Genomic DNA, 72,089 nt, shown 5'->3' with positions numbered 1-72,089 from the left:
CAAAATAACTATTATTTCTAACAGGTATCATAAGACTTGGGCCTCCCTAGTGGCTCAGCAGGAAAGAATGTGCCTGCAATACAGGAGACATGGGTTCGATCCCTGGGTCAGGAAGATTCCCTGGAGGAGGGCATGGCAACTACTCCATTATTCTTTGCTGGAGACTCCCATGGAGAGAGGAGCCTGGCAGGCTATGGTCCATAGGGTTGCAAAGAGTCAAACACGACTGAAGCGACTGAGCACAGCACAGCACACAACATATCATAAGACATGGGTTTTAAATTCATTTCCATAAATTGGAAGAGAAAAATGCTTCAGTTCTCTTATTATTAATGCTGAGCTAGTCTCTCATGGAGCTCTAATGAAATGACTAATAAGAAAGTCATTTGGAATAATGATAATAAAAATACACCATCATAATCATAGCCTTTCAGTTGCCCAAACTCCTTGACTGCAAAATCAATCAAAAGAGTTTAAGCACCTACTATGATTGTGGGCACTGGGAAATAAAATAGGCAATATTATCCTTACTCTGAAATAATTTAACATCTCATTGGCAAAATACAATACATACAAATACATACACACACATACACACTCAAGTTTGTGAAAAGCCACATATGTGTGCTTAAAAATCATAATTAATATATTGTATTGTGTGGGACCGACACTGAGCGTCATATAAGGGAGAGAATATTTTTATCTGAGTAATTGGAGAAGAACTCACAGGAGGTAGTGTATGACTGGCTTTGATGTTTGGGTAGCATTTCATTAAGTATGGAGTAGCATGTGCATATGTACTCTGGATTTGGTGAGAGAGAGGGGGCAGTTTCTTCCAGAAAGAGGAACCAAAGGTACTAGACTGTACTATCCATTTTAAGAGGACAGTGAAGATGTAGCCTGGATGATCCAGGGTGCACTGAAATGTGGGTTTTTAGTTATTAATTAATTTAAAATATTAAAAGACTTTTGAATGAGAGGATATTAGGTACAAATTATAATTCTTTGATGTTTAATTCCCACAGTATTATAAAGAATATATTAAAGGAATAGGGGTCAAATTTTAACTTGAAATACATTAAATACAAGATGATTAGGACCTAGATCAGAATGGTAGCAATATAAACAGGAAGAAAAAGTCTAAGAGAGGCATTTTATTTCAAAGACACTCATGTCCCTTGAGTCAGTGATGCTATGTAACCATCGTATCCTCTGCCACTCCTATCTACTTTTGTCTTCAATCTTTCCCATCATCAGGGTCTTATAATAGCTGGATAGGAGGTTGAAGGAATAAATAAAGACCTCATGACTGTAAGGCTTAACAGCAGAGAGAATACTCTACCACTTCTTAATTTACTTTAAAAAGTGTATTTTTAACAAATATTTTTAACAGTATACTATTTGTCACACATTGTGCAAGTCCACGAGCGTTCATTGAGGTTTGCAAGCTTCAGAGGAAGATGGATAAATAGATAGATATGAAATAACCAACACATATCTATTAATTATAAGCATTTATAGAGAAAATATTCTAAATGTATGGACATATATGCATATTGTTGTTGTTTTCCAGTCAGTACGTCTTGTCCAACTCTTGAGACCCCAAGAACTATAGTCCTCCACGCTCCTCTGTCCATGGGATTCTCTAGGCAAGAATACTGGAGTGGGTTTCCATTTCCTTCTCCAGGAGATCTTCCCAGACCAGAGATCTCCTGCACTGGCAGTGGAATCTTTATCACTGAGCCATCAGGGAAGCTCCACATATGCATATTACATACATATATTATACTATACATAAAATACACATACATGTAATATAAATACGTATTTTTGTTTTTGTTGTTCAGTCACTAGTTGTGTCTGACTCTTTGTGACCGCAGGGACTACAGCACCCCAGGCACCACCCTCCTCCACTATCTCCCAGAGTTTGCTTAGATTCATGTTCCTTGAGTCAGTGATGCTATCTAACCATCTTACCCTCTGTAGCTCCTTTCTATTTTTGTCTTCAATCTTTCCCATTATCAGGGTCTTTTTCCATGAGTTGATTGTTCCCATCAGGTGGCCAAAGTATTGGAGTTTCAGCAATAGTCCTTGCAATGAGTATTCATGGTTAATTTCCTTTAGGACTGACTGGTTTGATCTCATTGCAGTCCATGGGACTCTGAAGAGTCTTCTCCAGAACCACAGTTCAAAAGCATCAATTCTTCAGCTCAGCCATCATTATGGTTCAACTCTCACATCTGTACACAACTACTGGGAAAACCACAGCTTAGACTATACAGACCTTTTTTGGCAGAGTAATGTCTCTACACTGTCTAGGTTGGTCATAGCTTTTCTTCCAAGGAGCAAGCATCTTTTAATTTCATGGTTGAAGTCACCATCATAGTGATTTTGGAGCCCAAGAAAATAAAATCTGTCACTGTTTCCACTTTTTCCCCTTCTATTTGCCAAGAAGTGATGGGACAGAATGCCATAATCTTAGTTTATTGAATGTCGAGTTTCAAGCCAGCTTTTCCACTCTCCTCTTTCATTCACATCAAGGGGCTTTTTAGTTCCTCTTCATTTTCTGCCATCACAGTATTATTATCTGTTGTTGTTGATATTTCTATCTAAAGTTGTTGATATTTCCCCCAGCAATCTCGATTTAGGTTGTAATTCATCCAGCCTGGCATTTGGCATTATGTACTCAGGATAGAAGTTAAATAAGCAGGTTGACAATATACAGCCTTGTCATCCTTCTTTCCCAATTTTGAATCAATCAGTTTTTCTATGCCTAGTTCTAACTGTTGTCTCTTGACCCACATACAGGTTTCTCAGGAGACAAGTAAGGTGGTGTGCTACTTCCATCTTTTCAAGAATTTTCCACAGTTCACTGTGATCCACGCAGTAAAAGGCTCTAGGGTAGTCAATGAAACAGCAGTCGATGTTTTTCTGGAATTCCCTTGCTTCCTCTATGACCCAATGAATGTTGGCAATTTGACCTCTGGTTCCTCTGTCTTTTCTAAGCCCAGCCTGTACACCTGGAAGTTCTCGGTTCACATACTGCTAAAGCCTAGCTTGAAGGATTTTGAGAATAACCCTGATAGCATGTGAAATGAGTGCAATTGTATGATAGTTTCAACATTCTTTGGCATTGCCCTTCTTTGGTATTGGAATGAAGACTGACATTTTTCAGGTCCTGTGGCCACTTCTGAGTTTTCAAAATTTGCTGACCTATTGAGAGCAGCACTTTAAGAGCATCATTTTTTAGAATTTTAAATATCTCAGCTGGAATTCCATCACCTCCACTAGTTTTATTTGTAGTAATGCTTCCCTGGTGGCTCAGTAGGTAAAGAATTTGCCTGCAATTTGGGAGACATAGGTTCAATCCCTGGGTTAGGAAGATCCCCTGGAGGAGGGCATGGCAACCCACTCCAGTATTCTTACCTGGAAAATCCCCATGGATAGAAGAGCCTAAAGGACTGTAGTCCATGGGGTTGCAAAGAGTTGGACACGACAGAACGACTAAACACAAGCACAATAATGCTTCCAAAGGCCAAGATGACTTCACACTCCAAGATGTGTGCTTTAAGTGAATGACAAAACCATTGTGGTTATCAGGGTCATTGAGAACTTTCTTGCATAGTTCTTTGTGTACTCTTTTCACATCTTAATCTCTTCTGCTTCTGTTAGATCCTTACTGTTTCTGTCCTTTATCATGCCCATCCTTATCTGAAATATTCCCTTGATATCTCCAATTTTCTTTAAAATATTTCTAGCTTTTCCCATTCTATTGTTCTTCTCTATTTCTTTGCATTGTTCATTTAAGAAGGCCTTCTTATCTCTCCTTGCTATTCTCTGGAAGTCTGCATTTAGCAGGGTATATCTTTCCCATCCTTCCTTGACTTTTGCTTCTCTTCTTCGCTCAGCTATTTATAAAGCTTCTTCAGACAACCATTTTGCCTTCTTGCATTACTTTTTTTTTTTTTTTTTTGAGATGGTTTTGTTTACTGCCTCCTATATGATGTTACAAACTTCTATCCACAGTTTTTCAGGCACTCTGCCTACCAGATCTAATCCCTTGAATCTATTCATAACCCCCACTGTATAATCATAAGGGATTTGAGTTAGGTCATACCTGAATGGCCTAGAGGTTTTCCCTATTTTCTTAAATGTAAGCCTGAATTTTGTGATAAGGAGCTCATGATCTGAGCCACAGCCAGGTCCAGGTCTTCTTTTTACTGATTCCATAGAGCTTCTCTATCTTTGGATGCAAAGAACATAATCAAACTGATTTTGATACTGACCATCAGGTGATATCCATGTTTAGAGTCATCTCTTGGGTTGTTGGAAAAGGGTGTTTGCTATGACTAGTGTATTCTCTTGACAAAACTCTGTTAGCCTTTGCCCTACTTCATTTTTTTACTCCAAGGTCAAACTAGCTGGTTATTCTGGGTATCTCTTGACTTACTAGTTTTGCATTCCAATCCCCTATGATGGAAAGGGTTTCTTTTTTTGGTGTTAGTTCTAGAAGGTATTGTAGGTCTTCATAGAAATGGCCAATTTGAGTTTCTTTGGCATCAGTGTTTGGGGCATAGATTTGGATTACTGTGATGTTTAATGGTTTGCCTTGGAAACAAACCAAGATCATTTTGTCATTTTTGAGACTGCACCCAACTACTGCATTTCAGACTCTGATTGACTATGAGAGCTTCCCCATTTCTTCTAAGGGACTCTTGCCCACAGTAGTAGATACGATGGTCATCTGAATCAAATCCATCCATTCGCATCCATTGTAGTTTACTGATTCCTCAGATGTTTAAGTTCAATTTTGCCATCTGCTTGAGTCTGCCCAATTTACCTTGATTCTTGGACCTAACGTTCCGAGGTCCTATGCAGTATTGTTCTTTAGAGTGTCAGACTTTAATTTCACCACTAGACACATCCACAACCTAGCATCCTTCCTTCTTTGGCCCAGCTGCTTCATTCTTTCTGGAGCTATTAGTAACTGCCCTCCAATCTTCCCCAGTAGCATATTAGACACCTTCCAATCTGGGGCGGGGGGGGGGCCACATCCTCCAGTGTCTTATCTTTTTGCCTTTTCATACTGTCCATGGTGTCCTCCAAGAAAGAATACTGCAGTGGGCTGCCATTTCTTCCTCTAGTGGACCATGTTTTGTCTCCACTATGATCCATCTCTCTTGGCTGGCCCTTCAGGGCATGGCTCATAGCTTCACTGAATTATGCAAGCCCCTTCACCATGGTAAGGCTATAGTCTATGATGATGGAAAAATATGTATTTTATTATACATGTAATCTTATTAATATTTATACATACACACCCACACTTATGAAGACTGATGTTAATCAAATAAATGATATATTAATTATAGTCAGATGATAAGTATATAATTTTGAACTCTGATAGGGCTTATAAAAGAAATGGAGGAAGCTATGCATGCATGCAACAAGAAGACTGTATGAGCTGGGATGGTTTGAGGAAGTTTCTCTGAGGAAGTGGTTTTAACTAGGCAAGTAGTAGAAGAGTATTCCTAAGAACAAGAATAGTGTGGGTCCTGCTTTGGAAGGGGAAATTATTAGTTCGTTTCTGAACAAGTTGAGTTTGAGGCTTCTTTGAGACATCCAGTTGGGAATGTTGAATCATTAGATAGAAGTACAGGTTTGACACTCAGAGGAACAGTCTAGGCTGCAGATCTAAATGTGAAAGTTCCTAGCAAAGAGATGAGTCATACCACTAGGAAGAAAATTTACAGTAAGAGGCTTACAGGACTTAGAGCAAGCCTGGAAATCTGCAATGTTCAGAAGGGAAGCAAAAGAGGATATCCTTGCCCAGGAGACTAATAAGTTGATGGATGATGGTGGGGAGGAATGTGGAGGATATGGTGTGAGAGAATTAAGAAAGGGATTGTTTCCTGCTAGAAGTGGTTAACATCTTTGAAAACTGCTTTGTGGACAAACGAGTTGAAGCCTAAAAAAGACCTCCTATTGGATTTAATTATATGAAGGGCACTGTTGGCCTTGATGAAAGTAGTTTTAGGAGGAGGAGAAGGAATAAAAGCCAAATTATTGTTGGATACGAACTGAGTGGGAGGTGAGAAACTAGACAGCTCGGTTTGAAACATTTGGCAGTTAACAGACTTAATAAAATCAACTTTTTGAAAGGAAGAATAAAGTTTTGTTGTTCTTGTTACTTTAATGTGTGTGTCTGTATATGTTGTTAGTTTTTAAGGAAATAACAATTCAGTTTTAACCAACTTGAATTTGGGAGGATGGCAGAAACAATAAAGTTTCAAACATCTGTAGAGGAACACCAAGGCTCAAGAAAGAAGACAGAGCTGGAAAAATGAATTAGGTCATCATCTCAAGACGAGTCATGGCTCCAGGAAGGCTTTAGTGAGAAGAGAAGAGCATAGAGAAAAACTAAGAACTCAGAGCTAGTCTTAGTGAAATTCTCCATTTAGGAAAAGAAGCTGGAAATGAATCTGAAGTCTAGAAATGAAGAAATAGAAAAGCAGTCCAAGGAAAAGACAGAATAATAAGGTTGAAACCAAATGAGCGATAAGGTTTTAAAAGAACAAAGACTTCCAAAATATGTAGAAATTCTTAAATTGTGCTATTTGTAATTACCAACACTTAGGAATTATTTATTCAAGCCAAATATTTTTTTTTAATGTGAATGTTTTTTAACTGTGATGACACACCCCTCTGCTTTATTATCCAGTGTGGGTTTTTAAAAACAAAAATTATGATAAAAATAAAAAGTCAAGTAGTGATGAGAGGATAAATAGAAAATAAAATATTATTCTGAATCTCCCCAACCAAAAAGAATCATCATTACTTTTAGGTAAGATTAATTTCTGGCATCTCAATGTTGTTACATAGATGGAAGATAATAAATAAGGATATATGGAATTAGAGCTAGATGCTGGAGAACTTGTTATCTAAAGAGACCTATCTGGTTAGATTCTTAGGCAGCTAGATATAGATAGTTATAAGTGCTTTAAGTAATAATTTTGGAAGAATGGAATCACTTCATATGAACTGTTTTAATACAAATATAAAATTATTTTCATTCAAATTTAAGAAAAAGAAACAAGTGGGAATAAAATGCTAGAATTTACCTAATTGTTTCTTCTATGTAGAGGTATTAGTTCCTAAAAGAACTTGATTATTTTAATATAAAAAATGTTTTAAAATTTGTAATATTCATATTTTAACTACAAATTTCAAATTTACACAAATCTATTGACTTTCCTTCATGATAGATGAATAAATTAGTTAGATATTTTCCTATCTCCTTTCTTATATGTTCCATGATTCTTATTTTCCTCCCTTGCCTACTTGATAGCATTTAAATTCCGCCCTTTAGCTATAAATACTACTCTCTAGTCATAATTTTATATCTTAACCAATTCAGAACTTACTTCTCTTTCTTTTGACATGTTTCTCTATTTTTCAGTTTCATCTTGATTCACCTTCTGGCCAGAAAGATCCAGGCAGCAGTTTGGATATTTATTTATTTATGTAAACAATGTTTTCCTTGTTGCATTCCCTAACTTCTTCTGAGCATAAAGTGGTCTGCTAATTGCCTTTTAAACTAAGAGGTCAACTAGACTGAGTATGAATCTTGGACCACACCACCTTTTTCTCAAAAGTTTTAAAGCATATGTATTGTCTTCTGATCTTTGGTTCTCTTTCAAATAAGCTTGAGGATAGTCTGATTTTTAATCTGTTTTCTCCCATGTTGTTTATATGATTATTTCCTTGATACTGATATTTGGCAATTTCACCAAATTTGTATCATCTTTTCTAAAGACACAAAATACCCTTTTTAGCTGTAAATTAAAGTCTTTTTTCAGGACTTTTTCTTATATTTGAATGCTTTTTTCCTTTCTGATCTCTTCTTCAATAACACAAAATATGCATCAGTAAGATATCTTCTGCATTCTCCATATCTTCTTCATTAGTATTTTTGTATCTTTGTTATTTCACATTTAATTTTGTGTGTTTTTTCCCATTATACCCACTATATCTTTGTGCTTTAAGTCACTTCTATTATATTTTAAATTGCTTCATAATATGGCTTTGCTTCCAGCATGTTATATTTGTTTCTTACATTTCTTTTCTGAGGACTAGCAGTTGGCCACTGCAACCCTAGGGACTGTAGCCTGCCAGGCTCTTCTGTCCATGGGATTCCCCAGGAAAGAATACTGGAATGGGTTGCCATGCCCTCCTCCAGGGGATCTTCACAACCCAGGGATTTAACCCACGTCTCTTATGTCTCCTGCATTGACAGGCAGGTTCTTCACCACCACTTATATATAGTGTTTTATATATATATATAAAACACTTCTTTGAGAATAGGAGAAGTTATTTATTAAATTTGTCCTGTGTATTTTTAGGTAAAGATGTTTACTTTGCTACCATTTGCTTATATCCATTTTTTTTTCCATCCACTTTTTTCCTTACAGTTTATGTGTTGGTTTCTAAGTTTTACTCAAATTTGAATGAGGCTCACTGCCTGCTGGATACTAATGTATAGGAGTGTTGGGGAGAAGGAGCTATAGGACAGGGAAGTCCAGAGTCTCAGTGGAAATGTGTGCTCTCAAATACTTTCATATCACTTCAGTTACTTGCCTTTTCCTAAGTGCATGACTCCCCTCTGTGTGCAAGTAGTGATCGTGACTCACAGAAAATCCTTTATGTCAAGTGTTCCCTGTGCTGCTGCCTCCTCTCCCTACGTCACCTCTGGCACTCACTCTTGCGAAGAACACTAGCCTGCGGTCAATAGCAATAGGGAGTGTCTGTTCAGTTTCTCCTTCAGTGCCACCTCCTGCCATTCTATGCTATTAAACAAATTCTACAGGGAGGTTCTGTGCTTTTCTGCAGTCACTACACCCCCTGGATCTTGTCATCTTGAATCAAAGAATCATCAGCTATGCCCTTCTGGAGTGTAACTTTTACTTTTGGAGAAAATCGATATCCATCAATGTTCAAGAAGGCATGCATTGGTTCTCAGATGCTGCCCTGTTTAGAACCAGATTTCACATCATTTGCTGGGTGTGTGAACAGTTAGTAGTTGGAGATTACAATCGTTTTTTTGGTTTCATTTTAACTAGTTTTTTTTTTTAATTTCTAGTCATTATTTTTGATGGATTTAAGAAAGGAAAAGAATAGCAACCCTGCTGTCTTAAACTGAGGTTCACGTGCATTAATTTTAAAATCCTGGGACAATGCAGCTCTTTAATAGTTGTGCAAAGAGAGGATATACTATTGTGATTCCTCAAAGAGTTTAACAGGTTGCAAAAAACTGCAATTGCAGGAAAGGAAACTCTCTGTTTTGAAATTGGGATCTTTAGGGTATATATATAGAAAAATAAAGAAAAAGATTGGCCTAAGTGTAGAGGTAAAAGTTATGATGGCATCATTAAATGTAAGAGAATTTCAGATGGATTATTTCTAACATGATATCTGTGAACCTTTATAGACGGGTGCCCTTTCACCTACTTGATTTTAGGTGCTGGTCCTAACACTACCTATTTCATGTTACAAGGAGGAAAAAAGAAGTTTCTGCCTGCAAGATTTTAATCCTTTACAATGCATTTTCTCCCCCAACCTGACCCTGTGGTGAAGTCAAAATGACAAATTTGTGACATCATAATAATTTTTTTTTCTCCAGGAACAAACTGTGAAGCCATTAACACAGGATGGTGACTTCACTGCAGGATCAAACAGAGCAGCTGGCTAGAAAGGGAAAAGGGAGCGTTCTTTTTCAAACACACATATATCTTCAATAACAACCAGGGAAATTCAGAAAATTACTGTCAAAGTAAATTGCATTTTGTATAAATGCCATCTCCTTTTAAGTTTGCCCCAGCATGCTCATGCTTCTTTATTTAGTAGAGTTGCCCTTTTCTCCTTAGAGACCTTTAACAAAATCTCCTTTTATATTTCATGTATCATTAAAATGACTTAAATGAGTTGGAATGGGATATGCCTGACATTTATTTTTAATTATTTACATAAATAAAGAGGTGTTCTTATTTTATACCTACTGCAGTTCTGAAAATACATTTTACTAAGTGGATGTAATGCTCATGTGAGTATAAAGCACTCAACAGGCAATACCTATTCAGTTTTTAGTTCACTAGGCCTGAAGTGTGGGTTTTGATCCAAAAGAAATCCCACCAGGTGATCGAGTTACTTCAGTATCATTGTTCTTATCTCTATTTGTATCTGTGAATGATGAGAGTGAAAGATAAAGTCTCTTCACTTGAGAGATAAGGTTAATAGATATGAAAAATTAAACACACTGCTAGGAAATATGAATAATACCAAACTAGTAACACAGACCTCACATGCCAAGCATTCAGAGGAGAATGCAATGATTGTGAAAGCCATGGGAACTTAGAGTCTAGGCTCTGGAGCTGGACCACTCAAGCATCAAATCTCAACCCTCCAGTTTAACTGCTCTGTGACTTCACTTCTCAGAACTGCCAGGTCCTTAGTCATAAAATAGGAGAAAATGATACCAACCTCACAGGGCAAGGGAAGGTATTTGGGAAGGGTAAATGGTAACCTATGGAAAGCACATAGCAAAGTGCAAGGCACAGTGAGAGTCCTCAGTGAATGCAAAAATGAGTGGCAGTTTTCAGATGGGATTAACAAAGGAAGTCAGGCTTTAGAATTTGAAGTAAAGCAAGATTTATAAGGCAGAAGTAAGAAGTAGATTAGCCAACCTGAAATTTGGGATTCACAGAAAAGAGTAAAGAAAGGTGGGTTTAAAGAAGCAGATTGGTGTCAAATGGTAGAAAATATTGAATTCAGGCTACATTTAGAGTGAAATCTTTATTATTCATTCAGTAATTTTATTGAAAATATTATTTGCCAGTCACCTAATAACTGAGGATATACTAATACATAAAATGGATAAATTCCTATCTTCATGGAGCTTACACTGAGCAAAGGAAAGATACTGATGGCTGTGAACAAGGATGTAATGTGATACGATTTATATTTTAGAAATATTGATTAGATGGTCATAATCAGAAGAAATGAGAGCATGTTGGAACTAAACTTTTCTTCTGTAATGCTATTGCAATGACTCAAAATGATAGGAAGAGATTCAGGGTTAGACCAGAGGCAGGGAGAATGGAAAGATTTGACAAAGATTCCAAAGAAAAAAGTTCACAAGAATTAGAAACTCACTGAATGTGAAAACACAGAGAAATTCAAACGAGATCCTGTTCTTATCTTACATGCATTCAAACATTCAAGTGAAAGTTCAGCAGATAAATTCCATGGGAGATTTGTGACTGTCTTCTCTGTTTTCTTAACAATGACAATTGGAGATATGAATGGATAAAATCTTTGAAGGAGATGTAAAGAGATCAGAGAAAAGTTAGACAAAACTATCAAATCCTTAGGTCTTCTACAAAGGGAAGAAAATAAATCAGAATAGGAAACAGAAAAGAAGTAAAAATATAAACTAAATGCCAGAGGAACAGTGTTGTGATAAAGGAGGTAGTCAAATGTGTTCAGTGTGCCAAACCATCAAGAAAACTGAGGACCAAGAAAGCACTGTTGAAGTATAAATGAAAGGGTCATCTGAAGCCCTTTAAACAAGCAATCTCACTGGGGTGGTGAAACAAATCATTAGTTGGTAGGAAACGGAGGCAATAATTAGACCCTACTCAGTCGATAAGTTTGGCATTAAAAGACAAAAAGAAGTTGAAGTGTCTCTAGTATCAAGCAGGTGAGTTAGTCACTCCCCCTTTCCACTCCAGATATTAACTATAATTCCAAATACTCATTTCAGAAGTGCCTGCATTTGATTACTAGGAAAACTGAATGAACAGGCGTAAGCGGCTGAATGTAGATTCACCAACACTGCAGGAGAAGAATGCATTTAAATGATGCCAAGTAATTGCATTATCTTTGCAGTCACAGCAGGTAATCAATGTTTTAAATATTACACAAAATTTTGAAGCCCTGAAGCCCTTAGATAGGAACTCTAAGACAAAGAGTCAGAGAACTTCTGCCTGCTCTGTGCTGAAATGCTCCCATCTGTACAGAACTCTAACAGATTGTCTCCCAAATCATGTACAGATTTACGGATGAGCTCCTTTATTGCCAGGCATCTTTTCTTCTTGAAGATGACAGAAACCTATAGCTGTCAATCGCTAATAAACATAGTTTCCTTGCATTACGATCCACACTACAATGTGTTTTCCTTGTAAAATCCCAAGGGTGGAAAAAAAAAAGATATATATCTACAGCCAGCTGCAGTAAAGCTGTCAAATATCTAAGCTGATTTGTCTCTCTATCTCCTGTCTGAATTAGCACATAGTGCTGGGGCATTTATGTCCGCCAAGGTGAAGTCAGAAAAACATGCCACCCTTATCTTTTTCAACCCATATTATCACAACACCGGCACAAGCAGTCTGGTTTCTTCAAATTTGCATTTTTTGATTAGACACTACCTATATCATCACCTCTTCTGAAAAGCCCTTCACTCAGCACTAATGATGGAGGATTAGAGATCCTGAGAGATGATCCATCCATCAAGTCTTTGAAAGTCATAATGCCAGACATTGTTTAAGGTATCAAGATTTATGTATATTCTAGGTCTCATGGAGAAAGACAAGCTGACTTTTCCTATTTTTAGAATTTTGTATTGTGACAAGAAAAAAAACATTAGAGTGCTTGTCTTTGCCCACTTTAATTTCTTCTCATATTATTAGCTATAATAAATGAATTCCTTCTAACTTATAGAAGGAACACATTTCCATTTTACCAAATTATCAAATAGTCACAGATTCATACTGGTTATACTGGAGCCAAAGGGAAATCGTTGCTCACATTGGTTGAATGTGTTCTCTGCCACTCAGTCATGTGTGACTCTTTGTAACCCCATGAACAGTCATCCTTAAGTCTCTTCCATCCACAGAATTTTCCAGGCAAGAATACTGGAGTAGGTTGCCATTTCCCATTCCAGGGGATCTTCCCAACCCAGAGATCAAATCCTTGTCTCTTATGTCTCTAGAATTGGTAGGTGGATTCTTTATCACCACGCCACCTGGGGAGCCTGCCCACACTGGCTGATGGCCTTTTAAAAAAGGAATAGAAGCCATCACAAGTGTCCATATCGCCATGAATATTTTAAAGGGAAATAGTAGAAATGTATCTATGATATTTTTCAAGGAAAATACTAAATAGTTAAAATTTAATTTTGAAAAACTAATGCCCTGTAGACAACATATGAAAGAAAAGCAAAACACACCAGAGACATGGCTATTCCTTCAAGGAGCTTAGTTTTAAGAAAAGGAAAACTTGCGTAAGTGAGGCAGCTAAATAATGACAAAACAATATATAACGATAATTTGATGTTTTAATTTTCCTTGTTTAGGGGAAATGAAACACCTGAATGTGTACAACATCATGGGAAGAAATTATTTTTGAGTCCCAGTTGAGGAGGTAATAGGCATGAATATCTTAGAGATGTTTCAGATGTGGTAGAGACAGAATTCTTTCTAGAAATTAATGATGTATTATGATAATAATGTGAGTGCTTTGTAGAATTGGGCCCATTTTAGAAATGGGGACACAGAAAGAATCATCAGGAAGAAATTCTGGATAGAGAGACAATATGACAAAGAATCTAGAATATGGCACTTTAGAATTGGTTTGATAAAGATGCTGAAAGGTTTTGAGAGAATTTACCACTTCAGAAGCCTTTTCTGATTTCTTTCAACAGAATCATTTTTCCTAATCATGGTTACACATTGGAATCACTTGTGGAGATTTAAATACTATCAATGTCTCAGGTACAGCTATCGGTACTGTTTAATTATTTTCCAGGTGTTCATTACCTGCAGCCAAAGTGGACTACGCTGTTTACTACTGAACACATGAGACAGGGATAACAAGAAGTACTTACTGTATCCATTTGTATGAGAAAAATAAGATTGAAAAGCCAAAATGACCTAAGTTAAAATAAGGCTGTATAGCTATATCATGACAGATGCTGACAAGGAACCTACCTCTGAGCTTTTAGAAGAGGTTTATACTGCTTTTTGACATTAGAAACATCTTGAGTATCAGACAACTTGTGAAAATGGTCTTTGAGGTGGATGAATTTATTCATGTGGGCATGCTGAGCAAGGGTACCTGGGAAGGAGCATAAGGTAGAAACCTTCTATAACATTCTGGGGATGCAGGGATGTTTGCAGATCTATATAAGCATGGTTAACTCATAAGCCAGGACATATATGACTTCATTATAACATCTCCAAATTTGGAGCATTAAGGGAAAACATAAAAAGCCCACAATTACAGTCTTTTTGTAAATCTTCAGACTTCTTCTAATTAATGGTCAGCTTCAACTTGGTGGTGATGACTATACAAATCAAACCTGAAATTACTACCATAGGTCAATGGGTTGTAATTAAATTTGAAACATCTCTGGCCCATGATGAAAATGCAATACCTTCTGGTTGATTAGATACCTGGAAATGTCTGTTAGATAAAAATTCTGTCTCAAAAATCATTAGGAAAAGAATGAGTCATACTTACATGCATAAATATTGCTTAATCTCAACACAGAACTCTGTTGCATTATTAATTAATAACATGTGTTTTTCAGAAATTACTTTTAATGCTGGTTATCAAGTATAATAGTTGACCTTGAATAGATCTCTCTTTTACAAAGCTTTAAAACTGGTGTGCTCTGAATGTAAATGAACTTAACAGATAAAAGGGCTGTATTTGTATATGTGCATAACCTTAAATTTCTGAAAAACACAGACTTATAATTTCATGAAGAAATATTTTATTCTGGTAGTGACTGAATTTGTTTAATATGAAAATTCCATACTTGGTAAGATATTTAATCTGTTCAGCTCAGAATCCAGTACCTGATAAAAAAAAATATCAAAGAAATGTATTATGAAAGAGATATGGTTGACCAAGACCTTGTTATTCACTTGAAATCATCCATAGCTTCTTTTAGAAAATTATTATGGATCTATGAGCTATGATTTAAAATCTAACATTTGAAACACATAATTTTATTTGCTGGTGTGCAGCTATTTTTTATTATTATTTTGAATATGTATAAATCTTCTAGGGAAATGAGTTTCATTATTTCACCATAAGCTTGCTACGTGCTGTGTCAAGCAGTACTTCCATTTATTTGAAATGTTCGAAATGTTATGACTGCTAATAGTTAATCACTTGATGTATAAGGACAGATACCCAATTGAAACACCCACAGTAAAGCAAGCTCAGAAAATGATATTGTGCAAAACACACAAGAATTACAACTTTCTAGAACCTTAAAGGAATTAGATATTCTGAACAGCTGAGTTTTCCAGATAGCAAAAATGTACATCTTTAAGAAAAATAATAAACAAAAATATACTTTTTAAGAGTTGCAAATGCAGGAGTCATGCAGGTAGAGCATGGCTAAAGGAGATGGCAGCTATTAAGCTCCAATTATTTGTTTGCTCTCTTGTTTTTATGCTAATAGGACTTGTGGAACTTGAGGTGTATACAATAAAATGCATATATCATAATTACATAGTTTAACATTAGCAAATGTATATAATCTAAGAATGTTCAAAATACATAATATTTCCATCAGCCCATAAATTTTTCTTTCAGTTAATTTCTCTGCCACTCTCCCCAAATACAATCTCTATTCTAATTTCTAGCATCATAAGCTAATTTTTTTTATTATTTAATGACATTATATCTGGAATCATATAGGATGTGCTTTTTATGCCTGGCTTTTTTTGCTCCATGTAATGTATTTGAGATCCATCCATGTTGTTAAATATCAATAATTTGTTTTTATTTTTATAATTGTTGAGTAGGTTCCATTGTATACCACAGCTTGTTACTGCATCCTCTTGATGGGCATTTGAGTTGTTTCCAGATTGAAGCTATTACTGTGAAAGTTGCTATGACTATTATTAGATAAACCTTTTTCTGGGCACATATACTTAATCCTTTTGGTTCAATTAGGAGTGGAATTTCTGGACCACATTTTAGATTTATGATTAACTTTATAATAAAATTTCTGCTTTCTAAAGTGGAGACCATACTATTAATCCCATTGGCAATCTCATTATGAGTGTTTCTGTAGAGTTGATGGTTAAAAAGTGGGACTGTGGGTTCAGTATCACCACAGTTTTTAATTCTTCCAAGAAATTGAGAGATTCTGATTTTATGTGCAAGTTTCTGATTTTTAAATATTGTCAGGTAATTCAATTGTTTCAAATAAATTTACATACCAAAATATTCAACAGCCAGATTGTCCCTGCAGGACACAAATTTGACATTTCTGATATATCACATACTTCCTTATATTCTTAAATAGAGTAACCTAAACAGATCCAATTATTTCTTGATGACTTAGACTATTTGTAAATATCAATTATTCTTCTATATTATTATAATCTTGGATTTCACCAGAATCTATGGAGATACAAATTCTGTCTCAATACAAAGTAGCCCCCAAAGGTCTAAGATTTATTCTTTTACATCACTTCTGCTTTTTGTAATTTTTCTATCTTCAATGTTGTCATCAAGCCATTTGCTAAATTCTTTATGATATAGATATAATTATTCTTCCTATTCCTAATTTATTGCATCCTAGTCTCTTTAGCAGGAATCTAGACAATGACTTTTTCTTAAAAAACTATATATTGAAATAAAGGACAAATAAACTTTGAGTAAAGGTCTGAAAGACACTTCTGTAAATAAAGTGTGAGAATTGGGGACATATATTTTGTGACATCAATTTTTCTGCTTAGAGTGGCCTGTTTATTTCCTGGTGCTAAGCCGTCTTCCAGACAGAGGAGTTTGCAAAATCACTGAATTTGTAGATAGCTAAAGTATCAGTCTCATATCAATAATGGATTTCATTCAAGGACAAAGACACAGAGACTGACAGGTAGAAGTATAAGATGTTCTCATAAGTTTCTTCAGGAGAAAAAGCATCTCCATCCATTTAACTCCTTCACTATACAACAGAATAGGTGGCTCAGATGATAAAGAATCCACCTGCAATGCGGGAGACCTGGCTTTGATCCCTGGGTTGGGAAGATGCCCTAGAGGAGGGCATGGCAACCCACTCCAGTATTCTTGCCTGGAGAATCCCCATAGACAGAGGAGCCTGGCAGGCTACAGCCCATGGGGTCACAAAGAGTTGGACACAACTGAACGACTAAGCATAGCACATTGTGAATATTTATAGAAGCTGACACGAACCACTGGTTTTCAAATGACTATTAAATATTTTTTGGAAGTGCAGAAAATGCACCCAATTCCTGGCTTAATTTTGAAGCAATAATAACAAAGATAATTGCATGTTTACTACACACTTGGCACCATCTAAGCATTTTACATACATTATCATATCTGATCCTCATTCATCCAATGAGTATAGTTATTATTATCAGATCTGTATTCCAACTGAGGAAACTACAGCCCAAACACATTAGTACATCGACCAATTCACCCAGTTATTAGATGACAGGAGCAGAAACTGAATGCAGGAAGTTTTTTTATACAATCTATATTGTCCACAATGTTAATTACACATTTCTGTGTCTACATTTTTTTCTCTTCTATGTTGAAATTTTAAGAAAATAATTTAATTAATACCATGTTTGCAATTACTTTAATAACTTTCAATAAGTCACTGTCACAATTCCCTGCATCCTACTACAAACTATCAGAAATCACTACTGAAGGAGCAGCATATTCTGAATAGACTATATTTTAACAAGCCTCTTTATTAAAGGACAAAATTGTTAAGTCGAAGTGCTTGCCTGCATAATAGATGCCTTTGAGGTATTATAAAGAAGGCTGTGAATGATCCATTCCATTTATTTCCACAGCCATATTTGCAATATATTCACAAGTAGGCACTGACTACATGCTTAGAAAATCAAGTGATTTGTATCCTAGGTACTTAAGAAAAATTAACTTTCTATTAGAAAGAAAAGAATCTGTGCAATTGTATGTAGACACAGTACAAGCTGCATAGAGTTTCCTTGTTCTAAATAATTAACCACACATCTCTCAAAATGCTCCACCTTATTGATTTACTAGGAAGGCTTTCCATGTTTACTTGCTAGTTCACAAAGCCCTGCTGCTCTGAAACTATAATTAGGAATGAGTAGGGTTTCTAAATTTGAAATATTGTTTGCTTGACAATTAACTTTTAGTATAAATGAGTGAGTGGGTTTGAATATGCTCTTAAAAAAATACTGCTACAAGAATAAAAAATATAGGATCTTTGAATGTGGACGCTCCCCACACATAATCCAACTGAAACTCACCCCTCTTCCACTTTCTCTAGAATTGGAAAGATCAGCCCGAGGGATGCTCCTTGCTGATGGGCTTTCAATACTCATCTTGGGTTCAACCAGGCCTTGACAGGAACCTGGTCATGGAGCAGCAGGGTTCCCATTACTCATTCTGCTCTTCACGGGGTTACTGCAAAGTGCTAGACACTGTACTGGCTTCCTTGAACACAAACATGAATAAAGAACATTTTCACATTTCCCTAATGGCCTAGCAATCTCCTCTTCCCACAAGAATCACACTGTTCTCCCCTAGATTGCTAAAAATACCTCAAATTTCATTTTTTTTCCCTTAAATTAAAACACAGACAACAATGCATTTGGGAGACTTTGGGTTTAAATATAAGTTTAAAGCACTCATTTAGCAGAGTGCATATTAAAACTTGCTCTGATATCTTGACCTAATAGTCATTTTTATTTGTTTGTCAGTATAAGCTTTCAAATTGTTGTTACTGGGCAAAAGATTAAATAGGAATAGAAGATTCTGGTAAATCATGGCATTATCACTTAACAGAGAAGTAAGGTTTACAGATAAAATATTTAAGGTAAATAGATATCAGGTTAAGAGTCTCAGTGACTTACAAAATCCAAAATTCATTTTCTGAAGACCTCTGTTTATACCGATACAGACATATATAGGAATACAGAAGGCAGGACAGTTTTAGCTCATTCATTATCTAAAGCAATTGCCATTAATAGAAACAGTCTTTGAGGTTGTTCACTATATGACAGTATGTTTTGACTAAACATTCAGTGTTAGTGATAATTAAGCAAATTTAAGCACATCAAAAACTTTCAGATTTACCAGGAGTTCCTTTAGAGGTTTAGAGATACTCTACTGAAAGAAGACAAGGCCCTGTTTTCCTATCTCAAACAGGGACCCATCAGATCCCCTTAGCAAAAATCCTGAGAAAATTAACTGTATATGAGTTATATTATAAGAATGTTTTCCTACCATTTCACTGAGAGATTAATAAATTCTCTGTGGGGCTGCTCAAGTTTTAAATGCATTTCAATTTTATGCAAAAAATGAATGATACCGTTCTTCTCCTCAAGGACAAAAGAAAATGGGATATGAATTAACACATAATGGTTTTATAACATCTGAAAGGAATAACTTCCTTAGAGAAGCAACTGATACTTATTGGAATGGATTATGGAAATTTGTTTTTCTCGAGGTGGCAAACTTGTGGCCTGTGGACTGAATCTGTCCATCAGACACATTCCTTTTTGTTTGCACCATATTGTAAAACATTAAGAGATGCCATGTGAAAATTCAGATTTCACGCTTCTATTGAATGATCTGGCAACTCTATGCACAGAAAGCGCCCTGACTGCAGTCAGCTGGAGCTGAACAGTGGTTGTCCCTATAAATTGGACAGGCTCTCTCCAGTTTACCCTGATCCCTTCTATTTCCTATTACTTGCTTCATACATTTATTTTACCTGCTTGCCCTTCCTAGGTAGCTGTTTTTAATCCCTATTTCATTCATTCATCCTAGTTAGTCATAATGTACTATATTTCTCCTTGTGAAGTTCCAAGAATATATTCATTCCCTCTCCTCCTTAACCTTGACTAAATGTAGAGAATGCAGCAGAAATGCATTCAAAGGTTTCAGTCTCCAAGACATTAGAAAACAGACAGCTCAAGACAAATAGCCTGCTTAGAGTTCAAAAACTCTGGAAAACCATACATGTTAACACATTCAGCTTAGGAGCATTCAGTAAGTGTCCTCTGAGAAGAGAATATGGGTAAGAAGGTATTTTCTCCATTCCCACCCTCATATCCAAAGCTGGATACAAATGAACACAAGGTGAAATCTTAGAATCTCTAAAGGCCAAATCTCAAGTCCCATGTCACTCTTTAGTTGGAGTCAGATAATCCTTATTTGAAAAAGCAAAGAAATGAAATACTTCCCACAAAGAATCCTTTCCAGGAACAATAATAGGTCTGCACTATGATGCAGACCCTGATGCTGGGTAAAACTTATATCATCCTAACATCCAAGTTCAGGAAGTCAAAAGGAACAGAAATACTGGCACAGAACCAAAGCTGCTTCTGGCACAGACGGTTCCAGGTAGCAGTGTACCTAGTGTATTTGACATCAGGAGTGGATCATTTTTAACACCTCCTCCTCTACAATCCAAAAATATACCAGTTATAGTCATCAAATGAAAGGAATACTTATGATAGTCAATGGAGAAATACAGATGAGAACTTGGTCTCATCACTTCATGGCAAGTAGATGGGGAAACAATGGAAACAGTGACAGACTTTATTTTCCTGGGCTCCAAAATTACTATGGACAGTGACTGCAGCCATGAAATTAAAAGATGCTTGCTCCTTGGAAGAAAAGTTATGACCAACATAGACAGCATGTTAAAAAGCAGAGACATCAACTTTGCTGACAAAGGTCCATATAGACAAAGCTATGGTTTTTCCAGTAGTCGTGTATGGATGTGAGACTTGGATCATACAGAAAGCTAAGCACTGAAGAATTGATGCTTTCAAACTGTGGTGCTGGAGAAGACTCTTGAGAAAAGCTTGGACTGCAAGGAAATCAAACCAGTCAATCCTAAAGGAAATCAGTCCTGAATATTCATTGGAAGGACTGAGGCTGAAGCTGAAAGTCCAGTACTTTGGCCACCTGATGCAAAGAACTGACTCATTAGAAAAGACCCTGATGCTGGAAAAGATTGTGGGCAGGAGAAGAAGGGGGTGACAGAGGATGAGATGGTTGGATGGCATCACTGACTCGATGGACATGAGTTTGAGCAAACTCTAGGGTATAATGAAGGACAGGGAAATCTGGCATGCTGCCATCCATGGGGTTGCAAAGAGTCCGACACAACTGAACAACTGAACAACAATATGTAAAATTGTATCAGTTAAAATAATTTCAAGATTAAAATAAAATAAATATTACAGTGCAAAGAAAGAAGTAATGGATTAACACTTTCAATTACTCTAATTTTTTTAAAGGTGAAAAAATGTATACTTAATATTACTCTGTAGCAGTAGTAGATACTAATATTATAGTGTCCATTAAGTAGATTTTAATAAAATCAAAACACTTGCTCATAATTTACCACTGACATAACATTTTATTTTCTTGATTCATTTTTTTAGCTTTAAAACAAATGGCTAATAATTTTAAAATAATAAGCAATTTTAAAATGCATTATCTGCATTCCATAAAATATTTCATAATATGGACTAAAATTTGCACTTTCCAAACAAAAAAATGTCACACCTTACAGTTTGTTTTCTCTTTCACTGTATTACATTTTTAAACAAATAAAATCACAATAAGATATTACCTCACACTGGTCAGAATGGCTATCATCAAAAGGAATGCAAATAACAAATGCTGTTAGGGATATGGAGAAAAGGTAAACTTCTTACACTGTTGGGGGAATGTAAATTGGCCTAACCCCTGTGGAAAACAATACAGAGACTTCTCAAAAAACTACGGAATGAACTATTCTATGATCCAGCAATTCTACTCCATGGCATATGTATGAAAAAAAAAAAAGCACCACTTTGAAAAGACATAAGCACCTCAATGTTCATAGCAGCATTATTTACAATTGCCAAGGTATGAAAGCAATCTAAGTGTCCATCTACAAATGAATGGATAAAGGAGAAATGAGATACACACACACATACACACACACACACACACACACACACACACACAATGGAATACTACTCGGTCATAAAGAAGAGTAAAATTTTGACATTTGCAGCAACATGAATGTACTTGGAAGATATTATGCTAAGTGAAATAAGTCAGACAGACAAATACTGTATGATATCATTTATGTGTGGAAACATAAAAATACAACAAACTCATGAATGAAGCAAAAAATAATCAAATTCACAGATACAGAGAACACACTAGTGGTTACTTATGTGAAGAGGGAAGAGGGAGGGGCAATATGATGGTAGGAGAATAAAACAGGGTTTTGTGGGATTTTATGAAACCATGCTTGTGAAACTTTTGAAAATTATAAAGCACTATAGAATTTAAAGAATCTTTCCTCCAATTAAAAATAAAATAATTTGGAAAAAAATTTGTAACACAAAATTCCAAATGGTCATGCAGGATGACAGAACTAAGTTAGCTCAGGTTATTTTTCTTTGCCATAAGAGATTATGTACCTCCTTATTGCCTGTCCCTCAACAATTCTCACTGTCCCACACAAGCCTCAACTTTCTACCTCTGTCCTGCCAGGAATGCACCAGTAAGTCTGTAAGAACTGGACCAGCATTCCCGGTTAGGGCTTTGTTAAAAGTTAACTACTACTACTACTACTAAGTCGCTTCAGTCGTGTCCGACTCTGTGCGACCCCACAGACGGCAGCCCATCAGGCTCCACCATTCCTGGGATTCTTCAGGCAAGAACCCTGGAGTGGGTTGCCATTTCCTCCTCCAATGCATGAAAGTGAAAAGTGAAAGTGAAGTCGCTCAGTCATGTCTGACTCTTAGGGACCCCATGGACTGCAGCCCACCAGGCTCCTCCATCCATGGGATTTTCCAGGCAAGAATACTGGAGTGGGGTGCCATTGCCTTCTCTGAAAAGTTAACTGAGGCATAATAAAAACTTTGAATTTGATCAAAAATTTACTTGAATGAGGCAGCACCAAAATGGAAATGGTTAGAAGAATTCTATCCACAAGAGCTAGGAAGAGACTTGTATGGAGAAGAGATAGAAGCAAAACAAGAAAATTACTTGATTGGCTATTGCTTAAACATTTGCCTTATTTGGAAAAACCTAGTGAGTTCTTGGAGACAAGAAGAGCAATCCCACGTCCAAGGAGCAGCAGCTGCATGGGAGTAGGAGGGCCTAGAGGAGCTACTCCATGTTCAAGGTCAGGAGAGGCAGCCCTGAGGAGATACCCCTTGTCCAAGGTAAGGAGCAGTGGCTGCACTTTGCTGGAGCAGCCGTGAAGAGATACCCCATGACAAGGTAAGAGAAACCCAAGTAAGACGGTAGGTGTTGCGAGAGGGCATCAGAGGGCAGACACACTGAAACCATAATCACAGAAAACTAGCCAATCTGATCACACAGACCACAGCCTTGCCTAACTCACTGAAACTAAGCCATGCCATGTGGGGCCACCCAAGACGGGCGGGTCATGGTGGAGAGGTCTGACAGAATGTGGTCCACTGGAGAAGGGAATGGCAAACCACTTCAGTTTTCTTGCCTTGAGAACCCCATGAACAAAATGAACAGGCAAAATGATAGGATACTGAAAGAGGAACTCCCCAGGTCAGTAGGTGCCCAATATGCTACTGGAGATCAGTGGAGAAATAACTCCAGAAAGAATGAAGGGATGGAGCCAAAGCTAAAACAATACCCATTTGTGGATGTGACTGGTGATAGAAGCAAGGTCCGATGCTGTAAAGAGCAATATTGCATAGGAACCTGGAACGTTATGTCCATGAATCAAGGCAAATTGGAAGTGGTCAAACAGGAGATGGCAAGAATGAATGTCAACATTCTAGGAATCAGCGAACTGAAATGGACTGGAATGGGTGAATTTAACTCAGATGACCATTATATCTACTACTGTGCGCAGGAATGCCTTAGAAGAAATGGAGTAGCCATCATGGTCAACAATAGAGTCCGAAATGCAGTACTTATTAGATGCAATCTCAAAAACGACAGAATGATCTCTGTTCATTTCCAAGGCAAACCATTCAATATCACGGTAATCCAAGCCTATGCCACAACCAGTAATGCTTAAGAAGCTGAAGTTGAACAGTTCTATGAAGACCTACAAGACCTTTTAGAACTAACACCCAAAAAAGATGTCCTTTTCATTATAGGGGACTGGAATGCAAAAGTAGGAAGTCAAGAAACACCTGGAGTAACAGGGACATTTGGCCTTGGAGTAAGGAATGAAGCAGGGCAAAGGCTAATAGAGTTTTGCCAAGAGAACGCACTGGTCATAGCAAACACCCTCTTCCAACAACACAAGAGAAGACTCTACACATGGACATCACCAGATAGTCAACACTGAAATCAGATTGATTATACAGATCATGAACACCTTATTGCCAAATTTAGACTTAAATTGAAGAAAGTAGGGAAAACCACTAGACCATTCAAGTATGACCTAAATCAAATCCCTTATGACTATACAGTGGAAGTGAGAAATAGATTTAAGGGACTAGATCTGATATACAGAGTTCCTGATGAACTATAGACGGAGGTTCGTGACATTGTACAGGAGACAGGAATCAAGACCATCGCCAAGAAAAAGAAACGCAAAAAAGCAAAATGGCTGCCTGAGGAGGCCTTACAAATAGCTGTGAAAAGAAGAGAAGTGAAAAGCAAAAGAGAAAAGGAAAGATAGAAGCGTCTGAATGCAGAATTCCAAAGAATAGCAAGGAGAGATAAGAAAGCCTTCCTCACCAATCAATGCAAAGAAATAGAGGAAAACAACAGAATGGGAAACACTAGAGATTTCTTCAAGAAAATTAGAGATAACAACAGACCATATCATGCAAAGATGGGCTCGATAAAGGACAGAGATGGTATGGACCTAACAGAAGCAGAAGATATTAAGAAGAGTTGGCAAGAATACACAGAAAAACTGTACAAAAAAGATCTTCACGACCCAGATAATCACCATGGTGTGATCACTCACCTAGAGCCATACACCCTGGAATGTGAAGTCTAGTGGGCCTTAGAAAGCATCACTAAATCAAAGCCAGTGGAGGTGATGGAATTCCAGTTGAGCTATTTCAAATCCTGAAAGATGATGCTGTGAAAGTGCTGCACTCAATATGCCAGCAAATTTGGAAAACTCAGCAGTGACCACAGGACTGGAAAAGGTCAGTTTTCATTACAATCCCAAAGAAAGGCAATGCCAAAGAATGCTCAAACTACTGCACAACTGCACTCATCTCACACGCTAGTAAAGTAATGTTCAAAATTCTCCAAGCCAGGCTTCAGCAATACGTGGAACTTCCAGATGTTCCAGCTGGTTTTAGAAAAGGCAGAGGAACCAGAGATCAAATTGCCAACCTCTGCTGGATCATGGAAAAAGGAAGAGAGTTCCAGAAAAACATCTATTTCTGCTTTATTGACTATGCCAAAGCCTTTGACTGTGTGGATCACAATAAACTGTGGAAAATTCTTCAAGAGATTGGAATACCAGACCACCTGACCTACCTCTTGAGAAACCTATATGCAGGTCAGGAAGCAACAATTAGAACTGAACATGGAACAACAGACTGGTTCCAAATAGGAAAAGGATTATGTCAAGGATGTATATTTATTTTCACCCTGCTTATTTAACTTATATGCAGAGTACATCATGAGAAATGCTGGGCTGGAAGAAGCACTAGCTGGAATCAAGACTGCTGGGAGAAATATCAATAACCTCAGATATGCAGATGACACCACTCTTATGGCAGAAAGTGAAGAGGAACTAAAGAGCCTCTTGATGAAAGTGAAAGTGGAGAGTGAAAAAGTTGGCTTAAAGCTCAAAATTCAGAAAACGAAGATCATGGCATCTGGTCCCATCACTTCATGCCAAATAGATGGGCAATCAGTGGAAACAGTGTCAGACTTTATTTTTGGGGGCTCCAAAATCACTGCAGATGGTGACTGCAGCCATGAAATTAAAAGATGCTTACTCCTTGGAAGGAAAGTTATGACCAACCTAGATAGCATATTAAAAGCAGAGACATTACTTTGCCAACAAAGGTCCATCTAGTCAAGGCTATGGTTTTTCCAGTAGTCATGTTATGGATGTGAGATTTGGACTGTGAAGAAAGCTAAGCACTGAAGAATTGATGCTTTTGAACTGTGATGTTGGAGAAGACTCTTGAGAGTCCCTTGGACTGCAAGGAGATCCAACCAGTCCATTCTAAAGGAGATCAGTCCTGGGTGTTCATTGGAAGGACTGATGCTGAAGCTGAAACTCCCATACTTTGGCCACCTCATCCGAAGAGTTGACTCCTTGGAAAAGACCCTGATGCTGGGAGGGATTGGGGGCAGGAGGAGAAGGGGACGACAGAAGATGAGATGGCTGGATGGCATCACTGACTCGATGGACATGAGTTTGAGTGAACTCCGGGAGTTGATGATGGACAGGGAGGCCTGGCGTGCTGCGATTCATAGAGTCACAAAGAGTCGCACACGACTGAGAGACTGAACTGAACTGAAGTGAGCTGTTGTGTGATTGGTTGTCCTTAGATTTTGATTTCTTAATCCTGAGATGCTTATGGGATTTGGTCTTGGTTTGTTCAGCTTAGGCTGCTATCTTATAGCCAATTATTTTGCCAGTAAAGTGGGAATAGCACAGAAATGCAATTCAGAACAAGCCTGCTACAGCAAAAACCACAGGCATCCAGGCATCCTTTTCTAAAGGAAAAGATCATACTTTTACAGAGGAAAAGGGAAGGTTGGGAGGGATTGTAGTACACAAAGAGTCCTTTGGAAAAAACTGAGAGTTTGAGGTACAGTGGCTTTTCACTGGCTGAATTGTGACCATCCTTCTTTGGCTGGGCTGTTAACAGGCAAAGAGGAAATCTTCCTACCTCTTGTTGGGATAGTAAAGTTGCAAGTTTCTTTCTATGGGAGATGCAAGGTACATCTCTTCCTTTTGGGGTCTGCAGATGGGCATCAGAGCTCCTGCTTCCAACCTTCCCAAATCCAATTTAAATGAGGTTTTCTTTATTCATTTTCACAGCTGTTAAGGCATTAGAATAACTTCAGTCTAACAACTCCCTTCTTTAATTAATTTAACAGCTTTCAGATAATCATTAACTCAAACTTGTCTGATCTCTTGCCTAAATGAATTTTGGAAGAAGGGGCAAAGTTAAATGGCTGAGCCCCCTTCATTCTAACCACTAGGAGACTAAATGAGCAGCAGGACTGAAAACATTCTCCTGTGTAATAGGACGGGACATTCAAGTCCCCATCCCAAAGTACTTCTACCTCAAAATGGCCACACTATGGTCAGGAATGGAAAGGTATCTGAACCAATTTTGCTCCTGCAGTATTCATGGCACCTCACAGCACAGTACTTTTCAATCTTTATCTTGCATATAAATTACCTGGGAATTTCAACTCAATAGGTTGAGGATGGGGCCTAGGATTTACATTTCTAACAAACTCTCAGATGATGGTGATATCTCTGGTCACAGGACACATTTGAGTATCAGTGGTCTAAAACAACCATGTCTAACCTCCTAACTTTTCCATGATTCTTTAAGTTGGTCCCAAGAGGCTTGGACTATGTACTGTCTTAGTCTGTTGGGGCTGCTATAACAAAATGCTGCAAAATGCTGGGTGGCTTATAAACAACAGAAATTTAATGCTCATAGCTATGGAGACAGAGAAGTCCAAGATCAGATTGCCATCACAATAGGATCTGGTGAAGACACTCTTCCTGGCTGCAAATCTCCAACTTCTTCCTATGTCCACACATGGTAGAAGGAGCTAGGGAGCTCCAAGTGAGATTATAAGAACACTAATCTCATTCTCAAAGGGATCCACCCTCAAGATCAAGCACCTCCCAAAGGCCAAGTCTCATAATATCACTACATTGGACGTTAGAATTACAATATATAAATTCTGAGGGGATACAACCATTCAGACCATAGCTTGTTTAAAACTTGAAAGCAGCACTTAAAGGGACATAATGGAGGCATGGTGGGAGGGAGATGGATGGTGGAATAAGCATATGTCTGAGAAGCCATCTACACAGCAGTTATAAATTGTTTAGAATGAAGCTTCAGATATAGTTCATCAGCAAATATGGGTATGAATATCTGATAAAATATTATAGTTTCAAATTTAGTTTTGATTAAAGATTATTTGGTTTGATTTCTAGTGATTTTCATTAACAAAAATCAAATTATGGTAATGATTTCAGTCTTTTGTGATATTCTGAGTTAATACTAATAATCATTATAAGTGTTAGCAAATGATATTTAGGCAATTGCTAGTTTTAGATCACTCCAAATCCAATAAAAGTCCAAATTAGTTTGTAGTTTATTAATATTTATAATAAAATTACTAATATTCCAAAAAATTTTGACATAGCACTTAAATCGATTCTTGGTACTCTTCTGAGTATATACAGGTTGAAACAACTGAGCAGTTCTAGATTTTCTGTGATAAATTCCATCTGGGTAATGCAATGGAGATATTTCAAAGTCATTTCTTTGGTCCAGATTTCAGAATCAATCCGTTAGTATTCTTATGTCTTCCTTCCCTGTGAGGTAACCAATTTAAGTGAAATAAAGCGATTTTTAATGGAATAGACTGTTCAAATGACCCTATTTCCTGAAGAGGGCATTTTCATGAATATTTATTTAATCTTTTTTACTTTTCTCAGGTTTTATTTTAAATTATGTTCACCACTATAACCTCAGGAGTTGAAAAATCTATTTTTTCATGAAGGCACTGAATAATAAACATATACCTGTTGCATAAGTTTCTAAGACATTTCTATAACTTGCTTTTAAAATATTCATCTGATGCCATACAGCCATAGATGACAGATACACCTCTTCTTCCTTTAGATTTTTTAAAAATTGGGTAAAAATAATAAGGCACATAGAAGTAATATAATTGAAAGATAAAACAAATAATTATAATTATTTTAAAAGTTATCACAAGTAGGAAATATTGATATGTTCATGACGAAAAGGAGAAATATGTATATATACATATTCAGTATGTCCATATACTAAATGCAAAATTTTATCTCTCTGAAACACATAAAAAACATAAATAGTTTTCATAAAACTCTGAAAACTGCTCATCCTATGGAGTTTGTTAAATTTTTACACTAGCTTGAGCAAGAATACCTCATGGATAAGTTTTCCCTATACCTGTTTTAATCAGAATCATAAAGTGCTTTGTTTAAATTCAAGTTTGTAAGTGTTTTAAATAACCGAAAATAATTGGTGGGTAAATTTGATCCACAATATTCTGTTCCCAGAAGATTCTCATTATTTGAGTCAATGAGAGGAAAAATATACATTTTTTTCAAGAGAATTCTGATCCCTCCAAGTCCCAACAAAAAACGATAGAAAACATGAAGCCCTAGATGCTTTGATACTTTTTTTTAAATTAACATTGTTATTACAAATGGCTCTGGTTGAAGCCATCCTATCTTGCCCATACCACTGCCATCAGGAAAATCCCTTCCCCTGCATTCTATGTTTAAAATCATAATTAGCTCACCTTCTACAGGGCCAAGGATAAAAATGGCACTTAACAACAAGCTTTGTGAGAACTTTGCCGGAGAACTTTGAACCACTTTTGATTACTGTTAACCAACACTTTGAACACTTTGAACACTGGAAGCATTAACAGCTGTAAACAAACATAAAAAAAATTAAGACAGCCTGTACATAGTTTGGATGTGCTAAATTACTTATTTTTTACTCAGTTTCTGTGCTCTATATATAGGGTCATCAGATTAGATCAGATCAGATCAGTTGCTCAGTCGTGTCCGACTCTTTGTGACCCCATGAATCGCAGCAGGCCAGGCCTCCCTGTCCATCACCAACTCCCAGAGTTCACTGAGACTCACGTCCATCGAGTCAGTGATGCCATCCAGCCATCTCATCCTCTGTCATCCCCTTCTCCTCCTGCCCCCAATCCCTCCCAGCATCAGAGTCTTTTCCAATGAGTCAACTCTTCGCATGAGGTGGCCAAAGTACTGGAGTTTCAGCTTTAGCATCATTCCTTCCAAAGAAATCCCAGGGCTGATCTCCTTCAGAATGGACTGACTGGATCTCCTTGCAGTCCAAGGGACTCTCAAGAGTCTCTCCAACACCACAGTTCAAAAGCATCAATTCTTCGGCGCTCAGCCTTCTTCACAGTCCAACTCTCACATCCATACATGACCACAGGAAAAACCACAGGAAATGGCTAATGAATAATGTCTAGCAACTTGACTGGTAAATAAAAATCCATCCATAGAGTAAAACAGTTTCCTTTTTTCCTCTCATTGTTCTGTCAACTAACTATACTGTGTGATTGTGTGAATGAATGACACGACCTGCGAAAAGCAAGTGAGGAGCCCTGCTCTTCAGTTCCACAGCGACCTCATATGGCTTATGGCAGAAACACTGTCAGGGGTTTATACTGACCTGCCAATGGACTTCCCTGGTGGCTCAGACGGTAAAGCGTCTGCTTACAATGTGGGAGACTGGGGTTCAGTCCCTGGGTCATGAAGATCTCCTGGAAAAGGAAATGGCACCCCACTCCAGTATTCTTGCTTGGAAAATCCCATGGACGGAGGAGCCTGGTAGGCTACAGTCCATGGGGTCACAAAGAGTCAGACATGACTGAGCGACCACTTTTCTTTCTTTCACTTTTTCTGTCAAACAATCTGATTCTAAGAATCCCTTAGACTCTTATCATTTTACTAAAAATCTTAGATTTTAGAATAAGAAAACTCAAATGTAAATTTTTGAGCTGACATTATATGTGTGAGTCAAAAATATGCTCCGTTTCCTCATGGGTAAAAGGTAATAATGATCCCTACTTTACAGGGCTATTGTGAAAAAATCAAATGAGGTATATCATACATGAAAGTTTTGTGAGCCAGTGATGGTAACAATTATTATGAAAGCAAGCAAAAAGCTAATTTTATATCTTGGCTATTGTGAATAATGCTACAATAAACATGGATACGCATGTATCTCATCAAAAGTCTATTTTCATTTACATTGAGTATATACCCAGAAGTGGAATTACTGGATCATACAGTTGATCTATTTTCAACTTTTAGAGGAAACTCTATATTGTTTTCCATAGTGGTTGAATCAATTTACATTCCCAATCAGCAGTGCACAAGGGTTCCCTTTTTTTTACCAAATCCGTGCCAGCACTTGTCTCATGCCTTGATGATAGCCCATCTAAGAAGTGTGAGGTGACAATCTCCTTGTGGCTTTTATTTGCATCTCCCTGATGATTAGTGATGTTGAGAATCTAATCATGTGTCTGTTGGCAATTTTGATGCTTGCTTTGAAAAAAATGTCTATTCAATTATCCATTTTTAATCCTATTTTTTGTTATTGTGTTAGAACTTCAGATATTTTGGATATGTGAATATATATATAAACCCTAGATATATAGGGCTCCATATTCAAAATATGGCTTATAAAATTTTCTCCCATTCTGTAGACTGCCATTTCATTTTGTTAATATACAATAGAATATTATTCAGCCATAAGAAAAAGGGATATCCTGCCATTTGTGTGACAAAACAGATTGATTTTGAGCACAGTATGCTAAGCAAGATTAGTCAGACAGAGAAAGAACAAGTGCTGTATGATATTACTTTTATGTAGACTCTAAAATCTCTATAAAAAATAGAAAATCTGTTAAGAAAAAGAGAGAGAGTAAAATAGTAGTAACCAAGGGATGGGGGCTGGAGGGATAATATTTATGATGCTTAAGAGTACAAACTTGTAACAAGTTGTAAATCAGTTGCAGAGATCTAATGTACAATATCATGAATATAGATAATAGTATTATTGTATAATGATACACTGCAATAGATATCACTTCAATGGCAGTCATATTACAATAGATAAATGTATCAAAGTGACACCATATGCCTTACATTTATAAAATATAATGTCAAATTTATTAAATAAAAAATAACTTAAGAACCAAACAAAAGAAAGTTAATACTAGATTGGAAGATGGATAGCTTTGTAAGCCCCACTGAAACATGCAGTAGTAAAAAAATAAAAATTAAAAACTAACCCCTCAGCGAATTTTTGTCTTCATACATTTCTTTTTCTAGAAAACCAAATGCTGAGTGGACAGGCGACTCCAATACCACATAAAAAGCAGCACAGTGCCAGATCTATTTCAATGCAAAAAGAATCAAATTGCTGTTTTGCTTCACCTTGATATTCTTTTCTCAATGCTGTGTGTAAAGGCCACAGGCATTAAGTCTGGTTTACCTTGGAATTTCCCATCAGCCTTCAAAAGGAACCAAAGAACAGCAAGGTCTGAGCTTATTTCCATCATAGGTGTAAGAAACATCTGAAAATAATACTAATAAAAGAATAACAATAATAATAATAGTTTATGTTTACTGAGCACTTACAATATGTCAGGCATTGTTCAAAGAACTTTTTATGCACTAATGTATTTAATTTTCCTAATATTATCATTATCCTCATTTTCTAGACAAGCAGCTGACAGGACAAGCTTATTTTACAAAGTAACCTAGATGCATTATAAACCTTATTTCATCAAATTCTTAACATAATTGCATGGCCAAAGCCCAAGAAAGAACAGCCAAGAATAGAACTATCATACACTAAAACTCAAAGCCTATAAATGCTTTTCAACAGAAATGGACAAGACTGTTCAGAGTGCCTTAAGAAATTTAGTATCCTAACCACTGAATCTTAGTAATGACCCTTTTCTAGACATTGTTACATTCAAAACATCTCTACTTACTTCTCAATTCTCCCTAGGGGAAAATCATAGCCCTTTTTGAGAATAAAATTTTAAGGAGAATGACAAAACAGTTTCTTGGATTTAGCCAGGAATGAATCTTGGCTATTCACTCATTCATTCATTCAATATTTAATGGGTATATTGTCCTTAAGGCAAAAGACAAGGTATCACCATGTCACCAAAAAGAAAATACATACAATCCACATCCTGTTTACAGTATATAAAGGAAAGTAGGACAAAAATACAAATAATATTTAAAAGAAAGTGATGTGAGGTGAATGAACCCAGAAGCTGTAATACAGAGTGTGCTGTATGCTTAGACTCTCAGTCGTGTCTAACTCTTTTTGACTCCATAGACTGTAGCTCACCAGTCTCCTCTGTCCATGAGGATTCTCCAGGCAAGAATATCAGAGTGGGTAGACATGCCCTCCTCCAGGGAATCTTCACAACCCAGGAATCAAACCCTGGTCTCCCACATTGCAGGAGGATTCCTTACTACCTGAGCCACCAGGGTAGCCAAGAATACTGGAGCTGGGTAGCCTATCCCTTCTGCAGGGGAACTTCCTGACCCAGGAATTGAACTGGGGTATTCTGCACTGCAGGCAGATTCTTTACCAGCTGAGCTACCCAGGAAGCCCCATTCAGAGTGAAGTAAGTCAAAAAGAGAAGAATAAGTATCATAAGGCATATATGGGTAGCTCAGATGGTAAAGAATCCACCTGCAATGTGGGAGACCTGGGTTTGATCTCTGAGTTGGGAAGATCCCCTGAAGGAGGGCATGGCAACCCACTCCAGTATTCTTGCCTATAAAATCCCCAGGGACAGAGGAACCTGGCAGGTTGCAGTTCATGGGGTCGAAAAGAGTCAGACATGACTGAGCAACTAAGCACAGCACAGCAACAAGGCATATATATGGAATCTAGAAAAATGGCACTGATGAACATATTTGCAGGGCAGGAATAAAGAGTCAGACATAGAGAACAGACTTATGGACACAGCAGGGGAAGGAGAGGGTGGGATGAACTGAGAGAGTAGCACTGAAGTATATACATTACCATGTGCAAGGTATAGCTAATGGGAAGATAGATAGCTAGTGTGAAGTTGCTATAGTGCACAGGGAGCTCAGCCCAGTGCTCTCTGACAACCTAGAAGGGTGGCATGGGTTGGGAGGTGGGAGAGAGTTTCAAGAGGGAGGGGACATGTGTATACCTATGGCTGATCCATGTTGATGTATAACAGAAACCAACACAACACTGTACAGCAATTATTTTCCAATTAAAAATAAATAAAAAAAGAAAGTGATGTGTACTATGCTACTGCTACTGCTGCTAAGTCCCTTCAGTCGTGTCCAACTCTGTGCGACCCCATAGACGGCAGCCCACCAGGCTCCCCCGTCCCTGGGATTCTCCAGGCAAGAACAATAGAGTGGGTTGCCATTTCCTTCTCCAATGCATGAAAGTGAAAAGTGAAAGTGAAGTCGCTCAGTCGTGTCCGACTCTTAGCGATCCCATGGACTGCAGCCCACCAGGCTCCTCCATCCATGGTATTTTCCAGGCAAGAGTACTGGAGTGGGGTGCCATTGCCTTCTCCGGATGCGTACTATGAGACATGTGCAAATTAAAATGTCCTTAAGTCATTGCTAGTTGAAGACAGATCAGACATTCCCATGGGGAAGATAAGGTTTAGGCCTAAGCTTTGAAGAGAGGATAGACTTGAACAAGTAGAATCCAAAATGAAGAGAATTCCAAGCAAAATGCAGTATGAGCCAGAATATAAATGTGCCAAAATAGAAGTCATTTTAAGAAACCATTAACACCATTATGGCTGAAACAGACTAGTGTGTAGGGGTTGAGAGAAGGGCAATAGGGGAAAAAGAAGAGAAAATCAGAAGGGAAACAAAGGAAGATCATGAGGGGGCAGGTTAGCATGGGGAGAGAGGGTCACTGAACATTCTGAATAGAAGAGAGTCATGACATTTTATAAAATTATTTATGTGACAACTACATTAGAATGGATTGAAGAGGGCACAGCTTGGAAAGAAAGAGACCTGCCTGTGTCAACTAAAGCAAACAGCAATAGAGGAAAGAGGAGTGAATTCAGAAAAAATTGCAAAGATAGGTTCAGTCCTTTGATCACTGATTTGATGTAAGTGGGTACACTTCATTCGAAGTGAAGTTTTGAGGTTGAATAAACTCATGGAGTTGTTTATTCAATCAAAAATTATGAAATACATTTGCCTGTCTTGGCAAAGTATTATGTTAGACACTGTAGAAAAAGAGGTAAACTATTTCCATTCTTGGGTTAGCAGGAGGAGATTTAATGTCACATCCACAAAATAACGTCAAGAGGAGTAGATTTCATGGGCAAAGACATATGCAAATATGGAAACACTGAGTTTGAAGATCTGGCTGAAAATCCAGAAAATGTGTCCCATACGTAAGATTTGTCACAATCAAGCTCTATTATCTCCTTTGTAAAGTTTTATCTTGACTCATCCAATAAACTTCTTTTTTTAATGCCATCTATGACCAACCTAGATAGCATATTATAAAGCAGAGACATTACTTTGCCAACAAAGGTCCATCTAGTCAAGGCTATGGTTTTTCCAGTGGTCATGTATGGATGTGAGAGTTGGACTGTGAGGAAGGCTGAGCACTGAAGAATTGATGCTTCAGTGAGAAAAGAACAGACTTATGGACACAGGAGGGGAAGGAGAGGGTGGGATGAACTGTGGTGTTGGAGAAGAACTCTTGAGAGTCCCTTGGACTGAAAAGAGGTCCAACCAGTCCATTCTAAAGGAGATCAGTCCTGGGTGTTCATCGGAAGGGCTGATGCTGAAGCTGAAACTCCAGTACTTTGGCTACCTCATGCAAAGAGTTGACTCATTGGAAAAGACCCTGATGCTGGGAGGGATTGGGGGCAGGAGGAGAAGGGGATGACAGAGGATGAGATGGCTGGATGGCATCACTAACTCAATGGATGTGAGTTTGAGTGAACTCCAGGAGTTGGTGATGGACAGGGAGGCCTGGCGTGCTGCGATTCATGGGGTTGCAAAGAGTCAGACACAACTGAGCAACTGAACTGAATTGAACTGATGTCCTTTTCACTGCACAAATCTCAGAATACAAATATCTAAGTACTATTAAGTCTGCTTGCTTCTTACCTCTCAGATTTGCCCAACTCTCTTTACCCACCCCAAGTTACCCTAATTCACATCTCCATCTCCTCTCAACTCAATTAATGTTTCAGCCAGTCCCCTTACCTGCAGTTTTAACACTCTATAAATCTGTTCTCTATTCAGAAGCCTGAGTGGTTTTCTAAAACATAAATCTGAAGATTTCTAAAACATTCCTTCCTTTTCAAAATGGCTTTCAGTGGTTTCTCACAGCTCAGAAATAAGCTAAAAATTATTCAGCGTGACCCACAACTCTCGACTCCTGATCACCTCTCCAGCATTTTCTCTCAATATGATGTTCCTCTCATACCAGGCTTTAGTCCCACATCAGATCAACTATGCCATTCTCTCCATCACTATCGTGTCTTCTCAGATGATATTCCTTCTGTATAAACTATTATAATTCCTTTCATGTTTGTGTGAGTCTTTTTCATCTTTTAGTTACCAATTTATCTGTCCCTATACTCCATAGTATAGATCTGAAATTCTTATAATGTGATACGCTACATTTCTACAATCATAGCACTTATCATACTACATTTTCATTTTCTGTTAATTTTTCAGTGCTTGTAACCTGCTGCTGCTGCTGCTGCTAAGTCACTTCAGTCGTGCCTGACTCTGTGTGACCCCATAGATGGCAGCCCACCAGGCTCTGCCATCCCTGGGATTCTCCAGGCAAGAACACTGGAGTGGGTTGCCATTTCCTTCTCCAATGCATGAAAGTGAAAAGTAAAAGTGAAGTCACTTAGTCGTGTCTGACTCTTAGCGACCCCATGGACTGCAGCCTACCAGGCTCCTATGTCCATGGGATTTTCCACTAGACTGTAATTATCATGAAGACAGGGATTATCTTTAATTCACAATTGTAGTACTTTATATAGCTAACACCACCTCGCTAATTGCTAAGTCGCTTCAGTCGTGTCCGACTCTGTGTGACCCCATGGACTGCAGCCTACCAGGCTTCTCCGTCCAAGGGATTCTCCAGGCAAGAACACTGGAGTGGTTTGCCATTTCCTTCTCCAATGCATGAAAGTGGAAAGTGGAAAGTGAAAAGTGAAGTCGCTCAGTCGTGTCCGACTCTTAGCGACCCCATGGACTGCAGCCTACCAGGCTCTTCCATCCACGGGATTTTCCAGGCAACAGTACTGGAGTGGGGTGCCATTGCCTTCTCACAGCACCTTAGACACAGCAAATAATTGATTAGTATTTACTGAGTTAATGAAAGGGACTACATACTAACACAATTGAATACCACCATTTCTAGAAAAGAACCCTAACATATATGGTATTATCATCAACATCTCAACTGCAAATATTCATTATGTATTTGTCTAATGGGCTTCCCTGGCAGCTCAGCAGCCAAGAATCTACCTGCTAATGCAGGAGATGCAGGTTCAATTCCTGAGTTGGGAAGACCCCTTGGAGAAAGAAATGGCAACCCACTCCAGTATTTTTGCCAGGGAAGTCCCATGAACAGAGGCGACTGCTGGGCTGTTACAGTCCATGGGGTTACAAAAGAGTCAGACACAACTTGGTGACTAACAATTTGTCTAATATATCATGAACTCTTTGAAGTCAAGAACTACATTTTATAATCTCTGTATGCCCTGTATCTTCCAAGCTAACTTCAACATGGTAGGAACTAATCAATTTTTTCTAAGTGAAGAAGTGAATAAAAATAAATGCTTTATATAAACCACCTCATCTAATTTCTCAAGCAACTCTGTGCTATATTTATAGATGAGACATTTGATACTATTGCAAATTATCAATAAAGACAATTTTCTAAAATTCTAGATAGACTTAATATGGAATCCTCTGGGCAGGAATACTGGAGTGGGTAGCCTTTCCCTTCTCCAGGGGATCTTCCCAACCCAGAGATCGAACCCAGGTCTCCCACATTGCAGGCAGATTCTTTACCAGTTGAGCCACAAGGGAAGCCCTTAATAAATTCACAGTAGTTCATATCATAAACTTCCCAAAGATATTCACTCCAATCAATTCCTTTCCAAGTTATTCTGATAGACTTAAACAGAATCCCTCTAGGACAGAATATGGACCAACTTCCTAAGGACTACTTGGGGATCTAGTTAAACATACAGATTCCAGGGCCTTACCCAGAATTCTTGAATCAAAATCTTATGCCTAACAAAGTTTGAGATGTACTAAAATAAAAGAGTAAAAGAGTTCTCATTCACACTGGCCTGAAAGATTCATTTCCTATAATGTAACAAAAATTCAAACTGTAGTCCTTGACAGAATTATAATCACATCTGTTCTCGGGAATTCCTATTTTAGGATCTGGGCATATTTCAATTACCAGTTAAAGAACAAAAACAAAAAAAACCTACATTCCTTGAGCATTTCTTACATAAACATTGTTCTGTCATTATTGTATAAGGCAATCACAGTTTTGACATTATTTAGTAATGCATTGCTCCCTTGCAGAAGAATAATAGATCCTTTGATAGGACACAAACCTTGTCCTGGGAAGAAGATGTATTTATTCTCTAAGTATCCATATTTAGAAAGATGTAGCTGATGAGTCAAGTGCTGCCCAGATTAACAAGTCACCAAAAAATGAGAAAATTTAGCTTATTCAGAGTTCTCTTAATAGAGACCTTTGGATTTTTAAGTCCATCATTTAAAATGTTTTTAGCACTACTGAATAATAAAATTATCATGTTGTTATTAGGGTATATATTTATACCCTATTATATATTTATAACTAAATGTAACAATCGAACAAAGTGAGAAGGTCATTTACCAATAATAAAAGTTTTACTATCAGAGAATATACCATTTTGTTCTCTGTTTATTTGAATAGGTTATTAGGGAAATACCTCTTGGTGGCTGGAAATTCATAGATTACAAAGGTTTGCATGACTATTTTATGAACTGTGATTCCAAGAATACCATTTTGTCATTGTCTTCTCATTGACTATATTAATAAAGGTTCTTGTGACTGTAAACTCTAAAAAGCAACTCTGACTTCAACAAGAAGAGAATTTGTTGAAAGAATATTAAGATATCTCACAGATTTCAAAGAAGAGTTTTTTAAAAAAGTAAATCTCTTGAAGTAAGGGACAGAAACAAGTTGTGAAATTTCAGTAGCAGCTAATGTTGTCATCAGTGTATCTCAAAAACCAACTGAGTCTTAAGGCCCTTAAGTTCAAAAATTTTTAATTTAGAGAAGCAGAGACTTATTGACCCATTCCTCTTCTAAGATGTTTGCACTGAAATTAAAAACTTCTGTTCAATGAGAATACTTACATGCAAAGTAAATACAGAGATGATAGAATTGGAAAATATATTGGTAACACCCCAACCTGACATGGTATTTATAATCAGAATACAACAGAAATTCCTGAAAATTAGTTAGAAAATAAAACAGTCACCCCAACAGAAAAATGGATAAAAGCATAAAGAAGAGAAAATCCAAACATCCATAAAGTATGTGAGTAGATGCTCTAACGTTCTAGTAATCAAAGACACATAAATTAAAGCCACAATAGGAAGTCAATCTAAACCTATTAGTTCAGCAAAAATAAGAAAGGTGGTAATGCCAAGTGCTGGCAGTAATGTAGGGCCGTTGGAACTTACAGGTACTATTACTGGGAGTGTGAACTAGAGCAGCTATTCTTGAGAACAATCTGGCTCTACTCAGTCAAAATAGTATGTGTACAACTTCTCACTTCCAACTCTATTTTGGATATATATCTCAAAGAAGTTTGTTCAAAAGTCCCAAAGGGGTATGTAAAGGATATTCCCTGCAGTGTTATTTGTGTAAGCAAACTCCTGTGTTCATTACTCAAAGACTGATAGGCAAAAATTTTTGAAGGCACACCACAGAGTTCAACACATTAAAAGCAACAACTTGGATGTAATCATAAAAATAAAAATATAGATGGATTAAAGGCATTACTCAAAGTGAAAAATACTGAACAAAATATATTACACAATGGGACTTTATGCTAATTTAATTTACATACTGAGAAACAACAATACACATTCTGCAAGAGCACAGGCAAGCAAAAAGTTTCATGTTGTGCACATTTGAAATTTTGCCTAAGGTGAGAAAAGGAAGGAAGATGGGAGCTGGGAATGAAGATACAATGGAATCATTAAATAAAAGAAACAATGGAGGGGACTACTATGGATCAAAAACGATGATGTACCTGAGGTTCAGTTCAGTTCAGTCGCTCAGTTGTGTCCGACTCCTTTCAACCCCATGAATTGCAGCACGCCAGGCCTCCGTGTCCATCACCAACACCCGGAGTTCACTCAAACTCACATCCATGGAGTCGGTGATGCCATCCAGCCATCTCATCCTCTGTCGTCCCCTTCTCCTCCTGCCCCCAATCCCTCCCAGCATCAGAGTCTTTTCCAATGAGTCAACTCTTCGCATGAGGTGGCCAAAGTATTGGAGTTTCAGCTTTAGCATCAGTCCTTACAATGAACACCCAGGACTGATCTCCTTTAGGATGGACTGGTTGGATCTCCTTGCAGTCCAAGGGTAAGTGTAGTTAATTCCTTACCACATAGTTATGTATTTGTATGTTTTATTAATGTAAGTATGAGAAAAAATAAAAATAGAGGTCCATGTAAATACATTACTTTTATTATCTGAATAAGAATGTAGGGTAGAGACACAGAAGTTGAATATGAACACAGGTTAGTTTGAAAAGTTTGTGATCCTTTATTCCTTCTAATATTCCAATGCATTTTACAATGTTCTTTTATTAACATAATTTTCTAAACCCCACAGAACCTAATTTAAAATTTACAACTATGTACAATTCTCTTTCTTTCCTTTCTTATCTATAATCATATCTTTGCTTTCATTCTCACTGACATTTACATTCATACCATGACCTAGTTAAATTTCAACCTCAGCCTGTGGTCCCTCCATCTGTCAGCCAACAGTCTCCTCCACCCTGCATCATTCATGCACAAACTTGACAATATTTTAAACTTCATTGTCACATTTTTTTTCTTTATAAGCCTCTAATAATTTTGTTGTAATGTATATTCAATCTTTTTTCATTCAATAAACCTACTACTCTTCATTGCCACTGAGACTCTAATAACTCAAGCATAGATTATTAAGAAACTTGATTATAACTGACCCCTTGATATATATAGTCACCTAATTCATTAACATCTAAAATCTTACCACTTCTCTCTTAGCAGATGGCCTCATTTCAGACTTTATTAAGGATTTTGAGCTCCCTAAATATCCTGCATCTCAATTCTCCAAATGTTGACCACTATGCGTACCTACTCATCCTTTTTCACCTTCACAGGATCAGAAATCTGTCCTTTTATCTAACTCCACCACAGTTATAAATCCCAACCCTTTCAATTCCTGAAAAATTTTACTTCCATATTTGTCTCATTTTTCTTAGTAGCTTCAGGTTCTCCCTGTTCACTAGGTCCTGTTTCTTTCTTCAGGCTTACCTAAGTCTTCTCTCATCTTACAACTTTGCACTGAAATCATCTCTTCCATCCTAAATCTTTCTCTCTCTCTGGTCCTATGGAGGCATTTAGACACATACACTCTTACATCATGGCTTTATTTATTTATTTATTTATTTTTTTGAGAAATTGTTTCACTCTACATATTACTCTCCTCACATATACACATATATATACAGTGACATATACAGTTGATTCCTTAGGACAAACTCTTTGTGACAATGCTAGGAATGATTCTGTTTACTCTGGACTTATCCTTTCAGTATCAAAGACCTGGAAATATTAATTTGTCAAACTCTTGCCTGGGTACTTTCCACTGCTTCCTAACTGAATTCTCTGTCTCACCACTCTATCCTTCTTTATTTCTACAAAACAAATATCTGTATTCCTCTATTGCTATAAATAAAGTTCATCTCTTTAGCATGACATGTAATCCTTTAGCACAGAAAATAATCTCTCACAAAAATATATTCCCAACTCTTCTTTCCAGCTTCATCTTTTACCAGAAACTTTCTTTCTAATGTATTCCATGTCCTAGTTATATCAAGCTATTTGTTTTTTCTAAAAGCAACTTGTTACCTTTTGTTTTATTTTCATGCTTTCTACATTCTGGTCAACCTACCTAAAAGTCCATTCTCATCTCTACCTAGTAAACTCCTATTCAGCCTTTAAGACCCCTGTCAACTATTATCTTGCCTTGGGATTTTCATAAGCTTTAAGATAAATACTCACATTATTCAGGCTGTTTTCCTGGCCCTCTGTTAGCACCCTATATTTCTGCTATCACAATACTCATCACCTTTATAATAATTACCGGAAAATACTTGCTTTACCTACCAAAATGGAAGTGCAGACAATCTGTCTTACTAATCATTGTATCATCAGCACCTCAGTCACTGCCTATTATATCACATGTAGTCTATGACGAGGCTTCCCAGGTGGCCCAGTGGTAAAGAATGTGCCTGCCAGTGCAGGAAACCCAGGCTCAATCCCTGAGTTTGGAAGATCCCCTGGAGGAGGAAATGGCAATCACTTCAGTATTCTTGTCTAGAAAATCCATGGACAGAGGAGCCCTGCAAGCTACAGTCCATGGGGTCACAAAAGAGTCAGACATGACTCAGCGCCTGGACGACAACAAAGGTGTATAAAGGCTTGGCTGAATAGAGGGATAAACAAATTAGTAGTATTCATCTATATATGTCTTCCACTTCATCCATTACCTACAGAATTTGTTCCAGAGCAATAGCTAGTGCTCAATTAAAGGTTGCTGAGTAGACAAATAGAGGGGTGAAAAAAAAATGAATGAAATTTTCCACTTTCCTTTGCTAGGTTTTATCAAACCATCATCACCCTTCCACTTAAATTTGTCACTAATCATTAAAATTGGTAAAAGACTGACCTCTCTTAGCTTTATGGGCTCCTGACACATTTACAAATTGGTTAATATTAATTATAATACATAAATCTATTTTTAAAATAGTTTACTTTTTACTGTTATTATATCAGGGCATAGGAATAAATTAACTATAATCTTTCACTCATGAACACTATCATCACTGGTCTTCAACGCCTTTTAAATTTTTGTTTATTTGCTTGTTTACTGAATGTAATTCTATAAATTCATCAAGTCACCTAAGAATAGAATATAAATAGTTGCTCATATCTATCTCTGTATTATTTCTTATTCCACACCCCAATCCCCACAATGCTAGAGTAACCTCTATCCTGAATTTTATTTTTATCATTCCTTTGTTGGCTTTCATCCCCTTATTCACATATAGATGTATACTTACCTTTGAACTATATAAAAAGTATGTCATATTGTATATATTCCTCAGGGAATTTCTTTACCCCTAGAAGACTATGCTATGAAAAAGCAACCAATTTCTTTTTCTCTTATAGCTATAATTTCTTCTGGAATGGTTAAAATCTATTACACTGTAATTGTATTATCAGTTATAGGATAGCAATGTCTCCTCTCTGGTAAGTCTGAGTCCTCTTAGATATGTAATTTTTAAACACTTACTCAGTGATATAATTAGTATATTTTTAGATTGAGACTTAAAAAATGATCTAAGCTCTGAGCACATTGTCCATTGATTTATCTTTTTTTAATAAGGCATGAAATTTCAAGCATATGAGTCTGCAGCTAACTACCCAAATACATCTGGGATTACTCTACGGCTCACTAACAAAAACACATTCTCTTCCTGTCTAATTTGTTCATTCAAGAAGTATTTATTTAGCCTACATACTGTGCTCCTGGCACTGATTATAATGCCAAGAACTCCTTTGGTGTGGTCATTCTCCTGACTTATATTTTACAAACCAATCACAGAAAGCATAAAATCTTCTTATTAAGAACCCATATGCAGATGAACTCCCCAGGTCGGTAGGTGCCCAATATGCTACTGGAAATCAGTGGAGAAATAACTCCACAAAGAATGAAGGGATGGAGCCAAAGCATAAACAATACCCAGTTGTGAAAGGGACTGGTGATGGAAGAAGGGTTCAATGCTGTAAAGAGCAATATTGCATAGGAACCTGGAATGTTAGGTCCATGAATCAAGGCAAATTGGAAGTGGTCAAACAGGAGATGACAACAGTGAACATTGACATTCTAAGAATCAGTGAACTAAGATGGAGTGGAATGGGTGAATTTAACTCAGATGACCATTATATCTACTACTGTGGGCAGGAATCCCTTAGAAGAAATGGAGTAGCCATCATGGTCAACAAAAGAGTCCAAAATGCAGTACTTGGATGCAATCTCAAAAACGACAGAATGATTTCTGTATGTCTCCAAGGCAAACCATTCAATGTCACCGTAATCAAAGTCTATGCCCAACCAGTAACGCTGAAGAAGCTGACGTTGAACAGTTCTATGAAGACCTACAACACCTACTAGAACTAACACCAAAAAAAGATGTCATTGTAATTATAGGGGACTGGAATGCAAAAGTAGAAAGTCAAGAAACACCTGGAGTAACAGGCAAATTTGGCCTGGAGTACAGAATGAAGCAGGGCAAAGGCTAATAGATTTCAGCCAAGAGAATGCACAGGTCATAGCAAACACCCTCTTCCAACAACACAAGAGTAGACTCTACACATGAACATCACCAGATGGTTGACACCAAAATCAGATTGATTATATTCTTTGCAGCCAAAGATGGAGAAGCTCTATACAGTCAGCAAAAAAAAGACTGGGAGCTGACTGTGGCTTGGATCATGAACTCCTTAATGTTCAATACAGACTTAAATTGAAAAAGTGGAGAAAACCACTAGACCATTCAGGTGTGACCTAAATCAAATCCCTTATGACTACACAGTGGAAGTGACAAATAGATTTAAGGGACTAGATGTGATAGACAGACTGCCTGATGAACTGTGGATGGAGGTTCATGACATTGTACAGGAGACAGGAATCAAGACCATCCCCAAGAAAAAGAAATGCAAAAAAGCAATATGGCTGTCTGAGGAGGCCTTAAAAATAGCTGTGAAAAAAGGGAAGTGAAAAGCAAAGCAGAAAAGGAAAGATATACCCATTTGAATGCAGAGTTCCAAAGAATAGCAAGGAGAGATAAGAAAGCCTTCCTCAGTGATCAATGCAAAGAAATAGAGGAAAACAATAGAATGGAGAGGGAGGAGCTAAGATGGCAGAGGAGTAGGATGGGGAGAACACTTTCTCCCCCACAAATTCATCAAAAGAACATTTAAACGCCGAGTAAATTCCACAAAACAACTTCTGAATGCCAGCAGAGGACATCAGGCACCCAGAAAAGCAACCCAAGTCTTCAAAAGGAGGTAGGAAAAAATATAAAAGACAAAAAAAAGAGACAAAAGAGGGAGGGACGGAGTTCCGTCCCGGGAAGGAAGTCTTAAAAAGAGAGAAGTTTCCAAACACCAGGAAACCTTCTCACTGCCGAATCTGTGCTGAGTTTTGGAAGCACAGAGGGCAACATAACAGGGAGGAAAAATAAATAAAGAATTAAAACCCACAGATTGCAAGCCCTACGGTAACTCCCCCAGCAGAGAAGCAGCGCAAATGCCTGCACATGCCACTAGCAAGCAGGGGCTGGGCAGGGAGGCGTGGCATGGGCTGCATCGCTTAGAGTAAGGATCTGGCCTGAATAACCTGAGTGCTATCTGAGCGAAATAATTTGGACTAGCAAACCAGACTGTGGGATATCTACCACGCAAAAAGTCAGCCCTAACCTAAGACACCGCCAGGCCTGCACACGGAACAAAGAACTGAACAGAGATAGCTGGCTGCAGACCATCCCCCTCCGGTGACAGGCAGCCAGAACTGGAAGGGGGTAATCGCAGCCCCAGAGAGACATTATAAAACTGTAAGCAGGCTTCTTTGCTAACTAAAACTTCTTGGGGGTCTGGACTGTCAACATCTGCCTGAGAAGGTGTGCCAGTTGTACACCTAGATAACCGAGTGGCGGGGAGGCGATAAGTCACAGCAATCGCGCTCACCAAACACCTCATCACCTGAGCTGCTCAGACCTGGGAAGGGCACAAAATGCAGGGCCAACCGAGTCTGCGCCTCTGAGGACTACCCGAGTGCCTGAACCTGAGCGGCTTGGACCTGGGAGGTGAAGGCAGCCCAGGGCCGGCCACAGATGGCTCCTGGCAGAGCAACCTAGAGCCTGAGCGGTGTGGGCAGGGAGGCTACAGGCGCCCTGAGTGGGGGCAGACCCAGTGTGGCTGAGGCACTGTGAGCACACGCCAGTGTTACTTGTTTGCAGCATCCCTCCCTCCCTCCCCACAGCACAACTGAACAAGTGAGCCTTAAAAAAAAAAAAAAAAAAAGTGTCCTCCACCGTCCCCTTTGTGTCAGGGCACAAACCAGACACTGAAGAGACCAGCAAATAGAAGAAGCTATAACAGGGAACTGCCTTGGAAGCTACAGGCAATAGATTAAAACCCTGTGATTACTACCAACTACAAAGGAAGGGGCCTATAAGTCGGACCAAGGAACTAGCCAAAAATGAACTGAACCCACAATACTCACAACAAAACCAGAGAAAGTCCTAGATATATTTTTACTATTTTTACAATCATTCTTTCTTTCTTTTTTTTTTATTTTTTTTTTAAAAATTTAAGTCCTCTATTATTCCTTTAATTTTCACTTTTATAACCTATTACTTTGCAAAAAAAAAAAGACCCTATTTTTTTAAAGCAAACTTCATATATATATATTTTTGTAATTTTTTTGACCTTGGTTTTTGTTTTGTTTTCTTTTCTTTTCTTTAACATTGTATTTTTGAAATTCCAAACTCTACTCTAGATTTTTAATTTTAGCTTTTTGGTATTTGTTATCAATTTTGTACCTATAGTTTTTTTAATAATTTCTGTGACTTTTTTTTTCTCTGTTTCTTTCTCTTCTTCTTTTATATAACACTGTATATCTGAAATTCCAAACTCTACTCTAGATTTTTAATTTATGCTTTTTGGTATTTGATATCAATTTTGTACCTATATTTTCTTTATAATTTTCGCAATCTTGTTTGTTTTTGTTTGTTCGTTTTTTTCTCTCTTTCTTTTCCTTCTTCTTTTCTTTAACATTGTATTTTTGAAATTCCAAACTCTACTCTAGATTTTTAATTTTTGCTTTTATGTATTTGTTACCAATTTTGTACCTTTAAGAACCCAATCTTCAGTATCCATTTTTCACTAGGGATCGAGATTACTGGCTTGACTGCTCTCTCTCCCTTTGGACTCTCCTTTTTCTCCACCAGGTCGCCTGTGTCTCCTCCCTAACCCCTCTCTACTCTACCCAACTCTATGAATTTCTGTGTGTTACAGACGGTGGAGAACACTTAGGGAACTGATTACTGGCTGGATCTGTCTCCCTCCTTTTCATTCCCCCCTTTTATCCTCCTGGCCACCTCTGTCTCCTTCCTCCTTCTTCTCTTCTTTGTATAACTCCATGAACATCTCTGAGTGGTCCAGTTGTGGAGTGCACGTAAGGAAGTGATTACTGGCTAGCCCACTCTCTCCTCAATTGATTCCACCTCATCTCATTTGGGTCTAACTTCCTCCTCCCTCTTCTCTTCTCCATGTAATGCTATAAACCTCTCTGGGTGACCTTCACAGTAGAGAAACTTTTCATCTTTAACGTAGATGTTTTATCAATGGTGCTGTATAGAAGGAGAAGTTTTGAAACTACTGTAAAAATAAGACCAATAACTGGAAGCAGGAGGCTTAAGTCCAAACCCTGACTCCAGGGAACTCCTGACTCCAAGGAACATTAATTGACAGGAGCTCATCAAACACCTCCATACCTACACTGAAACCAAGCACCACACAAGGGCCAAAAAGTTCCAGAGCAAGACATACCAAGAAAATTCTCCAGCAACACAGGAACACAGCCCTGAGCTCCAAGATACAGGCTGCCCAAAGTCACCCCAAAACCATAGACATCTCATAACTCATTACCGGACACTTCATTGCACTCCAGAGAGAAGAAATACAGCTACACCCACCAGAACACCGACACAAGCTTCCCTAACCAAGAAACCTTGACAAGCCACCTGTACAAACCCACACACACCGAGGAAATGCCACAATAAAGAGAACTCCACAAACTGCCAGAATACAGAAAGGACACCCCAAACTCAGCAATTTAAACAAGATGAAGAGACAGAGGAATACCCAGCAGATAAAGGAACAGGATAAATGCCCACCAAACCAAACAAAAGAGGAAGAGATAGGGAATCTACCTATAAAGAATTCCAAATAATGATAGTGAAATTGATCCAAAATCTTGAAATCAAAATGGAATCACAGATGAATAGCCTGGAGACAAGGATTGAGAAGATGCAAGAAAGGTTTAACAAGGACCTAGAAGAAATAAAAAAGAGTCAATATATAATGAATAATGCAATAAATGGAATTAAAAACACTCTGGAGGCAAAAAATAGTAGAATAACAGAGGCAGAAGATAGGATTAGTGAATTAGAAGATAGAATGGTAGAAATAAATGAATCAGAGAGGATAAAAGAAAAACGAATTTAAAAAATGAGGACCATCTCAGAGACCTCCAGGACAATATTAAATGCTACGACATTCGAATCATAGGGGTCCCAGAAGAAGAAGACAAAAAGAAAGACCATGAGAAAATACTTGAGGAGATAATAGTTGAAAACTTCCCTAAAATGGGGAAGGAAATAATCACCCAAGTCCAAGAAACCCAGAGAGTCCCAAACAGGATAAACCCAAGGCGAAACACCCCAAGACACATATGAATCAAATTAACAAATATCAAACACAAAGAACAAATATTAAAAGCAGCAAGGGAAAAACAACAAATAACACACAAGGGAATTCCCATAAGGATAACAGCTGATCTTTCAATAGAAACTCTTCAAGCCAGGACGGAATGGCAAGACATACTTAAAGTGATGAAAGAAAATAACCTACAGCCCAGATTATTGTACCCAGCAAGGACCTCATTCAAATATGAAGGAGAAATCAAAAGCTTCTCAGACAAGCAAAAGCTGAGAGAATTCAGCACCACCAAACAAGCTCTCCAACAAATACTAAAGGATATTCTCTAGACAGGAAACACAAAAATGGTGTATAAACTCGAACCCAAAACAATAAAGTAAATGGCAACGGGATCATACTTATCAGTAATTACCTTAAACGTAAATGGGTTGAATGCCCCAACCAAAAGACAAAGACTGGCTGAATGCATACAAAAACAAGACCCTTACATATGTTGTCTACAAGAGACCCACCTCAAAACAAGGGACACATACAGACTGAAAGTGAAGGGCTGGAAAAAGATTTTCCATGCAAATAGGGACCAAAAGAAAGCAGGAGTAGCAATACTCATATCAGATAAAATAGACTTTAAAACAAAGGCTGTGAAAAGAGACAAAGATGGTCACTACATAATGATCAAAGGATCAATCCAAGAAGAAGATATAACAATTATAAATATATATGCACCCAACACGGGAGCACCACAATATGTAAGACAAATGCTAACAAGTATGAAAGGAGAAATTAACAATAACACAATAATAGTGGGAGACTTTAATACCCCACTCACACCTATGGATAGATCAACTAAACAGAAAATTAACAAGGAAACACAAACTTTAAACGATACAATAGACCAGTTAGACCTAATTGATATCTATAGGACATTTCATCCCCAAACAATGAATTTCACCTTTTCCTCAAGCGCACATGGAACCTTCTCCAGGATAGATCACATCCTGGGCCATAAAGCTAGCCTTGGTAAATTCAAAAAAATAGAAATCACTCCAAACATCTTTTCTGACCACAGTGCAGTAAGATTAGATCTCAATTACAGGAGAAAAACTTAAAAATTCCAACATATGGAGACTGAACAACACGCTGCTGAATAACCAACAAATCACAGAAGAAATCAAAAAAGAAATCAAAATTTGCATAAAAATGAATGAAAGTGAAAACACAACAACCCAAAACCTGTGGGACACTGTAAAAGCAATCCTAAGGGAAAAGTTCATAGCAATACAGGCATACCTCAAGAAATAAGAAAAAAGTCAAATAAATAACCTAACCCTACACCTAAAGCAACTAGAAAAGGAAGAAATGAAGAACCCCAGGGTTAGTAGAAGGAAATAAATCTTAAAAATTAGGGCAGAAATAAATGCAAAAGAAACAAAAGAGACCATAGCAAAAATCAACAAAGCCAAAAGCTGGTTCTTTGAAAGGATAAATAAAATTGACAAACCATTAGCTAGACTCATCAAGAAACAAAGGGAGAAAAATCAAATCAATAAAATTAGAAATGAAAATGGAGAGATCACAACAGACAACACAGAAATACAAAGGATCATAAGAGACTACTATCAACAATTATATGGCAATAAAATAGACAACATGGAAGAAATGGACAAATTCTTAGAGAAGTACAACTTTCCAAAACTGGACCAGGAAGAAATAGAAAATCTTAACAGACCTATCACAAGCACGGAAATTGAAACTGTAATCAAAAATCTTCCAGCAATCAAAAGCCCAGGTCCAGACGGCTTCACAGCTGAATTCTACCAAAAATTTAGAGAAGAGCTAACACCTATCCTGCTCAAACTCTTCCAGAAAATAGCAGAGGAAGGTGAACTTCCAAACTCATTCTGTGAGGCCACCATCACCCTAATACCAAAACCTGACAAAGATCCCACAAAAAAAGAAAACTACAGGCCAATATCACTGATGAACATAGATGCAAAAATCCTTAACAAAATTCTAGCAATCAGAATCCAACAACACATTAAAAAGATCATACACCATGACCAAGTGGGCTTTATCCCAGGGATGCAAGGATTCTTCAATATCTGCAAATCAATCAATGTAGTATACCACATTAACAAATTGAAAAATATTTTTGGTAGAATTCAGCTGTGAAGCCGTCTGGACCTGGGCTTTTGTTTGCTGGAAGATTTTTGATTACAGTTTCAATTTCCGTGCTTGTGATGGGTCTGTTAAGATTTTCTATTTCTTCCTGGTCCAGTTTTGGAAAGTTGTACTTTTCTAAGAATTTGTCCAATTCTTCCACGTTGTCCATTTTATTGCCATATAATTGTTGATAGTAGTCTCTTATGATCCTTTGTATTTCTGTGTTGTCTGTTGTGATCTCTCCATTTTCACTTCTAATTTTATTGATTTGATTTTTCTCCCTTTGTTTCTTGATGAGTCTAGCTAATGGTTTGTCAATTTTATTTATCCTTTCAAAGAACCAGCTTTTGGCTTTGTTGATTTTTGCTATGGTCTCTTTTGTTTCTTTTGCATTTATTTCTGCCCTAATTTTTAAGATTTATTTCCTTCTACTAACCCTGGGGTTCTTCATTTCTTCCTTTTCTAGTTGCTTTAGGTGTAGGGTTAGGTTATTTATTTGACTTTTTTCTTATTTCTTGAGGTATGCCTGTATTGCTATGAACTTTCCCCTTAGGACTGCTTTTAAAGTGTCCCACAGGTTTTGGGTTGTTGTGTTTTCATTTTCATTAGTTTCTATGCAAATTTTGATTTCTTTTTTGATTTCTTCTGTGATTTGTTGGTTATTCAGCAGCGTGTTGTTCAGTCTCCATATGTTGGAATTTTTAATAGTTTTTCCCCTGTAATTGAGATCTAATCTTACTGCATTGTGGTCAGAAAAGATGTTTGGAATGATTTCTATTGTTTTGAATTTACCAAGGCTAGCTTTATGGCCCAGGATGTGATCTATCCTGGAGAAGGTTCCATGTGCGCTTGAGGAAAAGGTGAAATTCATTGTTTGGGGATGAAATGTCCTATAGATATCAATTAGGTCTAACTGGCCTATTGTATCGTTTAATGTTTGTTTCCTTGTTAATTTTCTGTTTAGTTGATCTATCCATAGGTGTGAGTGGGGTATTAAAGTCTCCCACTATTATTGTGTTATTCATACTTGTTAGCATTTGTCTTACATATTGTGGTGCTCCCGTGTTGGGTGCATATATATTTATAATTGTTATATCTTCTTCTTGGATTGATCCTTTGATCATTATGTAGTGACCATCTTTGTCTCTTTTCACAGCCTTTGTTTTAAAGTCTACTTTATCTGATATGAGTATTGCTACTCCTGCTTTCTTTTGGTCCCTATTTGCATGGAAAATCTTTTTCCAGCCCTTCACTTTCAGTCTGTATGTGTCCCTTGTTTTGAGGTGGGTCTCCTGTAGACAACATATGTAGGGGTTTTGTTTTTGTATGCATTCAGCCAGTCTTTGTCTTTTGGTTGGGGCATTCAACCCATTTACGTTTAAGGTAATTACTGATAAGTATGATCCCGTTGCCATTTACTTTATTGTTTTGGGTTCGAGTTTATACACCATTTTTGTGTTTCCTGTCTAGAGAATATCCTTTAGTATTTGTTGGAGAGCTTGTTTGGTGGTGCTGAATTCTCTCAGCTTTTGCTTGTCTGAGAAGCTTTTGATTTCTCCTTCATATTTGAATGAGATCCTAGCTGGGTACAATAATCTAGGCTATAGGTTATTTTCTTTCATCACTTTAAGTATGTCTTGCCATTCCGTCCTGGCTTGAAGAGTTTCTATTGAAAGATCAGCTGTTATCTTATGGACTCTGTGGGAGAGGGAGAGGGTGGGGAGATTTGGGAGAATAGCATTGAAACATGTATAATATCGTGTATGAAACGAGTCGCCAGTCCAGGTTCAATGCACGATACTGGATGCTTGGGGCTGGTGCACTGGGATGACCCAGAGGGAGGGTATGGGGCGGGAGGAGGGAGGAGGGTTCAGGATGGGGAACACAGGTATACCTGTGGCGAATTCATTTCGATATTTGGCAAAACTAATACAATATTGTAAAGTTAAAATAAAATTTAAAAAAATAAATAAAAAAAACAAATTGAAAAATAAAAACCATATGATTATTTCAATAGATGCAGAGAAAGCCTTTGACAAAATTCAACATCCATTTATGATAAAAACTCTCCAGAAAGCAGGAATAGAAGGAACATACCTCAACATAATAAAAGCTATATATGACAAACCCACAGCAAACATTATTCTCAATGGTGAAAAACTGAAAGCATTTCCTCTAAAGTCAGGAACAAGACAAGGGTGCCCACTTTCACCATTACTATTCAACATAGCTTTGGAAGTTTTGGCCACAGCAATCAGAGCAGAAAAAGAACTAAAAGGAATCCAAATTAGAAAAGAAGAAGTAAAACTCTCACTATTTGCAGATGACATGATCCTCTACATAGAAAACCCTAAAGACTCCACCAGAAAATTACTAGAACTAATCAATGATTATATATAAATATATAATTTATATATTTATATAAATTATATAAATATATATAATTTATTATATATTTATATATAATATATATATAAATCATATATATATATACATATATATAAAAAATATATAAAGGATATAAAAACAACACACAGAAATCCCTTGCATTCCTATACACTAATAATGAGAAAACAGAAAGAGAAATTAAGGAAACAATTCCATTCACCATTTCAACAGAAAGAATAAAATACTTAGGAATATATCTGCCTAAAGAAACTAAAGACCTATATATAGAAAACTATAAAACACTGGTGAAAGAAATCAAAGAGGACACTAATAGATGGAGAAATATACCATGTTCATGGATTGGAAGAATCAATATAGTGAAAATGAGTAACTAACCCAAAGCAATTTATAGATTCAATGCAATCCCTATCAAGCTACCAACGGTATTCTTCACAGAGCTAGAACAAATACTTTCACAATTTGTCTGGAAATACAAAAAACCTCGAATAGCCAAAGCTATCTTGAGAAAGAAGAATGGAACTGGAGGAATCAACCTACCTGACTTCAGGCTCTACTACAAAGCCACAGTTATCAAGACAATATGGTACTGGCACAAAGACAGAAATATAGATCAATGGAACAAAATAGAAAGCTCAGAGATAAATCCACGCACATATGGACACCTTATCTTTGACAAAGGAGGCAAGAATATACAATGGATTAAAGACAATCTCTTTAACAAGTGGTGCTAGGAAATCTGGTCAACCACTTGTAAAAGAATGAAACTAGAACACTTTCTAACACCATATACAAAAATAAACTCAAAATGGATTAAAGGTCTAAACATAAGACCAGAAACTATAAAACTCCTAGAGGAGAACATAGGCAAAACACTCTCTGACGTACATCACAGCAGGATCCTCTATGACCCACTTCCCAGAATATTGGAAATAAAAGCAAAAATAAACAAATGGGGCCTAATTAAACTTATAAGCTTCTGCACAACAAAGGAAACTATTAGCAAGGTGAAAAGGCAGCCTTCAGAATGGGAGAAAATAATAGCAAATGAAGCAACTTACAAACAACTAATCTCAAAAATATACAAGCAACTCCTGCACCTCAACTCCAGAAAAATAAATGACCCAATCAAAAAATGGGCCAAAAAACTAAACAGACATTTCTCCAAAGAAGACATACAGATGGCTAACAAACACATGAAAAGCTGCTCAACATCACTCATTATCAGAGAAATGCAAATCAAAACCACTATGAGGTACCATTTCACACCAGTCAGAATGGCTGTGATCCAAAAGTCTACAAGCAATAAACGCTTAAGAGGGTGTGGAGAAATGGGAACCCTCTTACACTGTTGGTGGGAATGCAAACTAGTACAGCCACTATGGAGAACAGTGTGGAGATTCCTTAAAAAACTGGAAATAGAACTGCCTTATGATCCAGCAATCCCACTGCTGGGCATACACATTGAGGAAACCAGAAGGGAAAGAGACACGTGTACCCCAATGTTCATCCCAGCACTGTTTATAATAGCCAGGACATGTAAGCAACCTCGATGTCCATTAGCAGATGAATGGATAAGAAAGCAGTGGTACATATACACAATGGAGTATTACTCAGCCATTAAAAAGAATATATTTGAATCAGTTTTAATGAGGTGGATGAAACTGGAGCCTCTTATACAGAGTGAAGTAAGCCAGAAAGAAAAACACCAATAGAGTATACTAACACATATATATGGAATTTAGAAAGATCGTAACAATAACCCTGTATATGAGACAGCAAAAGAGACACTGATGTATAGAACAGTCTTATGGACTCTGTTGGAGAGGGAGAGGGTGGGAAGATTTGGGAGAATGGCATTGAAACATGTATAATATCACGTATGAAACGAGTCGCCAGTCCAGGTTCGATGCACAATACTGGATGCTTGGGGCTGGTGCAATGGGATGACCCAGAGCGATGGTATGGAGAGGGAGGAGGGAGGAGGGTTCAGGATGGGGAACACATGTATACCTGTGGCGGATTCATTTCGATATTTGGCAAAACTAATACAATATTGTAAACCTTAAAAATAAAATAAAATTTAAAAAATAAATAAATGAAGCTAGCTCAACAGGTTAAAAAAAAAAAGAAAACAATAGAATGGGAAAGACTAGAGATCTCTTCAAGAAAATTAGAGATACCAAGGGAACATTTCATGCAAAGATGGGCTCAATAACGGACAGAAATGGTATGGACCTAAGAGAAGCAGAAGATTTTAAGAAGAGGTGGCAAGAATATATCGAAGAACTGTACAAAAAAAATCTTCACAACCAAGATAATAACGATGGTGTGATCACTCAGCTAAAGCCAGACATACTGGAATGTGAAGTCAAGTGGGCCTTAGAAAGCATCACTAAGAACACAGCTAGTGGAGATGATGGAATTCCAGTTGAGCTATCACAAATCCTTAAAGATGATGCTGTAAAAGTGCTGCACTCAATATGCCAGCAAATTTGGAAAACTCAGCAGTGGCCACAGGACTGGAACCGGTCAGTTTTCATTCCAATCCCAAGGAAAGGCAATGCCAAAGAATGCTCAAACTACTGCACAATTGCACTCATCTCACACGCTAGTAAAGTAATGCATAAAATTCTCCAAGCCAGGCTTCAGCAATACATGAACCCTGAATTTATAGATGTTCAAGCTGGTTTTAGAAAAGGCAGAGGAACCAGAGATCAAACTGCCAACATCCACTGGATCATCGAAAAAGCAGCAGAGTTCCTGCAAAACATCTATTTCTGCTTTATTGACTATGCCAAAGCCTTTGACTGTGTGGATTACAATAAACTGTGGACAATTCTGAAAGAGATGGGAATACCAGACCACCTGACCTGCCTCTTGAGAAACCTATATGCAGGTCAGGAAGCACCAGTTAGAACTGGACATGGAACAACAGACTCATTCCAAATAGGAAAAGGAGTATGTCAAGGCTGTATATTGTCACCCTGTTTATTTAACTTATATGCAGAGGAGAAAGCAATGGCAAGCCATTCCAGTACTCTTGCCTAGAAAATCCCATGGATGGAGGAGCCTGGTAGGCTGCAGTCCAGGGGTCGCTACAAGTCGGATGCGACTGAGAGACTTCACTTTCACTTTTCACTTGCACACAATGGAGAAGGCAATGGCAACCCACGCCAGTGTTCTTGCCTGGAGAATCCCAGGGATGGCAGAGCCTGGTGGGCTGCCATCTATGGGGTCGCACAGAGTCGGACACGACTGAAGCGACTTAGCAGCAGCAGCAGCAGCAGGGTACATCATGAGAAACGCTGGGCTGGAAGAAGCACAAGCTGGAATCAAGATTGCTGGGAGAAATATCAATCACCTCAGATATGCAGATGACACCACCCTTATGGCAGAAAGTGAAGAAGAACTAAAGAGCCTCTTGATGTAAGTGAAAGAGGAGAGTGAAAAAGTTGGCTTAAAGCTCAATATTCAGAAAACTAAGATCATGGCATCTGGTCCCATCACTTCATGGGAAATAGTTGCAGAAACAGTGGGAACAGTAGCTTACTTTACTTTTTCAGGCTGCAAAATCATTGCAGATGGTGACTGCAGCCATGAAATTAAAAGAGGCTTACTCCTTGGAAGGAAAGTTATGACCAACCTAGACAGCATATTCAAAAGCAGAGACATTACTTTGCCAACAAAGGTCCATCTAGTCAAGGCTATGGTTTTTCCTGTGGTCATGTATGGATGTGAGCGTTGGACTATAGGAAAGCTGAGTGCCGAAGAATTGATGCTTTTGAACTGTGGTGTTGGAGAAGACTCTTGAGAATCCCTTGGACTGCAAGGAGATCCAATCAGTCCACCCTAAAGGAGATCATCCCTGAGTGTTCATTGGAAGGACTGATGTTGAAGCTGAAACTCCAATACTTTGGCTACCTGATGCGAAGAGCTGACTCATTTGAAAAGACCCTGATGCTGGGAAAGATTGAGGGCTGGAGGAGAAGGAGATGACAGACGATGAGATGGTTGGATGGTATCACCGACTCGATGGACATGGGTTTGGGGGAAACCGGGAGTTGTTGATGGAAAGGGAGGCCTGGTGTGCTGCAGTTCATGGAGTTGCAAAGAGTCGGACATGACTGAACGACTGACCTGAACTGATGCAGTGGTTGGTATATAACTCTTATTAGCCAGTAGAAAATGATTTTAGCATGAGACAAAAACAGGGGAAACAGCAGCAAATCTTGATGGAGTGCAGTGAGATTGACTCCAAAGAGGTACAAGGCATTTGAGTTTAACAGACTTTGGTAGCTGGCTCTGCCAGTTTCTGTCAGAGTATTTCTGAGCAAGTTACTTAAGTTCTCTGTACCTCCCACTTTGTTCATCTGTATAATGAGACTGACAATAGCACTGACTTCACAGGGTCACTATGAAGATAAAATTATTTAATATTTAAGCAGTTCTTAGAAAAATGTCTGTCACATAATATAAACCATTATAAGTATTAGATCAGATCAGATCAGATCAGTTGCTCAGTTGTGTCCAACTCTTTGGGACCCCATGAATCGCAGCACACCAGGCCTCCCTGTCCATCACGAACTCCCGGAGTTCACTGAGACTCACATCCATCGAGTCAGTGATGCCATCCAGCCATCTCATCCTCTGTCATCCCCTTCTCCTCTTGTCCCCAGTCCCTCCCAGCATCAGAGTCTTTTCCAATGAGTCAACTCTTAGCATGAGGTGGCCAAAGTACTGGAGTTTCAGCTTTAGCATCATTCCTTCCAAAGAAATCCCAGGGCTGATCTCACTCAGAATGGACTGGTTGGATCTCCTTGCAGTCCAAGGGACTCTCAAGAGTCTTCTCCAACACCACAGTTCAAAAGCACCAATTCTTCGGCACTCAGCCTTCTTCACAGTCCAACTCTCACATCCATACATGACCACTGGAAAAAACATAGCCTTGACTAGATGGACCTTTGTTGGCAAAGTAATGTCTCTGCTTTTGAATATGTTATCTAGATTGGTCATAACTTTCCTTCCAAGGAGTAAGCGTCTTTTAATTTCATGGCTGCAGTCACCATCTGTAGTGACTTTGGAGCCCAGAAAAATAAAGTCTGACACTGTTTCCACTGTTTCCCCATCTATTTCCCATGAAGTGATGGGACCAGATGCCATGATCTTAGTTTTCTGAATGTTGAGCTTTAAGCCAACTTTTTCACTCCTCTTTCACTTTCATCAAGAGTCTTTTTAGTTCCTCTTCACTTTCTGCTCCAAGGGTGGTGTCATCTGCATATCTGAGGTGATTGATATTTCTCCCAGCAATCTTGATTCCAGCTTGTGCTTCTTCCAGTCAAGCATTTCTCATGATGTACTCTGCATATAAGTTAAATAAGCAGGGTGACAATATACAGCCTTGACGTACTCCTTTTCCTATTTGGAACCAGTCTGTTGTTCCATGTCCAGTTCTAACTGTTGCTTCCTGACCTGCATACAAATTTCTCAAGAGGCAGGTCAGGTGGTCTGGTATTCCCATCTCTTTCAGAATTTTCCACAGTTTATTGTGATCCACACAGTCAAAGGCTTTGGCATAGTCAATAAAGCAGAAGTGGATGTTTTTCAGGAACTCTCTTGCTTTTTCCATGATCCAGCAGATGTTGGCAATTTGATCTGTGGTACCTCTGCCTTTTGTAAAACCAGCTGGAACATCTGGAAGTTCACGTCTCACATATTGCTGAAGCCTGGCTTGGAGTATTTTGTGCATTACTTTACTAGCGTGTGAGATGAGTGCAATTGTGTAGTAGTTTGAGCATTCTTTGGCATTGCCTTTCTTTGGGATTGGAATGAAAATTGACCTTTTCCAGTCCTGTGACCATTGCTGAGTTTTCCAAATTTGCTGGCATATTGAGTGCAGCACTTTTACAGCATCATCTTTCAGGATTTGGAATAGCTCAACTGGAATTCCATCACCTCCACTAGCTTTGTTCGTAGTGAAGCTTTCTAAGGCCCACTTGACTTCACATTCCAGGATGTCTGGCTCTAGGTCAGTGATCACACCATCATGATTATCTGGGTCGTGAAGATCTTTTTTGTACAGTTCTTCTGTGTATTCTTGCCACCTCTTCTTAATATCTTCTGCTTCTGTTAGGTCCATACCATTTCTGTCCTTTATCAAGCCCATCTTTGCATGAAATGTTCTTTTTGTATCTCTAATTTTCTTGAAGAGATCTCTAGTCTTTCCCATTCTATTTTTTCCTCTATTTCTTTGCATTTATCGCTGAAGAAGGCTTTCTTATCTCTTCTTGATATTCTTTGGAACTCTGCATTCAGATGTTTATATCTTTCCTTTTCTCCTTTGCTTTTCGCTTCTCTTCTTTTCACAGATATTTGTAAGGCCTCCCCAGACAGCCATTTTGCTTTTTTGCATTTCTTTTCCATGGGAATGGTCTTGATCCCTGTCTCCTGTACAGTGTCATGAACCTCATTCCATAGTTCATCAGGCACTCTATCTATCAGATCTAGGCCCTTAAATCTATTTCTCACTTCCACTGTATAGTCATAAGGGATTTGATTTAGGTCATACCTGAATGGTCTAGTGGTTTTCCCTACTTTCTTCAATTTAAGTCTGAATTTGGCAATAAGGAGTTCATGGTCTGAGCCATAGTCAGCTCCTGATCTTGTTTTTGCTGCCTGTATAGAGCTTCTCCATCTTTGGCTGCAAAGAATATAATCAATCTGATTTAGGTGTTGACCATCTGGTGATGTCCATGTATAGAGTCTTCTCTTGTGCTGTTGGAAGAGGGTGCTAACCGCAGCCAAGAGGAGCCACCCCACATCCAAGGTCAGGGGCAGAAGCCAGGAGGACCCCATGCCTGAAGGGTGGCGGCCAAGAGGAGTTACCCCACGTCCAAGGTCAGGGGCAGCGGCCGAGAGTACCAGGCTGCAACGGCTCAGGAACAGCCGAGAGGAGCTACCCCGCATCCGAGGTCGGGGGGGGCGATGAGAGGAGTTACCCTACCTCCCAGGTCAGGGGTGATGGCTGGGAGGAACTACCCCATGCCCCTAAGCCCAAAGCCAGGGCCAGTGGCCAGGAGGAGCAACCCATGCCCAAGGCCAGGGGTGGTGGCCGGGAGGACCAACCCCACCTCCAAGGAGCTGTGGCTACGCGGGCGCAGGAGGGCCTAGAGGAGTTATCCCACGTTGAAGGTCAGGAAGGGCGGTGGTGAGGAGACACCACTCATCCAAGGTAAGGAGCAATGGCTGCACTTTGCTGGAGCAGCCATGAAGAGATACCCCATGCCCAAGGTAAGAGAAAGCCAAGTAAGATGGTAGGTGTTGCAAGAGGGCATCAGAGGGCACACTGAAACCATACTCACAGAAAACTAGTCAATCTAATCACACTAGGACCGCAGCCTTGTCTAACTCAATGAAACTAAGCCATGCCTGTGGTGCAACCCAGGATGGGCGGGTCATGGTGGAGAGATCTGACAGAATGTGGTCCACTGGAAAAGGGAATGGCAAACCACTTCAGTATTCTTGCCTTGAGAACCCCATGAACAGTATGAAAAGGCAAAATGATAGGATACCGAAAGAGAAACTCCCTAGGTCAGTAGGTGCCCAATATGCTACTGGAGATCAGTGGAGAAATAACTCCAGAAAGAATGAAGGGATGGAGCCAAAGCAAAAACAATACCCAGCTGTGGATGTGGCTGGTGATAGAAGCAAGGTCTGATGCTGTAAAGAGCAATATTGCATAGGAACCTGGAATGTCAGGTCCATGAATCAAGGCAAATTGGAAGTGGTCAAACAAGAGATGGCAAGAGTGAATGTCGACATTCTAGGAATCAGTGAACTGAAATGGACTGGAATGGGTGAATTTAACTCAGATGACCATTATATCTACTACTGCGGGCAGGAATCCCTCAGAAGAAATGGAGTAGCCATCGTGGTCAACAAAAGAGTCCGAAATGCAGTATTTGGATGCAATCTCAAAAACGACCGAATGATCTCTGTTGGTTTCCAAGGCAAACCATTCAATATCACAGTAATCCAAGTCTATGCCCCAACCAGTAACACTGAAGAAGCTGAAGTTGAACGGTTCTATGTACAAGACCTTTTAGAACTAAAAAGGTCCTTAGAACTAAAAACATCCAAAAAAGATGTCCTTAGAACTAAAGATGTCCTTTTCATTATAGGGGACTGGAATGCAAAAGTAGGAAGTCAAGAAACACCTGGAGTAACAGGCAAATTTGGCCTTGAATACAGAATGAAGCAGGGCAAAGACTAATAGAGTTTTGCCAAGAAAATGCACTGGTCATAAGTATTATATAGGTAAATAAAAATTTTATTGATATTTCATATTTGCTTACTTCTAAATTTAGCTGCACTTTGATTCTCCCTTAAAAAACTAACAATAACAATCTGTTGGCATTCTATGAGAATCTTCTCTGTTGGAAACCATGATATTTTATACAACATGGCCAAGTTCGGTATAAGACCCTGTTCTTGATAATTATAGATTAGAATGTCATTTTGCATATATGCAAATTTCAGGTGAAGATATTATGTTGTCCCATTTCATTAATGCAATTAAGCAATGAATATTTATTGAGCTCTTTACGCAAAGAACAATGCTAGGGCTTAAGCAAATGTAAAGATACATCAGACATTAGACTTGACTTGGAGCGGCTTACAATCTACTAACAGAGGTGACTCATAGATGTCACAAGAAAACTGACGGTGAATTGTTCCAAGAGTTCAAAAAAGGGAAATATTTTACACAGATAGAAGTCACAAGAATTTCTACTGCTAAGTCGCTTCAGTCGTGTCCGACTCTGTGCGACCCCATAGACGGCAGCCCACCAGGCTCCCCCGTCCCTGGGATTCTCCAGGCAAGAACACTGGAGTGGGTTGCCATTTCCTTCTCCAATGCATGAAAGTGAAAAGTGAAAGGGAAGTCGCTCAGTCATGTCCGACTGTTAGTGACCCCATGACTACAGCCCATCAGGCTCCTCCATCCATGGGATTTTCCAGGCAAGAATACTGGAGTGGGGTGCCATTTCCTTCTTCAATTTGAGGATACAATTTAGGTAGGCCTTGAAGTATAAGCAGAATATACAAAGCAGAAGAGTATTCCAGTGTGGTAGAACAGGATTGTGTAGCTGAGTAGCAAGTTGGTTAGCCAAGTGAGCCTCTAGTATAGGCAGTAAGAATAGATAAGGCTAAAAGATAAACTAAAACTAGAATAGCCTATCATTATTAAGTACACATTATGTTCTGAATATATAGTTGTACTTGATCTTCTCAATAACCCTGTAAATATATATTAATATTATCCTATTTTATAGATGAAGACACAGAAGATGATGGAGGCTAAGAAGACCCCTACCTTCTCACACTAGCAAGTAGGAGATCTGGGTATTTTATCAAGTTAATCAGAGACTAAAGTCTGAGCTGAAATCAATAAACATACCATCTGGAATTAATTTTTAGTTAAGGTTTTCCATTTTTCATTTCAACTATTCATGTGTGTTACAATGAAAGCTCAAGGCAGGAAAGATTTGGGTTCTAAAGAAGCAAACATTACAATCCCTGATATACAAAGAAATGCTATGTGGGAAAAAGCACAAGGTCCATGCAAAAGAAATGTGTATCTGAAATGATTTAATTGTCATGAACTCCTTGCAGACTTGTATGCTGCCATGCAGAACACTGTTATAAAGAGAATATTCTTGTCAGTCAGTCATGTCTGACTCTTTGGGGTCCCATGGACTGAAGCCCGCCATGCTTCTTTGTCCATGGAATTTTCCAGTAAAGAATACTGAAGCAGGTTGCCATTTCCTTCTCCAGGGAATTTTCCCAAACTAGGGATTGAACTTGTGTACCCTGCATTGGCAGGTGGGTTCTTTACCAGCTGAACCACCAGGGTAGCCTAAGTCTTGGCAAAGTCCTCAGCCCACTTTATGGGGACTCTGCCACTAAGATACGTTTTTAGAGTTACTGCTAATTGAGTTGAGGAGCTATAAACTTTGTACCAGCTTGTTCACCAGTGATTGGATAAAATCTATTCTTACAAGGGACTATGACCTTTGACAAAATAAAGCTCTTCTATCCAGACATCCTCCAAGGTGGCTGATGGTGGGAGGGGGCCATCTGATAGCACCATTTCCTGAGAATAAGTCCTTCATTTCTGAAGAAGGACCTTCTTGCAGAAGAATCATCATAGTTTCCACCACAGACAATAGATTAACCTCCATATCTCAAAGACTTAATCCAAGAGAAGTTAGTTTCTATCTCACATAAAGTCCAACTGGTGTTGGGCACTGGGTGTGTTCTGTCTATGCCATCATTCAGGATGGGTCATTCTACACATGGATCATTCTACACATGGCCTCCCTCACCTTTAAGGCTTCAGCACCCTCTTCATTCAACCAGCAGGAGGGAAAAGAGAAAGAGGAGGATCACATAGAAGATTTCCATAAACTAAGGCTAGAAATGGCATCTATTGGTCTTGCCACATTCCAAGGGGCAGAATTTGGTCACTTGACCATTCATACCCAAGGGAAACCAAGAAGTGCAAGTAATCTACACTTTCAGGAAGAAAGAAAAACATAAAAAAAAAAAAAAGAAAGAAAAAAAAAAAAAAAAACATGCTCTGAAACAACTTGCCAGTCTTTGCCAAAAAAAAAAAAAAATACTGATTTTTCCTGCTTATTGTATGAAACAATGTGCTTCCCAGACCATTCAGCATACATGCAGCTTCTTAATAGTGAATGCGAACTCTGAGATCAGTCAGGACTAATAGCTGACCCAGAGTTAGACAGAATTCAGAAAATGTGCAAGTACATGATAACAGGGTTAAAATGATTGATCAAAGGTACACCTTTATTGTGGTGGTTTATCTCAAGTCACTGTTTTTCTTCCCCCAACTTTCTCCATCCAAAAAAATAATCCTTTAAAATATTCCATCTATTTACAGTAATATTCTACTGCAAAGAGAGTCATATTCTTCTTCTTTTGGTTAGGCTCATTAGAGTTTTGGGTCAGGAGTCTAGAGAAAAACACCAGCAGTTCTTGCTGTTAGAAACTACAATATATACTCTAGATAATTATTCAGTGAATAAAAAACAAATTGTAGTTTTCATGGCATAAACATGGTAGATACCACAATTTTATATTCATAAAATTTCAAATCTTTAATAAAACTTTATCCCAAATGTGTGGTCTTCCCTGATGGCTCAGACAGTAAAGAATGTGCCTGCTATTCAGGAGTCCTGGGTTTGATCCCTGGGTCAGGAAATTCCCCTGGAGAAGGGACTAAGTAGCCATTCCCTTCTTGCCTGAAGAATCCCATGAACAGAGGAGACTGGTGGGCTACAGTCCATGGCATCATAGAGAGTCAAACACAACTGAGCAACTAAGCACATACACATCCTAAATCTAGCAAGAAAAGGAACGATTCCTTACTTATTGGACTTATTTCTAGCTTCAGACAAGCTGGCATACAATAATATACCATGTCTGTGTGCTTATTTTTTTGAGCTATGCTATACAGCCTCTTCTCTCCCTCACTTACCTTGCTGTATTTCTAAAATAACTTTTGACACGTTTTATCCTCCATCTGTATCATTCTATCGCTTACTTCTTCCAACTGCAGCATGAAGTGTTTATCAACAAGTGAAAAAAAATCCAGGAATTGTTTCATACATGGGGACAAGCATTGAACAAAAAACAACTTGAAAACCTCAAACTTGGTACTCTTTCTGTCTGAATAAGTTTTAAAGGTCAAAATTTAGGTTCATCTTGCTACCTTCCAAACCCTTTTTAGGGACAAACCAGTTTCCCTTAAGACTTTTCAGTTTTTTTCACCTGTAGAACTGGGGTAATGATATTGTGATTTACAATGAGAAATACACATGTGGTCTTTGTCCCTGTTTCTGGCACAGACAGAGCTCCTAAAACCATTGGAATTTCCTAAGTGATGAGAGTTATAAACTTGTCTCTTGTCATTTTAATGAGGGGACTTTTGGAAAGCACCTAAGGATGGAGGCTGCTTGCTAGGCACATCACAAGAGAACCAAAGAAGTTCAATGCCCATCCCCCACACCTTGTCCTAGGCATCTCTTCCATCTTACTGTTCTTAAGTTATATCCTTTTATAATAAACCAGTGACTCTAGTAAATGAAATGTTCCTCTGAGTTCTACAAGCCACTCTAGCAAATTAAACCCATAAAAGGAGTCCTTGAAACCTGCAATCTATAGCCAGTCAGTGGGAAGCACAGATGACAGACAACCTGGCCTTGAAAATGGTGTCTGAAATGGACAGTCTTGTAGGACTGAACCTGTAACCAGTAGAATCTGATGCTATCTCCAAGTAGATAGTGTCAGAATTGAATTGAATTGTAGGATACCCAGGTGGTATTCAAGAACTATTAGTTGGTCTGGCAAAAACTTAAAAAATAAAAGACAAAGTGAAACAAACAAAAAAAACAAACAAACAAACAAGAAACCCTTCCCATGAATGAGAATTGGGGGCCAGCACCTCTTAGTTTGGGCTTCCTAGGTGGCTCGGAGGGGGGTTTAAAAAAAAAAAAAAAAAAACCCTTCTGCCAATGAAGGAGACATAAGAGACGCAGGTTCGATTTCTGGGTCGGAAGATCCTCTGGAGGAGGGCACTGCAACCCACTCCAGTATTCTTGCCTGGAGAATCCCATGGACAGAGAAGCCTGGAGGGCTACAGTCCACAGGGTTGCAGCGTCAGACATGACTAAAGCAACTTAGCATGCACACGCACCTTGTAGTCTAACCAGCCATCCTACAGAATTTCTGGGGATTATTGGTAATTAACACTCATCATGTGTTTGGTACTGTTCTTAGTGATTTACTTACTTAATTTTTATGTAACAAAACTGCATGAGGTGAAACAGTTATCCTCTCCTACCTCTCCCACTTAATAAATGAAGAAAGTGACTCATAGGAAATTTAAGCGATGTGTCAAAGACCTTACCATTAGTACAGGGCCACAGAATCTGAGTCCAGCCAGTCTGACTCCAGAAATCACACTTTCAACTAACACCCTATATACTGAATATTGACTCAAGGTCACTGAAAATATCCCTGTTGGGCAAAACCTACTCTGCTTTACAGAATGGGAACTCAAGTGACATTCATGACTTACTGGTCCCAGGCCTGTACTGATAAAAACAATCCATACAACTAATATTTTACCAGCAGACTCCATTTGTCCTCCTAGTAATTATTCTGTATGAATCCAACAGGTAATTTTAAGATTGCATTCTTTAACATTTAAGTTACTTAGTGGAAACTATAAACATAAACAAATCAAATTAATCATATTAAAAATGCTTTTTTTTCAATGACATAAAAAATCTTCGAAGAACTGAAGTTTTAAGTGAGAGAATTATTTTTTTCAAAATATAATTTTATTTTCAAAGTTCTCTTTGTGACTCCTAAGAAGTGAAAGATAAACTACAACCCTTCATTTAAAATAGTCATTTTTCAAACATTTATAAATTGGAAGTGCTTTTTATTTTCATTATTAAATAAATCATTCTTTAACTTCTCATATTTATAGCTCACTTCCCTAAGATGCTCAAACTGAAACACTCATTATAATAAATAACTCAAGAAGAAGAACTTGAAAATGTGACATGACAACGTATTTAAATTCAGAATTTCATTGGTAAAATCCCTCAGAAACTGGGTGGGACTCCTTATTTGATGCTGGCTGTAGGGAAAAATGGGCTTCCCATGTGGCTCAGGGGTAAAGAATCCACCTGCCAATGAAGGAGATGCAAGAGATGCCAGTTTGATCCCTTGGTTGGGAAAATCCCCTAGGGAAGGAAATGGCAACCTATCCCAGTATTCTCGCCTGGAAAATCCCATGGAGAGAGGAGCCTGGTGGGCTACATTTCATGGGGTCACAGAGTCAGACATGACTAAACATGTACACACTGCTACTGGGGAAAACTTAAATGAAATACTGTACAATAGTCATGTGAAGGAGACACTCTGGCTCTGTTTTTCTGAACACCTATGTGCTACATGAAACCCTGTGCTCTAACCTCTAGGATTAGAACCAGGAGTTATTAAGTCGGGGACATCTATCCTCTTGAGTGATGCCCAGTGGCTCACCACAAACCTTAACAGTTGCTATAGATGTTGGCCACAAAGAAGTTGCTTTCCTGTCTTCAGATATCCTATAGCACTTTGACTCTTCATATTAAAATTCTTACCACATTCGGCATTCTATTACTGTTTGTGAGCCTCCAAATCTTCCCTACGGCATTGGAAATTCCTGAAGAAAAACGATCAAGCCTGCTTTATCTTTGAGCCACCAAAACACCAACTAGATAGTCATCATTTATTGAATGAATGAGTGGACGGATGGTTGGGTGGTCTGTGCAGGCCTGCAGAGTGACAGTCCCTAGAACTCTACTCCAGTCAAGTTATGCACATCTTTACAACACATATAGAGTCAGCATATTCATGGGCTGAGGACTGTGAACTGATTCCTGATAACTGGTTGTTGTTTTTCAGTTGCTCAGTCGTATTCAACTCTTTGCAACCCCATGGAATGCAGCACGCCAGGCTTCCCTGTCCTTCACCATCTCCTGGAGCTTGCTCAAACGTATGTCCACCGAGTCAGTAATGCTATCCAACCATCTTGTCCTCTGTCGTCCCCTTCTCCTCCTGCCTTCAATCTTTCCCAGCATCAGGATCTTTTCCAATGAGCCAGCTCTTTGCATCAGATGACCAAAGTATTGGAGCTTCAGCTTCAGCATCAGTCTTTCCAATAAATATTCAGAGTTGATTTCCTTTAGGATTGATAGTACTGATAAATGGTACTAGCTACCATTTATTGAGTAGCCATACTGTGTCAGAAAATGTCTGAATAATCATTACAAATGTATAATCCTCACAAAAATCTTTCCAAATAAGAATAATGTCCCTATTTTGCTAATGAAAAAGGGTTAGGTACCATACAACTAGTAAACAAGTGAGTGAAGTGAGTGAAGTCGCTCAGTCGTGTCCAACTCTTTGCGACCCCATGGACTGTAGCCCACCAGACTCCTCCATCCATGGAATTACTAGGCAAGAGTACTGGAGTGGGTTGCCATTTCCTTCTCCAGGGGATCTTCCCCACCCGGGGATCAAACCCAGGTCTCCCGCATTGCAGGCAGACACTTTACCGTCTGAGCCACTAGGGAATCCCTTAGAATAATGAGTAAACAACAAACCATGGTCTAAATTCTAAATTTGTGTGGGTCTTAAAAAGTCATTTTAAAGGACAGTTTTTTTCCTCAGCATATGCTATTAGTATCATCATATTTTACAATGTAATAGACATAATGTATGACAGCTAATGCAGTGTCAGTGAGATACTTGCAGACAATAGGAGATATGCTCTGTGATTCCAAACTGTTCTTTTCTTGTCAGCAATTTAAATATTTTGTTTAGTTAATACTTTTTCTTTTTTCTCAGAACTCAGGATATCATTAACAACTCCTCCTTTCCAGAAATATGTGCATAAGCTTTACTAGTCAAGTAAGAAATAAAGTCTAACTTATCAAACTGTGTTGTATAACCCATGTTAATCAACTATGTCTGAGCTTCCCTGGTGGCTCAGACAGTAAAGAATCTGCCTGTAATGCAATCTCCCAGGCTCGATCCCTGGGCTGGGAAGTTACCCTGGAGAAGGAAATGGCAACCCATTCCAGTATTCTTGCCTGGAGAATTCCATGGACAGAGGAGCCTGGTGGGTTACAGTCCATAGGGTTACAGAGAGTTGGACACGACTGAGTGACTAACGCTTTCAACCAACTATGAGGTATAACAAAGCTTTTAGGCCTGAGGCTGAAGTGGGATTTTCCATTCCCCTCCTTAATTGAAGATAGCAAGACTCAAAGGACAGGTCCAGGCTGACTTGGTCTCCCTAGTGGCTCAGTGGTAAGGAAAGACTGGCAATGCAGGAGGCCAGGGTTTGATCCCTTGGTCGGGAAGATCCCCTGGAGGAGGATATGGCTACCCACTTCAGTATTTTCGCCTGGAGAATTCCATGGACAGAGGAGACTGGCAGGTTACAGTCCATGGGGTCACAAAGAGCCAGATGCGAATGAGTGACTAAGCACACATGTACAACCTGACTTACCTGCCATTGCCAGCAGCAGCTGACACGCAGAAGGAATTGCAGGGGAGATTCCCGAGACATGCTTCCTTAAGCCAACCAAGAGAGCCTGCGATCCTCGGCCTCAGGTAATGAAACAGGGCTGTGGCAGAGTGACTCCATCCTCCTAGTAAACTTTACTTCAGTGAAATGCTTAGATCAGGAGGAATCAGATAAATCCTTTCTCTCCCCTATGGAGAGGAGAAAGTATGGGACATAGAGGGAGACTGCCGTAGGTTCCAAGTCAGTGTCCTCCTTTATGAGCACAGGAATCAGAAAAAGAAATGAGAAATTCCCTCCCCATGCCAGTCCACAGAGCCTAAAATACTAATATGCAATGTGTTTTACAATTCAAATCTCAGTTTAGATGTCCAGAGTCTGGGAGGCCTTTCCTAAAGACAAACTCTAAGCCAGCTGTCACTCCAAATCACTGTTACATTGGCCCTATTTTATTTCCTTCATAGCATGTATTATTAACTAAAATTATTTTGTTCACGTATTTTTTCCTGTGCTTACTATATGATTTTTGTCATTAAAATATCATCTCCACAGAATAGGAGTTTTTCTTCAGGGATTTCAACAGTGTCTGGCACTCGGTGAGTATTCGATAACTAATTGTTAATGAAAAATGTGCTCTTACTCGTATGCATATACATTTGATCTCATCACCACTGAGACACTTGTTTTATGGATAAAAGTCACGTCTTACACTCCTTTTGATGTACTGATAGAATTTGTGACTTGGTGAGAATTTAGTAAATATTTGCTTCCTTGATACATTTATTCATGTTTCTCCAACAATTTTTTGATGAAATCACAGACTTTCTCCATTTAACTACTAAATACTTTTCTTAATAAGAGAAATGTCTGCTAATTTTAACTCAAACTGACAACAGTTAAATCATAAATTACTGGAAGTAAATGGATTTCTTCAGGCCACACGAGTCTTCTGGGAAGAAGGACATTAATGAGTTTCTCTTAAGAGAATAAATAGCATTTCATGAGTCAGTCTCACCTTTTATTATGAGATCATAGCCCTATGAAAAGTCTCCCCCAACAAATAATTTTTTCTGATACAATCTCAATGGGTTTTTTTTAATTAATAAAGTTTTTAGATTTACAGAAAAATTGGTCAGAAAGCATAGAGTTTCCATATATCCTCTACCCCATCCTTCTGTACAGCTTCCCCTACTACTAACATCTTGTGTTGGAGTGCTGCATTTGTTAAAACTAAAAAATCAATATTGATACAGTATTATTAACCAAAGCCCGTAGTTTATATTAAGGTTCACTCTTTGTGTTGTATAGTTCTATGGGCTTCAATAAATGCATAGTATCACATAGCCACTATTTGCAGTATCACACAAAATAGCCTCGCTGCTGTAAAAATCCCCTGTGCTCTACCTATTCATCTCTCCCTCCTTGATAGAATCTAGGTTTTAAGTAATGTCTGTTCATAAAAATCTATTGTCAGCTGCCCTGTGAGGGACTCTTCGTTCTTCCCCCGTTTTATCTTTCCTCAGGCTGGTCTGTGGTCACAGGCTGCCTCATACCACAGACATTCAGCACCAACGCAGGGCACAGCCTAAATAGCAGAAGAGCTGCAGCTCCCTGAATACCAGAGCACAGCAAAATCTTGGTAATCTTTAGGATATAAAAGCCACCTTGTATTCCATGCCTCTGTCCTTTTCTTGTGCTATATTTTTGTCACATGTGGACAAAAGTGGTACTGTTATCACACAGCATCTTAAAGAATCTTCAGTAAGATCACTTTCTCGGGTATTATTTGCTACACTTTCTCTCCCTAGTCTTGAAAGACAAGTCCCATGGGAGAACTAAACCCAGTGAGATGAAGGCCCTGACATACTGAGCAGCAATGGGGTATGGTACTAGAACTCAAGGCTCAGCAAAAGTTATCTACAAAGGGCCAGATAGTAAATATTCCAGGCTTTGCAAGCCTCATATGCCAGCTGTCTTGTTTGGGTCTGTTTTTGTATAACCATTTAGAAATGTACTAACATTCTTAGTTGGAGGCTGCAGAAAAACAGGCCACAAGCCATATTCGCCTGTAGTTTGCCAAACCCTGCTCTAGAGTCGGACCAATCCGTCAGGTCTGATTGTGGTTTGATTCTTTCTTTGTCACTAACTAAATATTTACCAGATACATTTGATCTCCCTAAGTTTCATCTCTAAAAGATGGATAATAGTTTCTACCTTAATAGACAGAATGAAGATTAAGCAAGATAATGCCTATAAAGCTCTTAGCACCATGTTTGACATTTGGTAAGATTCAATAAATGTTAAGTATTGTAATTATCGTTTCTCATTAGGACATGTTCTCCCTTACTACTGGGTCTTTATTACTGACCAAGATTGTCTGACTCCATCTGCCTTTAGGATACATTCTCTTTAAGGACTTTCCTTGTTCCCTTATGCAAATTGGATCTATATGAACCTTCTCATCCAACTGCCAAATATACCTAGATGTGCTTAGTTCCATGGAATATGATAGATATAGGCTAAGACCACTTCCAAAAAAAAAAAAAAAGTAAATAGTAACAGACAAGACAGATAGTTCCAATTAATACATTTGTGTCTAACTGTCCAATAATGAAC

This window comes from Bos indicus, chromosome 3 (assembly GCF_029378745.1).
Source record: "Bos indicus isolate NIAB-ARS_2022 breed Sahiwal x Tharparkar chromosome 3, NIAB-ARS_B.indTharparkar_mat_pri_1.0, whole genome shotgun sequence".
NCBI classification, from domain to species: domain Eukaryota; kingdom Metazoa; phylum Chordata; class Mammalia; order Artiodactyla; family Bovidae; genus Bos; species Bos indicus.
This window is presented reverse-complemented; position numbering follows the sequence as displayed.